The sequence below is a fragment of the Prunus dulcis genome, chromosome 4 (genome assembly GCF_902201215.1).
Source record: "Prunus dulcis chromosome 4, ALMONDv2, whole genome shotgun sequence".
Taxonomy (NCBI): Eukaryota; Viridiplantae; Streptophyta; class Magnoliopsida; order Rosales; family Rosaceae; genus Prunus; species Prunus dulcis.
Window position 1 is genome coordinate 13,736,288 of NC_047653.1, and position 68,227 is coordinate 13,804,514.

The 68,227-nt window shown below is 35.7% G+C and overlaps 10 protein-coding genes across 20 annotated transcripts in view; 4 read left to right on the forward strand and 6 right to left on the reverse strand.

Moving 5' to 3' along the window:
* Positions 1 to 5,018: 5,018 nt before the first annotated feature.
* On the reverse strand, positions 5,019 to 7,409 carry LOC117625884 (reactive Intermediate Deaminase A, chloroplastic). The gene is made up of 6 exons (XM_034357474.1): positions 7,110 to 7,409; positions 6,761 to 6,876; positions 6,608 to 6,652; positions 5,959 to 6,032; positions 5,824 to 5,873; positions 5,019 to 5,357 (listed from the first exon to the last, which is right to left on the reverse strand). Exons 1-6 carry the CDS (start codon positions 7,291 to 7,293, stop codon positions 5,263 to 5,265), a joined length of 564 nt encoding a protein of 187 aa, XP_034213365.1. The 5' UTR covers positions 7,294 to 7,409; the 3' UTR covers positions 5,019 to 5,262.
* A 2,012-nt stretch (positions 7,410 to 9,421) lies between these two features.
* Positions 9,422 to 11,603, reverse strand: LOC117625688 (NEP1-interacting protein 1). 3 transcript variants are annotated; one of them, XM_034357219.1, is made up of 5 exons: positions 11,089 to 11,603; positions 10,812 to 10,978; positions 10,540 to 10,587; positions 10,237 to 10,401; positions 9,422 to 9,721 (listed from the first exon to the last, which is right to left on the reverse strand). In XM_034357219.1, exons 1-5 carry the CDS (start codon positions 11,276 to 11,278, stop codon positions 9,584 to 9,586), a joined length of 708 nt encoding a protein of 235 aa, XP_034213110.1. In that variant the 5' UTR covers positions 11,279 to 11,603; the 3' UTR covers positions 9,422 to 9,583. The 3 variants fall into 3 exon arrangements, with proteins under 3 accessions (XP_034213110.1, XP_034213109.1, XP_034213108.1); XM_034357218.1 differs by having other exon boundaries at positions 10,504 to 10,587; positions 10,812 to 10,963; positions 11,089 to 11,600; XM_034357217.1 differs by having other exon boundaries at positions 10,504 to 10,587; positions 11,089 to 11,600.
* A 4,252-nt stretch (positions 11,604 to 15,855) lies between these two features.
* LOC117624600 (uncharacterized protein C2orf16-like) lies at positions 15,856 to 20,107 on the forward strand. 3 transcript variants are annotated; one of them, XM_034355944.1, is made up of 4 exons: positions 15,856 to 16,275; positions 17,647 to 18,942; positions 19,297 to 19,385; positions 19,475 to 19,586. In XM_034355944.1, exons 2-3 carry the CDS (start codon positions 17,672 to 17,674, stop codon positions 19,349 to 19,351), a joined length of 1,326 nt encoding a protein of 441 aa, XP_034211835.1. In that variant the 5' UTR covers positions 15,856 to 16,275; positions 17,647 to 17,671; the 3' UTR covers positions 19,352 to 19,385; positions 19,475 to 19,586. The 3 variants fall into 3 exon arrangements, with proteins under 3 accessions (XP_034211835.1, XP_034211833.1, XP_034211834.1); XM_034355942.1 differs by lacking the exon at positions 19,297 to 19,385 and adding an exon at positions 19,830 to 20,107 and having other exon boundaries at positions 15,864 to 16,275; positions 17,648 to 18,942; positions 19,475 to 19,705; XM_034355943.1 differs by lacking the exons at positions 15,856 to 16,275; positions 19,297 to 19,385 and adding an exon at positions 19,830 to 20,107 and having other exon boundaries at positions 17,752 to 17,996; positions 18,104 to 18,942; positions 19,475 to 19,705.
* A 3,802-nt stretch (positions 20,108 to 23,909) lies between these two features.
* Positions 23,910 to 28,977, forward strand: LOC117624599 (calcium-dependent protein kinase 2-like). Of its 2 annotated transcripts, XM_034355940.1 has the most exons (8): positions 23,980 to 25,081; positions 26,339 to 26,482; positions 26,595 to 26,747; positions 27,458 to 27,573; positions 27,728 to 27,895; positions 27,982 to 28,109; positions 28,440 to 28,539; positions 28,617 to 28,977. In XM_034355940.1, exons 1-8 carry the CDS (start codon positions 24,328 to 24,330, stop codon positions 28,689 to 28,691), a joined length of 1,638 nt encoding a protein of 545 aa, XP_034211831.1. In that variant the 5' UTR covers positions 23,980 to 24,327; the 3' UTR covers positions 28,692 to 28,977. The 2 variants fall into 2 exon arrangements, with proteins under 2 accessions (XP_034211832.1, XP_034211831.1); XM_034355941.1 differs by lacking the exon at positions 26,339 to 26,482 and having other exon boundaries at positions 23,910 to 25,081; positions 28,617 to 28,863.
* Positions 28,978 to 29,311: 334 nt separating this feature from the next.
* LOC117624601 (protein translation factor SUI1 homolog) lies at positions 29,312 to 30,605 on the reverse strand. Of its 2 annotated transcripts, none has more exons than XM_034355946.1 (2): positions 30,494 to 30,605; positions 29,312 to 29,949 (listed from the first exon to the last, which is right to left on the reverse strand). In XM_034355946.1, exon 2 carries the CDS (start codon positions 29,906 to 29,908, stop codon positions 29,570 to 29,572), a length of 339 nt encoding a protein of 112 aa, XP_034211837.1. In that variant the 5' UTR covers positions 29,909 to 29,949; positions 30,494 to 30,605; the 3' UTR covers positions 29,312 to 29,569. The 2 variants fall into 2 exon arrangements, with proteins under 2 accessions (XP_034211837.1, XP_034211836.1); XM_034355945.1 differs by having other exon boundaries at positions 30,446 to 30,599.
* A 4,462-nt stretch (positions 30,606 to 35,067) lies between these two features.
* LOC117624981 (uncharacterized protein At4g14342) lies at positions 35,068 to 37,739 on the forward strand. Its single transcript, XM_034356532.1, has 4 exons — positions 35,068 to 35,197; positions 35,397 to 35,482; positions 35,577 to 35,700; positions 37,430 to 37,739. Exons 1-4 carry the CDS (start codon positions 35,192 to 35,194, stop codon positions 37,475 to 37,477), a joined length of 264 nt encoding a protein of 87 aa, XP_034212423.1. The 5' UTR covers positions 35,068 to 35,191; the 3' UTR covers positions 37,478 to 37,739.
* A 102-nt stretch (positions 37,740 to 37,841) lies between these two features.
* Positions 37,842 to 42,574, reverse strand: LOC117624980 (AUGMIN subunit 4-like). Of its 3 annotated transcripts, none has more exons than XM_034356530.1 (13): positions 42,203 to 42,567; positions 42,030 to 42,077; positions 41,891 to 41,956; positions 40,982 to 41,326; positions 40,666 to 40,765; positions 40,130 to 40,175; positions 39,581 to 39,674; positions 39,409 to 39,480; positions 39,223 to 39,281; positions 39,037 to 39,105; positions 38,906 to 38,957; positions 38,367 to 38,444; positions 37,842 to 38,289 (listed from the first exon to the last, which is right to left on the reverse strand). In XM_034356530.1, exons 1-13 carry the CDS (start codon positions 42,338 to 42,340, stop codon positions 38,212 to 38,214), a joined length of 1,245 nt encoding a protein of 414 aa, XP_034212421.1. In that variant the 5' UTR covers positions 42,341 to 42,567; the 3' UTR covers positions 37,842 to 38,211. The 3 variants fall into 3 exon arrangements, 2 of the variants coding, with proteins under 2 accessions (XP_034212421.1, XP_034212422.1); XM_034356531.1 differs by having other exon boundaries at positions 41,891 to 41,945; positions 42,203 to 42,270; XR_004585395.1 differs by lacking the exon at positions 37,842 to 38,289 and having other exon boundaries at positions 38,380 to 38,444; positions 39,189 to 39,281; positions 42,203 to 42,574.
* A 2,451-nt stretch (positions 42,575 to 45,025) lies between these two features.
* LOC117626244 (indole-3-acetate O-methyltransferase 1-like) lies at positions 45,026 to 48,960 on the reverse strand. Its single transcript, XM_034357906.1, has 4 exons — positions 48,850 to 48,960; positions 48,341 to 48,757; positions 45,818 to 46,093; positions 45,026 to 45,379 (listed from the first exon to the last, which is right to left on the reverse strand). The coding sequence occupies exons 1-4, from the start codon at positions 48,958 to 48,960 to the stop codon at positions 45,026 to 45,028; spliced, it is 1,158 nt and encodes a 385-aa protein (XP_034213797.1).
* Positions 48,961 to 61,240: 12,280 nt separating this feature from the next.
* Positions 61,241 to 64,536, forward strand: LOC117623788. Its single transcript, XM_034354766.1, has 6 exons — positions 61,241 to 61,438; positions 61,524 to 61,654; positions 61,823 to 61,992; positions 62,345 to 62,422; positions 63,023 to 63,167; positions 63,929 to 64,536. Exons 1-6 carry the CDS (start codon positions 61,333 to 61,335, stop codon positions 64,340 to 64,342), a joined length of 1,044 nt encoding a protein of 347 aa, XP_034210657.1. The 5' UTR covers positions 61,241 to 61,332; the 3' UTR covers positions 64,343 to 64,536.
* A 1,057-nt stretch (positions 64,537 to 65,593) lies between these two features.
* Positions 65,594 to 68,227, reverse strand: part of LOC117626435 (syntaxin-61) — a 4,554-nt gene continuing 1,920 nt past the window's right edge. Inside the window, exons 4-8 of one of the 3 annotated variants that reach the window (XM_034358128.1) lie at positions 67,529 to 67,642; positions 67,030 to 67,214; positions 66,484 to 66,574; positions 66,141 to 66,206; positions 65,594 to 66,034 (exon numbers count right to left, since the gene is read on the reverse strand). In XM_034358128.1, coding sequence (XP_034214019.1) covers positions 65,966 to 66,034; positions 66,141 to 66,206; positions 66,484 to 66,574; positions 67,030 to 67,214; positions 67,529 to 67,642 — 525 coding nt within the window. In that variant the 3' untranslated portion in view covers positions 65,594 to 65,965. The remainder of the gene's footprint in view (positions 66,035 to 66,140; positions 66,207 to 66,483; positions 66,575 to 67,029; positions 67,215 to 67,528; positions 67,643 to 68,227) is intronic. The other 2 variants (XM_034358126.1, XM_034358127.1) reach the window with 2 other exon arrangements.

Genomic DNA, 68,227 nt, shown 5'->3' on the forward strand with positions numbered 1-68,227 from the left:
CTTCTCTTGCTTGAAGTCTGTACTTCTTAATATATATACACTTATATATATATATATATGCACCATTTGAATTCGTTTGCTCATGTTGCATGCGTCTACACGATTCTTCTTTCTTGCGCCTATTGTGTTTAGGCTTGATCTTGTTGGAGGACGAGTGAAGAACGTAGACGATCTTGTTTGATCCATCTCTCCGATTTGGTGATAACGCTCAAGCGCTTAGGCTCTACGTATTGGAGGACGAGTGAAGTAGACGTCCTATACCGCTTGGGTTTGATCCATCTCTTCGACTTGGTGATAACCCCTTAAGCGCTTAGGCTTTACGTATTGGAGGATGAGAGAAGAACGTAGACGTCCTATACCGCTTGGGTTTGATCCATCTCTCCGATTTGGTGATAACCCGCTTAAGCGCTTAGGCTTTACGTAAGTGGAGGACGAGTGAAGAACGTAGACGTCCTATACCACTTGGGTTTGATCCATCTCTCCGACTTGGTGATAACCCGCTCAAGCGCTTAGGCTTTACGTAAGTGGAGGACAAGTGAAGAACGTAGATGTCCTATACCGCTTGGGTTTGATCCATCTCTCCGATTTGGTGATAACCCGCTCAAGCGCTTAGGCTTTACGTAAGTGGAGGATGAGTGAAGAACGTAGACGTCCTATACCGCTTGGGTTTGATCCATCTCTCCGATTTGGTGATAACCAGCTTAAGCGCTTAGGCTTTACGGCTTGGAGGACGAGTGAAGAACGTAGACGTCCTATAAGGGTTTGATCCATCTCTCCGATTTGGTGATAACCCACTCAAGCGCTTAGGCTTTACGTCTTGGAGGACGCCCAACTTGATCGAGCACAGATACTTTCCCAAAGAGACTTCCTTTCCTTCTCCTTTTTTTCCTTCTTTTTTTTTTTTCAAGATTCACTGAAGAAATGATTCATAGTGAAGCTTTTAGAGTAGACAGGTCATGGTAAATTACAAATTGCACAAAAAAAAAAAGGCAAGATATTCATTTGACGACGGCCGAGGTAGCGAATGGTGTAAGAATAACAAGGGTGAACAGGGCGTACCAGCTCAATGTTGAACGAAAGATGTTAACGTAGCCCTAACAGAGTGAATTGGAAGTCGAATAGTGCCAAACTGATGGGAAACTCCAAATTTATTTTATCATGTGAAAGTTAAGAAACCTAGCAAGGGCCGATATCTCCTAGGCCGATATCTCGAACACTACTCAAAACCTGGAACGGGCTTGCTCTGTGCCCTAGACGTTCGTAGTGATGAGTTCGAGTCCGATTCGCCAGAATATTTTTAAAAAATTGAGTATAGCCGAACGGCTATACTATTTTTAAAAAAATTAAGAAAGTACCGAGTACAGCCGCCCGGCTGTACTATTTTTAAAAATAAAATTAGGAAAAAACCGAGTATAGCCACGTGGAAGTACTATTTTACAATAAATTTGGGAAAAACGAGTATAGCCGCACGGCTATACTATTTTCCTGAAAAATATGAACCGCCATTCTAACCTTTCTAAAGGAGAATGGAATCATCTTCATAGGAATCTTCGGATCTACTACATGAAGGAGAGAAATTATTCAACAATTACAGGGCTGAATTTCAGGAACAACAGGAAACATAGAAGACCTGGGTCATCAAGGAATCAATCATCTTCATTCACACAAAGCACTAAGAAGGAGACATGAGGATCTCACCGGAATATCATGCCAAATACAACCAAACTGAATGGAAACTCAGACGAAGATTGATATTAAAGTCCTAAATCAATGGTCCATGTATGTATGACAGCTAATTTGCCTCATAATTATCAACCAAACACAGGAAGAAAAGCCTGAAAATGTAAAGACTTAAACCTCTGCAAAAGTTTAAACAGATTCCAAATACGGGGGTCACCGGGAAATTGTTAAATTTATGTTTTCCTAGATGCAATACCAGTGCTTGTATTATTTTTTGATATTCTTCTTTTATAGCATTCATAATGATACAGTGATGCCAAATACTTCACCTCAGAGCATTCAAGAAAACCAATATCAAGACCAACCAATCTTTCATTTTTCTTCCAACAAGTAAGAAATAATCTTAGCCTCTCAAATTCTTTCATAGTTAGTAAAATACAGAACGGGAAAAATACAAATAAAATACATTCGGCAAAATTTTGGCAAATTTCTCCATCATGTAAACTTAAAAATTGCTGAAATATCGTTTTAACGAGACAAAAGATTTAATCAAGGGAACAGTAAATCTGGAAGAAAAGTAAGAATAAAGAAATTGATGAAATGATAAAACAAAATTCGTGCATTCTTTAATCAACTGATCAGCATATATCTAAAGAATATAAAACTGGCTTATTACTATACCTATAGTTGTGCTCTAAATTATCGTATATCACTTCAATTTATGCTCCATTGTAGCTCACGTTAGCTACAATCTTGCTTAGGAATTATTGGGATTTCCATAGATGGCAAAAGGGTCCCCTTATAAATTGTGGCTTTAGCTTCCACTTCCACCACCAACAAACTTCGAGAATCAAAGAGAGTTCAAGAAAAAAAGCAAAGAAAGTGAAGGAGAAATGGATGCTAGTGTGTTGAGGGCTGTGGTTTTGATGAGCATGCTTGTGCTTTCAATAGCTCAAGCTGATATTAATCCTTCCTATACCAATGCGGTTCCAAATGACAATCCTCTTGATCAAGTTGATGATGTCCATCCTCGCTCTAATACAAATCAAGTGGCTCCAAATGGCCATATTATTTCTTGTGGTTTAAAATGTGCGACAAAGTGCCTGATGAACCCAATATGCCTTGGCATGTGCATGATCAGATGCAAACATAGGCCTTCAGATGTTGTATATAATTGTACACATAACTGTGCCAACTCTATTGCCACCACAAGCACTTCCAATTTTGGTAATATGCATATTTCCATATGGGATTATTGATCTCTCTCTCTCTCTCTCTCTAGCTTTATCATGTTCGTTTTGAATTATATTTCGGTCATTGATATGCTATGTATATTTGTTTTATTTGCTTGAAATTGTAGATAAACGCTATGTGAAGGGCTTTGTGGATTCATGTTACGAGAGTTGCTTCAAGGATAATCATATTAATTAAGGGATTGGCAATTGTTGCCTAGCTAGCTAGCTGCATGCAGCATGAATGTCTTGCGCTCCAGAAAAATAAATGACAATTACGTCTTGCATATGCAATAATTTTAATTTAAAATAAAAATTAGATTGTTCCAATTACTATTTATATTGCTTTGTGGACCTTATTTCTTTCTTGCAGACCACCATCTTAATCTGTTACAAACGTAACTTCTTCACTCCTACCGTCATCACCAACATCATCAATAATAATAATAGAGAGAAAGAATATACTCTCCAAGGAGCAACACCTAAAATAAGTATGCTATTCAATTTACTGCTAAACTGGTATGACATCATTCTTTCATGCATCATATCACATCTCAAAACAATACCCTCAAGGCTAGCTCGAAATTCATAAAAGTGGAAATTCACGTCTGCCTAACCCATTGATGGATGGAATTAAGCTCCAATAACAGGACCATCTCTGAATACGATTCAGAGACTTATATCCACGAAAAGCAGCCTGAGCGAATTCATGTGACTTCGTTATCTCAATCTGACAGCATAAGACAGTAAACAGAAATAGAGGTCAGTAGGTGATAAAAGAAATAGCAAGCAAGAACATCCTATTTGTTTAACCACCAGAAAACGTGCAAATTATTATGGCTAGTTTGTCAGAGAACTCCAATTGCATCACAAACTCCATACTGGAAATATATATTCATACAATTATCTTACACACATTATATACATGTCACCTTTACTCCTTCGCACCAGCAAGTTTCGTCTGTCTTCATTTGGAAAAAAAAGGACACGACCCACCCTGGCGCCTAGCCCCGCCCAGGCCGCCTAGATCCTCCCAGGCCGCCTAGGGCCCCCCTAACTCCATGGTGTCGGTGTCCTCCCGCCTAGCGCCTAGGCCGATATCTCGAACACTGCTCAAAACTTGGAACGGGCTTGCTCTGTGCCCTAGACGTTCGCAGTGATGAGTTCAAGTCCAATTCGCCAGAATATTTCTAAAAACCGAGTATAGCCTAACAGCTATACTATTTTTAAAAAAATTAAGAAAATACCGAGTAAAGCCGCCTGGCAATACTGGTTTTTAAAAAATTAGGTTAAAAAATGGTATAGCCGCGCGGCTGTACTATTTTTAAAATAAAATTAGGAAAAAACCTAGTATAGCCACGTGGAAGTACTATTTTTAAAATAAATTTGAAAAAATGAGTATAGCCGCGCGGCTATACTATTTTTCAAAAAATATGAACCACCATTCTAACCTTTCGAAGAGAATGGAATCATCTTCATAGGAATCTTTGGATCTACCATATGAACCACCTTTGGCTACGATTTTTTCTCTTATTGTTCCTTCTTTTTGTGTAAAATTTGAATTTTATAACTACTGTGCACGAATTATAATAATTTGAGAAAATTTTGATAATCACATCAACATGTCACATGGATATGTACACAAGCAATGAAATGACTTCTCAAGTGAGTCAGCGAATTACTAAAGTATTTTCATGATCACAAATTTATTGATTCAATTTAGCACTCCGGACATAAATTTGTTTTGGTAATTCGCTGACATGTGTACAGAAGAGCAAATTTAGTGAGCTTGCAAAGGAAGGTCGTGTTTAGGAATCTATGGGGATTCTCGTTGTGATCTTTATTTGTCATAAAAACATAAAATAAAATAAAAAGAAAGGGCTTTTGGGTGTGGAAATATTCAGCTCAGTTGTTTGGTTGTTCAGTTTGAGGATGATTGGGAAGCCATGGATTTATGTACGGTGGTGACCTCCAACAGAGGTCAAAGACACAATTGAGTGCCCTTTGCCAGTATTTCCAAAAGAGAAAATTCCAGGTACACAACTTGTCACATAACTAGCATGTGAATGGGATACAAAGATTGTCTCTTGGCGAAGACATGCATCATCACAAAATAGCCAGTGTCACACTGCGAGTACAATAGAATAACCACCTAATATTAGCAGTACATTTGAAAGGGGGAAAAGTTTCTTCTTAATATCAAAATACTAAGCTGTGCTTTTACACAAACGATGTTACAATAACAACAATGTGCAAGGGGTGGAAATAAACAAGTCAAACTCAACATTCAATGATGCCACCTCCTACATTATTATCTAAGTTTCTGCTAAGAAACTTTATATTTAGGAGGTTACAGTGCTGCAATGCACTCAATTTCAATCCTGGCATCCAATGGCAATGCTGCTACCTGAAATGTTGAACGAGCTGGGGCTGGTGACGGAAAATCTGAAAAACAAAACCATGTAAGACAAGTTGAATGAATAAGTACAAAGGTTGTTACCAGCACGTTTCACATAACTTTATAATGAAAGACTCAAAGACCAGTTGAACAAAATAAAGGATTGTATCACCACCAACCAACAGTCATGAAGTGTTCTAGAATATAAAATTAGACAGAGTAATCATCTGCAAACTTTAGCAGGTATTTTGATCGTAAATATGCAAAGGAGGAGATTTGCTCTATAACATCCAAAATTGGAGTGTCAAAGTTAACTAACTGCATTCTACCCAAGTCTCTTTTTTGTAAGTAGTAATGGAAGTCCTATGAGTACCAAAGATACCCTTATAGTTTTGGCATATGGATGAAACACGACCTGCAAAGCTGGAAGACCTTGTGCTATATGCATATTTTGCATGACACAAATTAAAAATTCAATCTTCAGCATCAAATTTATATCTCCATAAAACTCACATTTAGCATAGATCTCATTGACTTTCTTGAAGTCTTTCAAGTCAGCCAACCTGCAAGAACATAAGAAAGAACAAATTGCATCTCCAACAATAAAATCAAAAATCAAAATTGAGCAAAGACTAATTGGATCCATACAGAATTGTCGTTTTAACCACAGAAGAATAGTTGGCGCCACTTGCTTTCAGTATTTCCCCCATATTTTTTAGAACCTGCAATAGTTTCATACGCCCAAATCTGTCAGAAACAGTCAGACAACCAATGCCATCATCTATACTCCATTACAAAGATGATGAAACAAAAGAACATAACTACCTACCTCGCTTATGAGTTCATAACTCAACAGGTTAACTTAAATAGAAATTAGGATAAGAAATGTAACTTCTCCTTCATGAAGGTTTGTGAAAAACATTAGTATAAGCTTTGGTTGCAATGTTGCACAGAAAAACAAATATCAAATATTTTGTTTTTAACTTCTGAAAAATTGAGACAGTAACTGTTATAAATTCTGCAGAGGTACCAAGTGGATTGATCAGTAATGTAAGATCCCACAACCACCAAATTCTCCAACTTTCACTTCTAAATCATGAGGAAGTTAATTGGCTTAAAGGTTACAGCTTGACCCATGAGCAGTAAAAGAATCAAGGAACATATCCCCAACCAAATCCATTAAAAAAAAAAAAAAAAAAAACAGATTTATGATTACATTAAATCCCAAAAAAAAATCCACACAACTATACCTAATACATCAGAACATAGTAAGACATGTACAAGCCATTAACAATACCTGCTCTGTCTGATCTTCAACATTCTCAGATATGAACTTCCCAGTCTGCATTTGAACACAAAACAGAAGTTCTTATCTGATGTATGTGGGTACGAGGATAGGAACATTGATGGATTAAAGTGACGAGGAAAAACATAACGTCGTGAAACAAACCTCGGGAATCAGACCAAGAACCCCAGACACATGGACAAAGTTGTTGGCTTTGATGGCCTGAGAATAGGGTCCCAATGCAGCCGGGGCCTTGTCTGTGTGAACAGCTTCCTTGATTCCTAATCGAACCAAACAAAACTTAACCATGTTAAATTCATATGAAAAGTTTGAATCTTTTTATCTAAAATTCATCAAAAGGAGATTCCATAAGCGAGAACCAGCTTATACAACCAAACAAAGGAACAGCCTAGGCCGGCTTTCTAATCCAAGCAACCAAACAGAGAAAAATGAGAAAACTAATTAGTAAACGAAAATCAAAAGAGAGAACATTTCAAAAACAAATGGATATTACGAGCGTCAGTGGAAATGGCTAAGCAAGCGAAGCGCGAAGAGGGCTTCGATGAAGCCGAGGATCGCCAAAGAGTGGAGCCAGCCGCCGAAGCAAAGCCCACGCCCACGGCTAACGGAGCCCGGGTGCGCAACGCGCCCAAGTCGATTGTCGGCAAGTGCACGCTCCTCGCCGCACACCAAGCCATCGCTATGTCTCTCTCTTGCTCGCTCTGTGCCGTCTCACTTGGTCTCTGGTGACTTACTGTGACTGCTGATGGTTGGTGAATGGTTCGACTCAGTCACTCGCATATACGTTCTTGTTTTTTTTTGGTCTGTTTTATACCGAATCTCTATTTTCTCTGGGCTTTTTCTTCATTTTTATTATTGGGCTTTAGTTTTGGGCCAACTGTGCAGAAAAATTTGAAACGAATATCTTAATCTCATTTAAAATCAATTTTGTATTGCACTTGTAGCATCTTATTGGAACTTAAATGTTCTTAGGTTTGTTGTGCAGGAGTAAAGTTCACATGTGATAGCAGACATGGGCTTAGTCAAGTTGGTTAGAATGGATGTACTTCTTACTTTGTATCTTATTTTCGTAGTTTAGATTAATATCACAAGTGTCATAACTAATAACTACGTCTTTTGAATTCTTAAGAGCATCTTCAGTGGGGGGGTTGTATAATGAAGTGTATGTTAAATATATACCATTTGTGATCGGAATCACCTGTAATGGGGAGGTGTCAACGATTGTAAATTTGCATCACAACCGTGAGATGCGAATTTAGGTGCACATGTACATCATTTTTTACATCCCTTGCAGCTGGAGCCTACATGAGAAAAGGTGAGAAAAGGTGGACAAAAGTGAGCAAAATCAATTATACATCTTTAGATTTACATTTTCCCTATTGGAGCAAAAACCATATTTACAACCCCCGAAAGTGTAAAGGGGTGTAAAAGTGGCCTTACACCCCCGAAAATATATCCTCCCATTGTGGATGCTCTAAGAGGCCATTTGTTACACAGACTTGGCTTGGACTAAATTTAGTACCATGTTTGTTTCATCTAATCATAGTCTTAGATGAGATTGCTAATACTGGGCCCACCAAAAACACCTTCTTAAGAAGGGACTACCAAACTCATGTAAAAATGAAGAATTAACTAGTCTCATACTCACCAATGTATAAGATGCATATATTATATTGTAATAATAATAACATATTATTATTATTATTATTATTATTATTATTATTATTATTATTATTATTATTATTATTATTATCATCATCATTATTATTATAATTATTATATGCCCACATATATACATATATACTATAATGTACATATATACATGTATATACAAGTATACACACACACATACACATATATATATATATATAAAATACACATATACACATATACATATATATTATTATTATAATATACCCATATACATATATACACATATATATTAATATTATAAGAATAGTATAAGTGTATATATGTAATATATATTATATATTATAATACACATATATATATACATATATATACATATATATATATATATATGTGATACACATATATTATAGCCATGTATGTATTAATATACATATACACATGTATATACACATATTCATTATAAATGTATAATATATGTAAATATATTATATATATTACAATATACATATATACACAAATATTATATATGTATATATATACACATATATACATGTATATTATTAACATACCCATAATATGCATATATATAAAATATATTATAATATACATATATACATGTATATGCACATATATGTTATATATATATATTATATGTATGTATATATATATACATATATATATATTATAAAATACATATATACACGTACATAATATATGTATTTATACATGTATACATACATATATATATATATATATTTGGAAAAATAAAAAAATCTAGTCCTAGTCCAAGCATACACCAAATGCAGGATAAGTGTTATCCAACTTAAACCAAGTCAAGCCAAGACAGTCCCTAAGCATAGTTCTTGCCAAGATAATCCTGTGTAACAAACAAGCCCTAAGTGTACTAACGTTGCTATTTCCAAATAGAAATATGAAAAATTGTATTGAAAATGTTTTTAGTATGTAATTGTGTTTTTATTATAGGCAAATGTATTAGGAATGAAGAATCATTCATGCACGTATGTATGATAACAAAAATCTTCATTAAGGTAATATACATGTATAAAATTCGTTAGCATTACAAAATAATTAACTACTTGCTCTTGCAATTTTACGAGTTGAAGCCAATAATTAAATTGTAATTTTTTAAGAGGAATTCGGAATCTAATTCTTCTCAATTCATTTGGTTTAGTAAACAACTTCAATAGGAATTCGGAATCTAACTCTCCTCAATCCAACTCCTCCTCAATTCAGTTCATCCTCAATTCAATTCCTCCTAATCCAATTATAGATTAATAAACATGGCATTAGAGTTTAAACGTGTTCAGTATGGACACGTGTTCTGCACATAGGGCAAGAAGATTGTTGCTTTAGCCATTGGTCTATGCAGGCCATGTGAAAGAAATGCCTACAGGTGGGAAGTTCTCTTGCACACTCTCCCTCCTTCAGTTCCTGCATATATAAACATCAAAAATCAAATTGTGAGTAAATAGTGATAACTCATAACCCAACATTTGGTTAATCCTACGCCATATAGAAAAGGAGGAAAATTATTTGCCCAAAATTATACTTTGTTTTTTTAATTACGTTGAAAGGTATCAAACCATTGACGTATTCTAATTCTAACTTGTTTTTGTATCTTTCAAAAACATTGTATACACTTTAGTAAGTGGAGCAAAAATTTCAAAAAAGGTCACATTGCGTGTCTCAGACATAAAATATTTTGAGAGTGTGCAAAGAAGACACAATTTTTTGTAATCTATATGCTCTATGTTATTGTGAGCTCCCAATTCCTTTCATTTTATATGTGAGACACCCAATGTGAAAAGGGACTGTGAGCTCACAATTTAATGGAAAGGTACAACAACTTTTCAAACATTTTGGATCCTAATTTAGGTTGCAATTAATAATAATAATAATAATAATAAATATTTATATTTATATATACTATATGTATTTTGCCCCACCTGCAAGCAAATTGAGCAGCAAAAGTCGTTGCAAGATTCAATCGTATTGCTAGAACGAAATGTACTTTGAGGGAGCCTTTGAATGCATTCATGGGATAAGCCCTTAGCTCCAGCAATGTCATAAATTTCAGAAATATCTCTATAAGTTGTTTCCAGATTGCTAACCTGCTCAATAAATTTGGCATTGTAACTCAAATTAATTACCATATAGAAAATAAAAAAAACAACTACTCATTGCATTGCTGGTCTACGAAGGGAAACACTTACTTGCCAGTGATAGGCTTTTAGCACTGCAGAACTTACCCATTCCATAAACACCTTCCCCTTTACCATACCCCCCAAGAGAGCAACCTATAAAAGAAAAAGTTATTATAAAACCCAACATGAAGACGGAATCTTAAATATCCAAGTAAAGGAGCAAAACGAGAATCGAACTCTGTCATATGTGTGGTTAAGTGCTCTACCACTAGAACTATAAACCTCAAGACGAAAACTCATGATTCATTGTTACATTGTGGTTCATTGGCTTATGCATATTATAAGCACAAAATGAAAACTTACAAAAGGCATTATACCTTAGACAATGATTGGCCATCAACTCCCAAATCCATCAACTGAATGGCTGCAATTGCCCCTGCCAGACAACCTATTCCTGCTCCAGTAACCAACCCGGTCTCCGTCGTCTGGCCTGTGATGGCTCCATGAATTGCTCCCATTATAGCCCCTCCTACAAAACCCACAACTGTTTACAAGTGACTCTGTGTTCTCAATAAGTAGGCTAAATTTGGTGTCACCCTTTCAAAACTGAGACGTACATAAGAAAACCAATGAAGTGAAGGGTTATAAACATACCTAGTGCAAGAATGCAGGTAAATACAGTAAAAACAACTCTGTTTATAACACCCATCAAAGCCCCACCTCTTGAACCATCGCCAATTGCAGCCAAAACCCACAAAGAAACAATCTCTATAGACCTAAATGTGGCTTTCAACAAGCCTGAAAACCATCCCTTCATCATAGAAGAAATGGGCACGCCAGACATGGTATTTTTGAGTGGGAAGTGGGTTGACACACTCAAAAGATGAGGCTTTAAACGGTATTGCTTTTGGGAGTGAAGTAAGCAACCAAAGGATGAGTATTTAAAGGGTAAGGAGGTGAAGGGCTAGGCATTTAAGAGAGCTAGGAATGGAACCAAGTACCACAATTTACAAGTGTTACATATTATTTTACTGAGAAGGCAACTTGGAGAGCAGGAATGAGACAACACGAAATGCTACTCACTTGAGCAAGCAACCCTCTATTATTAATTCTTGTTTAAGGCATGATTTGCTTTTCATTTTCGTTTTGCCTTTTTTGGGTACTTTAGATCTTTTGCAATATAAAACAATTGCGTCGTACGTTTACCATATATCCCATTTCCTAATCAAACTATTGTAAAACAAAATTTGATATTAAAAATGGATTATGGTAAAGTGTGGTATTGGTATTGAGAGACTTCATGCATGAGGAGGGGAAGAATGTGGTATTGGTGTTTTTCTTTAAATGAACAAAAGATATAGGAATACCATGAACTCCCTTTTGAAGATTTTTCTTTAAAAGGACAATATATATAGGAATAACATAAACTTCCTTCCAGTTTTGGGATTGAATTCTCAGTCTAGTGGTGGTGTAAAGTGAATATCTACCATGTTCAAATCTTCATATGCTAGCAAGAAAAAAAAAATTAAAGACTTTCTACCATGATGGCATTAGAGTAACCAACTCATAACTATATTTGACAATAGGTAGACAAGTCCAGTACATTATATAATGCAAGACCTCAGTTTTATAAATACCGGATGGAGTGAGAATGTGAAGAAATGTCACACACTGTACAGTTGAGAAACATAACAAAGGTTTATAACGAGTTGGGCTACTCTCCCATATTGGCAATTGGTTTTGAAGTGGAACCTCAATTTCCTTCATGGTATTAGAGCAGTTTTGCCCACGTGTAAAGCCTAACGGGCATATACCCTCAAACCAGAAGCCAAACAAAAGAGTCCCGTACTAAAAACCAGTTGAACTGATTCCTTCACAATGGTTCATCTAATTCTCATTGGTGGTATTTAAATACTAGTGTCATCCAAATGGGGGACTCAATCCAATGGGCCAGTTCTTGAGCAGATAAGGTAGCATCTGTGCCCAGTTACTGTCCACAGCATGATCAAGTTGCAGAGTATATTTATTGTACCACAAAGATGGGATTTGATTTCCAATGGTTAATGGAAGCCATGGCCATCCATATTGGTAACCCCTACACAATTCTAGTTCTTTTCTTGTCAGCATACATCAATTCAATCAAACAAAAGGGGAAATCTTAATATCTTGGCAGTTTAAATCTAGGGTGGGGTGGGGGCTAATGAAGTCTAAAACTGAATAGGAAATTAATTAAGCAAAACCAGGTGCTGGGATTTTGAGCTTCTGTGGGCTTCAACTTTAATAGTAAGGGAGGCAAGTGGTGGTGCTATAATTAATTATGGTAGATATAGAATATAGTAGGTTTGTGATATTTGAATGGTGAATCTATAGTTTTATTTTTTAAGCAAACTTGGGCACCTTTTTTTCTCACCCATTGATTGCTATCTTTCTGTCTTGTTTGATATTTCGCCAAAATAAATAAATGCAGAGACTTGGGTTTCCAGTTTCCAGCTTGTAAGGCTATCCACAACAACAACAACCCCACAAAGATTTTGACAAGACATTTCTGTGCTGAGCAGGAAAAAAAAAAATGTTTAATATTGTCTAGTAATTTAATTGGTATTGCATGAAGGATAAACTACTCGACAAGCAAAGGTATCCAAAGAGAAAAAACGGTTTACGTAACTGGGATCCTTGTGATAATTACAGATATGAAAAGTACTAGAGACCAACTTTGATGAACATCCACTACATTTGGTCTGTCTGTGATAATTAACTTTATTTGTGGAGAAACAAGGAAAAAAGAAAATGTAATTTCCGCTCAAGTGTTTAATTTGTTTTGCACAATAAAGAGCACTCAATTTGTCAACCAAAAATAAAAAGAAAGAAAATTACAATCATCATTTCTTTTTCTTTTTTTTAATACAAGCAATAGTCTAAACTACAAGGAGAGAGGAATTTCTCACACATATACTACCACGGTGTTATGGGAGTTCGAACTTGAGATCACTGATCTGCAAGTCAAGGCCATTTTCCACTAACCCACATCAAACACTCCTAATAATCTATACTATAATAATGAAAAATATATGATCCTTCAACCTTAAACAGGTATAATAGACCCCCATTTCTCAATCACCAATTTACCTTATTTTCAAGCCCCATGTACTGAATTAGAGAAGACATCCCTAATGGGGCTCTAAATGGACTCGACCATCATGGGTGATCACATTTTAGAGACTCAGTTGGGATGTTAGGCCATCTCCAGTTGTAGGACTAAAAATTTAGCCCCCCAAAATATTAATTTTTTAAAGAATAGTGCAATGCTAAATTTTTCCATCTCCAGCCATGCATGACTATATTTTAGGGTCCTTCATATTTTATTATTTTGAGAAAAACTATGGTACAACACTTATACATTCCATAATCATATATTGTTTAATTTAATTAAACTACTATTTAAAAATAATAATAAAGCCAATAAGGGCAATTTTTTAAAAAAAAATAAAAAATTGGAAGGGTTTCAAGGGTCTGACCTTCAAAGGTCATGACCCAGAATTTTTTTAATTTTTATAAACAATACCAAACATTTAAAAATGTGAAGACAAAAAAAAAAAGGATGGGTTTCAATGTTTGAGCTCCAATGGTCATGAACAAAGCTTTTTTATAATTTTTTTTAAACAACACTTGAAAAGATGACAACATTTATTTATTTATTTATTTTTTAAAAAGGGAGTGGGTAGGTCTAATCTTCAACGTCATTGCCAACAATTTTATATAATTTTTTCTTAGACACTACGAATTGAAACATTCAAAAGGCTTTTAAAAAATATATATATATATATATATATCAGTCCTGATCTCTTGGACCCCTGTAGTCCAAGAGATTTATGGTCACTCACCGTTGGATGTAAATTCAACGGTTGACTTGAATCGGGTAATAATCATTTATGTCATATTGCATTTATATATATCATTTTGAACCATTGGATTAATATCCAATAGTGGGTGACCACAATCTCTTGGACTCCTGTGGTCCAAGAGATCGGGACTGATATATATATATATATATATATCAATGTTGGCTGTTGAAAAACACATGGATATGCCCCACTACAAATTTGGCCTAGGCCAAAGCTGAGTTACATTTGGCCCGGTTGGAGGGCTAAAGGGCCAAATGTGGCCCTCCAAATTTAGCCAAAATTTTGTTTAGCCCATGACTAGAGATGTATTTTTTATTATTTTAAGACTATATTTAAAATATAACTCATGATTGGAGATCGCCTTAGGACATCTATAATGGGGCTTTAAATGGGCTCTTCCACCATGGGTGCCCATATTTTAGAGACTCGATTGGGATCTATGCCCATTTAAGCCTCTTAAAAATTCTCACAAGCCCAGAAGGGGTTCCATGGGAAGAGAAATTCACATGTGGGTGCACCCACGTAAAATCAGGCATAGCCGATCCATTGATTCTGGAGGTCCTATACAAAGGGAGTTGAGGACCTATACATAGCAATCAATAAATTGAACCAAACACATCCTTGGTGGCATCAATTACACCGTAATACATAAATAGAACCAATTCCATCCTTTAATTGCATCAACTAAATTTATTTTCTCATATTAATAGCTCACTCAATTGTCTTTTATTCATTAAAAAAAATATATTGACAGTTCAAAAGCTAACAACAAAAAAACAGCAAAATGAAGCAACAAACACAAGTGCTTAGTTAGAATCATAAATAGGCTTGATCTAGAAAAATAAAATAAAATAAATATGTTTAGCAATAAAATTGATAATAATAATAATAATAATAATAATGTTTATGTCTTCCTTGAAAAAATAATACTTCAAAGTACATCAACATGGTATCAATAATCGCCAATAATCGATTAATGCTAGAATCCCTTATTTATTTATTTAATATTATATTTGTACTTTCATTTGTTTATAAGATTGCATTAGGGAATTGAAAACAAAAAGAGGCCCATTTTCTTGTTTTCTTTTGTCAAAAGGTCCTCTAGATTCAAAAAGTGAGTCTAGATAAGTAAAGGGCCTTTTTTGGTTTATTTTATAAGTAGGCTTAAAAATTTTGGAGACCCCAAATTTTTGGAGGCCCTGTGCAGTCGTCCTGCTTGCCTACTGGTTTAAATGGATTCTATAGACACTCAACGGTTTACTTAAAAACACCTATTAAAGTCATCTAACCCGATAGAAAGGGTCTTAATTTTCAGACTTGTTATTTTATGTTCGAATTTCATAACATCTTAGTAGTGTGTGTGTGAGAAATCCCTTTTATTATAGTTTAGACTACCATTTGTATTTTAAAAAAACACCCATAAAGAATTTTTATTTATTTTTTGATAAACCATGCACCTATATAAAATTACCACACGACTTATTAACACACAAATTGAATACCCACACCAAACCAAACTCATCAAACTTTTTCCCTTCTGAAATGTTGAAAAAGATCAAGGATAATGCGATTTTATTGGGACCCTTTTTTTTTGGGAGACCTAACATCGAATTTTTTTTCCCAATTTTATTAGGTCTCCCAAAAAATTAATTAATTATACTTTATTTAGGAGATATTTTTGTGATACTTGGTAGTTTATTTTTGGTGTCTAGAATAACTTCACACTTTTTATCATGGTGCTTGAAGAAACCCGAAACGGACGCCAAAACAAGTTTTCAATTTTATTTGAGTTCATCCATAGATCCGACAAAAACATAAAATATTCCTTTTAATTTCTTTCGTCTTCCCGTTCTGCTTTCAGCCATTAACGACCAGTCGAAGCTCAATCTGTGGAGCAGTGTTTAAGAAGCGAAATTCGCATATAAAAAATCCACAAAAGGTACGTAATTTCTCAACTTTCTTATCACTTATAATTATTTTTTATTAAAAAGATAAGGCTGCTGTTCAATTGTTTCTCCTTCTTTATGGAATACGAAGAGAAAAGAGAACATACCCTTTTTTCCTCTTGAATTGGATTGTATGTTGTGTCCGTTTAGGAGGGTAGGGTATTAATTTTTAATATTTGTACAGAATTAAATTTTCGTATCGGTACCTTTGTTAGCGACTGTGAATTCAGAATAAAGTTTCTGTTTTTCAGTTAAGTTTGTGGGCCATGGCTTTTTTTACAAATGCTGAGATGGTATGGGACACCATAGGCTCTCAAATTTAGTTGCTTCAATCTTTTTGTTTAAATTATTGTTCTTTTGGTTTTTCGTTAAGTTATAATTGTCTTTGAGATGATGGGTATCAAAAACTGCAGCAAAATTGTTTCACTTGTATATGGGCTGTGATGGGATGTCTTGGGCTCCCATAGAATGACGTGAAAACGCTACATTGTGGAACATGGCTTTATCTGTGGTATTTAGTAGTATGTTGGAAATGGTTTTCTAGTTTTGGAGTGTTATCATTGAAAGAAGTTGGCATGTAGAGAGTTTAGGGGGTTGTGTTCAATTCGTATTGAAAGAATTCAGAAGTTGTAAGTATGGCTACTTTTATGGTTACTGGAAAAAAGTTACGAATGATGCGTCTGCAGGTGAATATATAAATTGTACTTGGTTGTGAATTCTTTTACTTACAGTTGTGTAGGGCATAGAGTGGGAAAATTAAGGTTTGAGAAGAGCTGCATGAGACTGGTGAGGGATAAAGAGAATAGTTTCTGTGTAGTTATGCTCCAAACATGGTTCCAAATTGCAATTACTACATCATTCTAGCTGTGAAAATGTGTCCTGATTCTCGTGTGTAGAATTTGAGTTGTAGTGCCTTTTGGCTTGAATTGGAAAACTGTTATATATTGATGTTTGTCGTTACCATGATTAATCTTTTGCATTCTAATGGATTAGTAACGTTTTAATATTTTTCACAATGCTAACTTGTTCTAGATGGCATGTTTAGCTTCAATTATATTAGAAAAGGTTCCTTTACAATGGTAATCTTTTGTTCGCTTTCTTTTGGAGTGAAGGTGTGGACTTAAGAGGGGAATTGAGACCCCACCAATTTCTATCAGTTGTAACAAAGAAGTGCTCATTTCAATTCTAAATATAATGGAATTATGCTTTGCAAAATGATAGTTTACAAGTAGCAGTTTTAATTGGTTTACATATGATTCAGTTCTGCCTCAAAATTTGCACACGGGACTTGAATATGATCTCTTTCAGTTGTATGCACAGATGTATGTTATGCTGATTACTTATTATGATTCAATAAATTGCAGGGATACTGGTTTTACTAGAGAGCACATGGAAAACATGGATGATTCAACATTGGCTAGAGAATCAGACCTTAACTTTGCAGTTGATAACGTAGAAAAGGCTTATCGTTATGCTGATGAAAAGAGCTTTGAAAGAAGGGATTGTTTCAATGAGGATGTGATCCAACATGAGCAACAGAGTCCCCCCTCAATCCATGCAGATGTAGATTTCAAATATGAAATTTCAGAATCTCTTCCGGAAAAATCTTGCCCTGTCCCAACTGAATCTGATCAAGACAGTGCCATTGAAACAAAATTTGCCCATGAGCGAGAGAGGACTGAGTCTCCATTCAAGGACAATAAACATTACCAAGGTGAGATGGATGAGTTGCATGGCAGTAATTTTCTTAATCCCTCCTCTCAATCTAAGTCGCAAACTTTCCATATTGAAATGGGAACTGAAGATTCTGCTCATTCACAGGAGTCTCCTCTGACAGAACGTGCAAACCAGGGAGTGGGAGAGGATGATTCTAACATGGGTAGGCCTACTGCTGTACCTCATGCTGGAAGAGCGAAAATGATTTATTCCGAGAGGTCACAATATGAATCAGTTAAGTCTTCCATTCATGAAGTAGAAAGGGAAGCTAGTGGTCAATGGAAAGAGCAATTGTTATCATCTCCTAAGTTGCACAGGTGGGATAATGAAAATAAGAAAGATGAGTCGCCAGGTCAGAACAATAATCCAGGCATCAGCAATTCTGATATTCAATCTCTCGGCAGAATCGCCAGAGGATCAATATCTCCTAGAATAAAAAGACAAATGTCACTTTCGCCTGAAGACTCTCCTTCATCATGCCACTTCCCCAATAACCATGAGCATTTGCCTTCTCATCAAGGTTCTCAAGACCAATCACTTGCACCAAGGTCACATAGCCAACATATTTCTTCACTTGATCATTATCTCCCGCCTACACAGGGCATTCGACAATTTTCCCACCACAGGGATAGTTCTGCTCTGAAGCACATATCTGCATCTCCAAGGTCGCATGGGTCACCCCCAAGGTCGCATGCCTCACCCCCAAGGTCGTATCACTCACCCCCAAGGTCGTATCACTCACCTCGAAGGTCCCGTCGCTCACCCCCAAGGTCCCATCGCTCACCCCCAAGGTCCCATCGCTCACAATCAAATCATGGGAGAAGGGACAGATTGGAGTCACGATCACCCATTCGGCATAGAGATTCTTATGGTTACCAGAGGGCTTATCGTGAGAGATCTCGATCAAGGTCCCCATATTCAAGAGCTCATCATAGACCGACAAGGTTAACTTCTATAGCCTCTGTGTTATCTTATGTTCAAATTCTACTAGTATCAGTTTCAAATGGCAACAATTTAATAATTTGAACAAGTTGTAAGACATCTGAAAGTGAAAGTTTTGGTTTATCTCTTTCATTTGGTACTCCCATCCAATGACCAAGTCAGCAGTTAGAAAACTGCATTTTTGAAACACCTATGTTTCTGCCCAAATTCCTGAAAATATGATTTTAACACATCAAACCTTCATCAAACATCATATATGGTGGGAACTAGCTCTCTATGAACAATTTTTCTTGTTCTTGTGAAATATGTCAAAAAGATTCCTTATCCCTAATTCATATGCATTACTGTTAACTCAGGATTCTGTACATTGAATGGTACAAGGTTTTAAAATTAAATGGATATGGAGCTTAATGAGTGGACCTTTCACTCTTCGGTTGTGGCAAAGGTCTTTATCTGTCCATCTATCCATCTGTCTCTCTGTCTCTTTATCATCTAGTTTGGTCCCCTAATATTTTGTCCTTTAACTTACAATAGGGGAAGACATTCTCCAATGCAAAGGTCCCCTTCTCCAAAGAATCATTCTCGTCACCGATCTCCTAGAAGGAAACCATGGTCACCACCGCCTAATAGGAAAACTGGATTAGGGAAACCTGGAAGAAATTTATTTGTTGCAGGTTTTAGCTTTTTGACTACAGAGAGAGATCTGGAAAGGAAGTTTTCTAGGTATGGCCGAGTACGAGATGTTCGTATTGTTAGAGACAAAAGGTAATTGTGCAGTTTATACTTGCATACGATAGCAATGAGGCGTTTGACATTGATACTTGATGATGCATTCTATTGCTTTCTTCTTTGAGTTGAGTTTTTTTTATGCATATTATGTTCTTCTTAGGTCTGGAGATTCACGTGGATTCGGATTCTTGACCTTGGAAAGGGATGAAGATGCCGATGCAGCAATCAGAGCTCTAGATGAGACTGAGTGGAATGGTCGGATTATTCTTGTGGAGAAATCCAAAACTTGAGGGGGCATGAAACTCAGCTTTATCACAGCTCTTTTCAGTTGGTTAATTTTCCTTTTTGAAGTTAGTTCTGCCCATCACATTGTTCTTCAAAATTTATCACACATCAAATACACCTCAGAAAAAAAAAAAAAAAGCTTTTTTCTCTTCATTTTTCTGGTGCTTTCTTTATTTCTATATTACTTCAATGGATCAATGTTTCCCCCATTTCATCTCCTTTGTGGAGATTAAATGGGTCAAAGATTCAAACAAACCAGTTGGTCTGAATAAGTTTAAACTTGAATGTAAACAAATTAATCAGACTCAACGTTTCTACATATTTTAAAAGATTAACTACTGTGATAAGGGTAGGTATATGCCAATGAGGTAGTTTTACACCGAGTCATCAACCCCTATAAGACAACTGTCTGATTGGTCAATGGTTATACTTATCCGACCAAAACACGTTATTGGATTTTTGTCTAGAAAAGAATATGGATGCCAATTTTTTAAATCTAATTTTCTGAAAGAAAATGAAATAAAGATCTCGTAAGGTGCACTAAGATAAGTCTGTCTTTTATTTTAATTTATTCTGGTTTTTGTTTTTGTTTTTGTTTTTTTTGGTAAGGATTTATTCTGGTGTTGGTACAAATGGTATTAGGAGAGGTTATCACTTACAGCTCATTTGAGAGTGATTTTGGATAGGTCAATAATCACTTTTATAGAAAATCACTTCTCCATTTGATCATTTTAAGTGGTTTTTGAGAATCACTTAAAATCACTTAAAGTGATTACATAAAGAAGAACGTGGGAGGTGTTTCTCCCCATAAATGATTTTAGCCTTTCTAAAATCACTCTCTAACGAGCCCTTAATCTCTGGTAGTGAAAACAAATAAATATAGAGGTAGGGTGATTATAATGGTTGGTACAAGCCTGGCCATCTTGGCGATTAAAATATGGAAGATTAGAGACAATGATTTTTGTCTTAGTGGATCGGTCATGATCATTAGCAACTTTTGGGGTGGGAGTTGACTAAAGCAAATGAATAAATCACGTTTAATGTAGTGCTTACGAACTTCTCAACAAAAATAACTAGTGCTAAGCGCTAACTAATCATGTTAATCATTATTCAATTTGTTGTGCCCTAACACGTTTATACATGTAAAATACTTGCTTTTTAAGTATCGATAAGCCAACTTTTGATCTAATAGTATTGCTCTTCACTTTATCAGTTAATATCTTAATTAAGTTCGACTCATATGAAATGCAAGATCGATTCTTTTGTAGGTATCATGTGGGAAATATGTGAAGCAATCACAAAATCAAAAGCCGAAAAGGTCTACTTTCTTAATTTTTGTTATGTATATTGGAAACAAAAACCTCTCAGCCCTATATAAATCCAACTTTAGAAAAAGCACAAACAAACACACAGAATGACGTGCTACAAGACGTGATGATGAAAAAAAGTTGCATGAGAAACACACAATGCCTGAGGGCCTGAGGCAGCTGCTGCTGAGCTACATAATTTTTGCTTGCAAGCTACATTACTGTTAGTTTTTGTTGCTTCTGAAAACTTCTTAGGGTTTTTACTCAAAACCTTGGATCTTTATGCCAGCAAAACTCAATAATAAGCCCAACATCAGCACACCCAATACCTTTTCCCACACATTATCTATTCCCACGAGAAAAATATGAATATTTGGTACGCACTCATGTGTGTGAATGATTCTCAATCGTTGATTTTGGTAATGTTCGCTAATTTAATATGTATTAACGGTTAGTAGAATTTGGCAGTTACATACGTGGCAACCGTCCTGAGCATCTCATTCCCACAATTATGTTTCTATGAAACTCTCACTCCTTTTTTTATATTTATTTTTTGTGATGCTTCTAAGAGAGAGAAGGGACTTTCCTTCGTGTTTGGGATTTGGGCATGGCAAACTGGGTCATTGCTTCAAAGCGTGTGGAAGCACAAGCATATAGCATTCAAAAACGCGTACTTGCAATTTGCAAACGTCCATTTTCCTTTCAAAGTTGCAATTATTTCATGAATTGTTCAGCAGACTTGGTAGAGAAAAACCCATTGGTGGTCCCGCCACCATGTACCGATGCACACGTTTTCTGCTTCCTGTTTCCTATCCAAATCACGACAAATGCCCATGTGGCCACGTGTCCAATCCAATAAAAGAAAAACTTGTTTGAGATATGAATATCGCAGTTTTGCTATCCCAACCCAATCAATCATATATTGACACGTAAAAAATTTATCACGCATAATAAGTCGTGATTAGTCGAGAATAACATTGTTTTGCTATCCTCGTTTCACACAAGTGTTTCTCTATACTCTCTACATCTTTTTTGCATGATACATGCTCCATTTGAGTCCCACTTAGTTTCAATCCCTAAATTGATCGCATGGCTTGAGAATTCCCATGTTCATGACCATGTTTAACCTTGTGATGCACAATTCCCATTTTTGCAATTTGGGTATTAAGGTTGAAGAAGTTTATTATAGGGAAAATATTTGTCTCTTTTCTCGTTTGCGAGTCACAGTTTAACATGTATGTATACATTTATTTTGTATATGTGTCAAATTGTGACATGCATAAATAAAAAAATTTCACTAATGTTTTGTGTCCATAGTAAATTGTCACACTCCAACGACCACTCTATAATTACTCATCTTCTTGAGTCGACATACATAAACCAATTAACTATTAGTCTAGTGATAATGTTGTCCATTTTGTTCGAAGACGTCTAAAATTAAAGGGAGATTCACTATTATACCCAATATGGGGGCCCAAATTATAAAAATACCCTATATAAAATAGACTTTAGAAACACACCCAAAGCCCATTTACAACATAACAAAAAAGCTTTTAACTTCTTATAAATTACAAAACTGCCATCAATTTCTTAAAACAAGCCCAACCCCAAAATCTCATAAAAATACCCAAAGCACTCAATAGGGCATCAAAGTAATTTAATAATCAATATTAAATTCAATAAGGCTAGCTATCATTTTTTGGATTTTTTTTGGGTTTGTTTATAGGAATTCAATTGTGTAGAGTTTATTTATAATATTAGTGCTAGAAATGGGTATATCACTAAATATCTCAAAATTAAATCCCCCTTCTCTATTATCCAAAGAAGAAAAAAAAATCGACTACCTTACTTTGCATTTGTCACATTATATAATATGGTAGTTAAATTTTAAATCCTTTAAATTCCTCTAATATTATGGTGTAGACAATCTCTTCATAAAAGCATAAAACAATGGACCAAAAAGAGCAACCATGATTGAATTAGCATCAAGAGTTCCCTTGACACTTTGATATTAATGAATTTGGTCATCATAGACTTTGTAAATGTAGTCTTTTTCTCCGATGGCTAATTATGGTCTTCTTCTTGATTGGTCTTTGTGTTTTGTGAGTTGATTAATAACAATTTTTATATTCCAGAGGATTCAATTATTTTGTTTATATTTTACAATGCATGTGCAAAGTGGGTTTTACTAAAATGTTTAATGCATTTAAAATTGGGGTTAATGGTAGTTTACTGCCTTCCGTTGATGAATCACATACCATCCAAACCAAACCCATGTTAGATGTGTCATTGAATCAAAATATCAGCCACTCTTCAATGCCTTCCAAGGTCCAAGCCTTCACCATCTGTATCTTATAAACTACTTGAATATTGAGAAAGAAGATATGATAAATAAATTAGTCAACTTTGATTCTTTAGCCAATATTTAAGGAGATGGATTTTGATGGAACGAAAATAACACTATTTTGTTATTTCTGATTGATAATGATAAAATACGCGTATAACATTATTGGATGAATATCAAAACATTGAAAAAAGATTTATAATTTTTCTGTTTTCATCTGCCCAGTCGCTGTCTCTGTCTTTTCATTGGAATTCGGAAGCCCTGAAATGAATTCGACAATTCCACTTCATTGAATAGTTGACCAAGCTCTACTTTACCTTGTATTCTACATTTCTCAAACACCGAAAGTCTGATCCTTTATCCTTTAAAACCCTGTCCAAACTGAAATCCCAAATTCCCTTCTTTATCACATGCTCTGCAATAAATTTCTCCAAATCCTCATCTGGGCTCTCTCTCTCTCTCTCTCTCTCTCTCGACCTTTTCCTTAAATTAGCAACTTTTAGTTCAGCTGTTATATAATTTCTGATCCAAAATTCTTTTGCTTTCTCATCCTCTGAATTTTATTATATTTCAGCATAATCTTCATAAGTTCCCATTTGCATTTGGGTCTTTTCCATTCCTAGGAATATTCAATTTATGTTCTACTTCTGAGTTTCTGATCCAAACCCGTTTGCTCTTATTCCTGCAATTTCAGCATAGTTGTATTTGAGCAATAACAACAAATGGGTAAGTGTCTAAGCAAAAGCAAAGATTCAGAGCCACAATATAACGGTTACAGATCAGGAGGGGGGGCTGGGGCACACTACCAGAAACCTCATGAACCTGTTGCTCACCAACCCAAAGCCTCTGCTCAGCAAGCCCACCACCAGTTACCTGAAAAACGTGGGTCGGCAGCAGCCCAGCAAGAACCCCAACCAGCATGGAAGCCATCTGTTCCAGTCAAGAGCCCCAAACCAGTTTACAGGCCAGACACAATTCTTGGCAAACCATATGAGGATGTTAAGCAGCACTACACTATTGGTAAAGAATTGGGCAGAGGTCAATTTGGTGTGACTTACCTATGCACTGAGAATTCAACTGGCAATAAATATGCTTGCAAGTCAATCTCAAAGAGGAAGCTTGTCACCAAGAATGACAAGGAGGATATTAAGAGAGAGATTCAGATTATGCAGCATTTGAGTGGGCAGCCCAACATTGTAGAATTCAAGGGTTGCTATGAGGACAAGCAATCTGTGCATGTTTGTATGGAGCTGTGTGCAGGTGGTGAACTCTTTGATAGAATCATTGCCAAAGGTCATTATAGTGAAAGAGCAGCTTCTTCAATATGCAGGGCAATTGTTAATGTTGTAAACATCTGTCATTTTATGGGGGTGATGCATAGGGACCTCAAGCCGGAGAATTTCTTGCTGTCTAGCAAGGATGAGAATGCACTTCTGAAGGCTACAGATTTTGGGTTATCAGTTTTCATTGAAGAAGGTAAATTTGGCTAATTTCTTTCTTTTGGTCATTTGTGGCTCTGTTTTTATTTTTTTTATTTTTTTATTTTTAAAAATAGATCATTGGATAGTTACTTTACTTGCTTGAAAGTTTACTACTTTTCACGAGGACATTAAAGTGGAAGGCACTCAATATTGATTTATATCACAGCAATGATAGTTTTTGGGTGAATAATGCAGAATAGTCTTCGATCTAAACAATTTTTTTTTCATCTAGAATTCAGTTGCATTCTAAATGATGTTTCTAATAATTTAATACTAAACTCGTGCCCAAAGTCAATTCAGAACATAGTTGGATTTCATAGGATATTAAGTATATCTGGCAGAAGATTAGATCATGTTGTTTTAAAAAGTAGTGATGGTAACCAGGGCATGTTTAGCTGGCAATTGAGATGGTAGATAGGCACTTTATCAAAACTTTCTTCTAAATATTGAGTTTATTAGCTTTAACAATGGCAGATAAAACAGAGCTTTTTTTCAGGAAGGCAGACTGGAATGAATTTCATCAATTTAGAAATCACTGCTTTGAATTTATATTATTGTGCCAGGTTTAAAACATGATACACACTACACCAAACATGTTTCTACTGCCATATTTCCATATTGGCTTCCATTCTTTTCTTGGAAGTGAGATGAGAGTTCAAAAAAGTGTCATGGAACATAAGAAGTAAATGGAGAAGGGGGAAAGAGATGAGTCTTCAATTAAGGACACGTCTGCAGTCGTAATTCTGTAGCATGATCTTTGAACAATAATCTGAGCCACATTATGTTTCTGTATGGAGTCCGGACCTGTAGTTTTCCCACATTTAAGTTAACATTAATTTGTTTAACACTGTTATTAGAATTTATATTTTAACAGTTTTGTTGAACCGAGTACTTTTGGAACTAGCCAAATTTTATAATCTGATTTGCACACCTTCCTACAATATTCTGTAGTCTCATGGAATTCATAGTTATCCCTTAAGATGGCATCATGGAAACATATTGTGATACTCTTAAGATCTAGATTGTTTTCTTAATGAGAAACTCAACTCCTATAGTCATTTTGGTATCATTTCTTTTGTCTTTTAAAACTAGCAAGGTGTGGATTCTGTATTTTCTTTGTCATGACTGCAGATATATGTAGTATGCTTGACAACTATTAGCCTTTTAGTGAACATTTATCTTTATTCCGTTTCATATGCATCCACTTGTAGCATAGCTATTCATATATCTTTCCGTGGCAATCTCTTGTCAGGGAAGGTGTATCGTGATATAGTTGGAAGTGCATACTATGTTGCTCCTGAAGTACTGCGACGCAGATATGGCAAGGAAATAGATATTTGGAGCGCTGGAGTTATATTGTATATTTTACTGAGTGGAGTGCCTCCATTTTGGGCTGGTAAAAGAACACTTCTATACTTGTTTTGTTTAACATTGTAAGATTTTGTACTACTTACGGGTTCTGTATCTTTCATGTTGGTTTGATCAATAGCTTTTAATGACTGATACAGAAACGGAGAAGGGGATATTTGATGCCATATTGGAGGGAGAGATTGACTTTGCAAGTTCACCATGGCCATCTATATCAAGCAGTGCCAAGGACCTAGTCCGGAAGATGCTTACACAGGACCCTAAAAAACGAATTACTTCAGCTCAGGTTTTAGGTACAAATCTCTTAAGCCACAATTGTGCCCAAGTAAAGTTTTTTTTTTTTTTTTTTTCCCCAACAATGGTTTTGAATCTCTTAGTGTGGCTTTAAACAATTGCATTTTATTTTTACTTATCCCTTCACTTGTGCGTGATTACAAGGTAATCAAAGATAAGTTCCTTCTTTAAGTGAGGTTTCATAATCAAAATATGGAACTAGTTAGGTGCTGTATCCACAAATTATCCAAGAGAAGCTACGAGTGTTGCAGTCTTTTGTTTTTGGTTTTGGAAGAAGACAATGTAGTTACCCTAGAAAGCAAGATTATGACAACATATGCACACATTTCACATATGACACATATTAGTGCCTTGCTTAAAAAATTACACCGTATTTCAAATTTAATATAAAATTTAATACATATCTTTGACATTTCTTTGTGAAAAGATAAATTCTTATTTTTCTTCCGGTCAACAAAAAATCTGGATTTTCAATAAGTAAAAAGCTGTATTGAGTATGGTAATGACCAGGACTCATTTCTAATAATAGGCTCATATTGATAGCAGAGTCATCTTTTCAAAAGTACAGTTCCTTTATTCCTGTAACTACTATTCATGGTAGATTGTCATTCTTGCAAAATCCTTTCCCTTTTCTTTAATACTTTACTTGGATTATGTGTGGTAGATTTCTCATCTAACTGAAACTTTTGAATTTGGATGGCCAACTTAGAGCATCCATGGATCAAAGAAGGTGGAGAAGCGTCAGACAAACCCATAGACAGTGCAGTGCTTTCTAGGATGAAGCAGTTCAGAGCAATGAACAAATTGAAAAAACTTGCATTGAAGGTATATTTATCCAGAGGTCTCTCACATGGAGTACTTTCATTTTTTTAATCTGCGAAGCATTATATAAGGGCATGAGTCGCTACAGAAGTACATACATTGGATCTGGTTGTGCTTCCCTTCTAATACAGTATACAATTTATGAATATGATTATAGGTTATTGCCGAAAATCTTTCTGAAGAAGAAATCCATGGGCTGAAGGCAATGTTTACAAACATGGACACTGACAACAGTGGAACCATCACTTACGAGGAACTGAAGTCAGGATTGGCTCGACTTGGCTCTAAGCTTACAGAGGCTGAAGTCAAGCAGCTAATGGAAGCTGTAAGTTATTGACTTCTTCAAACTACCCCAACTTTTTGTTACCTTTTTGCATCCTACCCAACTCATTCAGCTTTTTTGCATTTCAGGCGGATGTAGATGGGAGTGGAGCAATTGACTACATTGAATTCATCACTGCTACAATGCATAGACACAGACTAGAAAGGGACGAGCATCTTTTCAAAGCCTTTCAATATTTTGACAAGGATAATAGTGGGTAAGTTTTTTCTTCTTAATCTCTAAGAATTGGCCGCACATTCTTGGACGCTAATTTTTTATAAATGATTACCAATTGATATGTCTTGGGATTTTAACTTTATTGTTGAGTATAAGAGAAACATGCATCTGGAATTAGTTTGGTGCACAGAGGCACAATAAGATATTTTGTCTAGAGAGGCAAGTTGATTTGGATATTAGTTTCACAAATATATACCAGGGTTCTAGCAGAATGAGCGAGCACCAAGAAACTGGATGGGATTAGGCTTATGAGGCATTTGGGTAACCATTAATGATTATTAACTAGCTAATGCTTTGTTCTTTATTAAAGTTTTATCACAAGAGACGAGCTAGAATCAGCAATGAAAGAGTACGGAATGGGTGACGACCAGACAATTAGGGAAATAATATCTGAAGTTGATACAGACAATGTAAGTTGACCTCCTTACAAATCATTCATTTTCTCCGTTATCATGCACATTAGTATTCAATTATGTTGGGCTTACAGGATGGTAGGATCAACTACGAGGAGTTCTCCACGATGATGAGAAGTGGAACGCAACCGCAGGCCAAGCTATTCTAGAGTTTATGATTCCATTCTCCGACTGCTGCAAACCATAAGTTCCACTCTTTGAAATATGTGTAAATTCAAGGGGACTTTGAACCATATGAGTGGGTAATACTTGCTTCCAATTGCTTTCCAGCAGTCCTTGATAGTTACCAATGAAGCCTTTACTTGAATTGGTTTTGAGTTACAAGCGCATAGAGCCACCATCTTTATTTATGTTGTATTCATCTTTGTTTTGTTGACTTTATTTTAGTATGTTGATATTTCGAGGAATCAATGAAGAGAAAGCTATTTAGTTTTAGCTTGCATGGATGGGTCGGTGCCTAACTGATATGTGCATCTTTTCACATATCTTTTAACACTTGGTTACAAATGAAGGTTTCGTTTTTCACTCTCTTGAGAAAACTGGGAGATGGATTCGAACTTAGGACATTTTACTTAGGACATCGAGAAGAGAAAGACTATAAAACGAATATCTAGTTTGTAAAAATGAATAGATGATCCTGCTACTTCTGGATAAGCCTTGATTGGGAAGAATTTGTCACATCGAATTCTAGTGAACTACTACATTGTTCCTCAACCCAAGTTCTCCAAACACAAACATGCATTTGATCGATGACCAATACCAACTGGGCAGATGAAAAATGAAGTCCCATAACATTCAACAGAAATCACCATCAACAACAAAAGAGAAAGCAAAAAAAGACTAAGCACAGAATTACTCCAACAAGGAGAGAAGTCTATAAATTCCACATGTATATAGACACTTCTTCTGTTATTACAGATTTTCCGGAGCCAGTGCAGGGACTATTAGGAGAGCTAGCACATAAAACAAGGGTAGCAAAACTAATCAAATTTTAAGCCCCTTCCCTCCAATTTCCAAACTCAAGTCTTCAAAAACCATGCATCTTTATCCGCTCCTTCTTCACAATCTTGGCCTGAACAAGAAACTGAAGCACGTTCTTGCGTTGATCCCCTTGGAGCTGAATTATCTTGCCAAGCTCTTTGTCCTGGACAACATTGCCGTTGCAGCAGAACTCTTTTTTCAGATCCTTAAGGATCTTCTCGTAGCTGAAGTCTTTCTTCAGCCCTTGAACTGTTGTCAGGCACTTCTTTCCATTTCTCTGCTGCACCCGGATATGCACATACTCCTTGGCTCCGGGGGCATCCGCGTCTTTGGCTTCGGCGAACGGGTCAAAAGCAGTTGGGATCTGGACGTCTAGTTCAACCATATATGTACTTTTGTTTGGATTGAAAATCTAAACAAATTGAGCTGAAAAAACACACCGAAAAGAACAAATTTGTTGTTAGTCCTCCCTTCAATATCAACGATCATGTAATCAATCAATAATGATTCCCTCCATTCCAACTAAAGAAATTCTTGAATTTGATTATAAAAGTGTATACAACATCTATCTGTCTCGTAATAACGGATCACGTGACAGACTCTGAGCCCGATCTGTTGCTCAGAATGACGCGTTGCAGCTACATGTATGTATGTAAGAACTTTTATCAAAAAGAAAAATTGTACGTGGGTTTTGTTTAAATCTTAAAAGACACACATAATAAAAATGATTGGAAACATGCAACATGATGCATGTATTGAATTTGTATCCAAGTCCACATGAATTGGTGCAAGCAATCAAACATCTTGTAGACAGAAGCATCAATAATATTCACAAAGACATCACATAAAAGAAGGAGATCAAACACAGCCGAAAGAAGTCATCATATATATTTAGCAGAAAGCAGGAAGTAATTGATCGTACCAGAAGAATGAAAGTTGAAAAGGTTAAGGCGTTGTTGGGGAACCTTACCCAAAAAGAAAAGCTGCTTTGGAGATGAGGATGGAAGAAAACAGAGAGCCTTCGGGCCCTTATATATAAGCATGGAGGGCTGTTGGCGGTAGCGCCTCAACCACAGATTCAACAAACCATGGTAAAGCTAAGCTGGAGTTCGATTGGATTAGGATTAGGACAACTTAATTATACACGTGTACGGTTGAAATAGAGTGTCTGGGACTGGGCAGGGTAGAAATCATGCAGGCGAGTGCCAAAAAAAAAAAAAGAAAAAAGAAAAAAAAAGTGTTTAATTGATGGAGGGAACGCGTAGATTGAACGCACCCACCCATCCTCAAACTGGCAAATTCCATGCAAAAAAACAAAGAGGGAAATTCGGTGGAAGATAGACAGGAGAGGAAAGAGTGTGGGACCCACCCACCAGGAAGAATCCAGAATATGGAACCTGGAACATTATAGAAAGAAGAGGAACACGGACCATCCATCCAATTGGCATATTAAGGTACGTATGACTTTGGTCATGCCTCATACCAATGATATTATTGGTGCTATGCGATAGAAATTTGGCCACAAAAGAAAAAACAGAGAGAGACTGATTAAATTCGGCATGCCTAATTCCATTCTTATGACTAAATTAGTCACCATCCAAATAACATTAACTAAAATTAGGAATCTATTTAGCACACAAACAAAAAGCAATTAGTTCATAGTGTGAAAACGATTAACGAATCATTAATTTTAATCATTAGTTCAAAGTGACTTCGCCGAGGCAACACTCTTCCTTTTAATTAATATGTTTAACACCATAGCTCTTATTATGCGATCACAACATGAGCCAACATTGTGCATCAAGTTAAAATGTGAGCGACTGTTAGTTTGCAGGAAGTGGAGGTGAACTTGTATTGATAAGTTTTGAACACTTGTAGTTTCATAACTTTGATACTGAAGTTTTGAAATTCTTTTAACTTAGTGGTTATATCGCCTTGTTTGTTTTTTTTCTCAAAACTTAGGTGCAGTGCAACCTTAAGATGGATAAAGTATGGGTGCTTCTTGGGTAGATCAGATTAGCAAATGCTTATGTAAACTTTAGAGGTGAAAATGGAATTGGGGGATCTGGAGAGGAGGTTGCTTTGTTGTCTATTATCGGAACATAAAATTAAACCATTTGATCTTTTCTTATTCGTCAGCATGATCTCTGAAGACTTTTCATGTTTACTTTGTTGTTCGCATCTGTAAAGTGATAAAGTCGATCAAAATAATGAGTGTGTTAATAAATATTGAGCTTAGCTTTCTCTTTTAAAAGTTATGTTGTGAATTTTTCCCCCAAGCTATTAAGTCCACATCATACCATTGGCTAATAAGACTGTAATAACTTGTGTAGAAACATATCAACTATTTTTTGGTTTAAGAATGATGCCCAAAAGAAATGTGGATGAAAAGAGGCAATTGGTTGACAAAGTAACTAGCAAGAGGGAGAACTACTTTATGCAAGTTCGCTTGAATCACCATAAATAATCAGATGTTCTTAGCTATCAAATGTTTGACAAACTAATAGAAATTCAACAGGAAAAGCCCATGAGATTATTGTAGTTTTCGTAATGCTTGAACGTAAAGCGACAAACAAATGCATATGGAACATGTACACCCAATTTTAGGGATTATCATTTGGCCCTATTTATGGGCCGAATTGGGTAGTCCGAGGCTCGATGGGCCAAAGTCTGGTCCGACTTTCTCTTGACTAAATTAGTGACTATCTAAATAACATCAACCAAAATTAGGGATCTTTTTATTTAGCACACAAACAAAAAGAAATCAGTCAATATGTTTAACACCATAGCTCTTATGCTATGTTAGACAATTATTAGTTCATAAAACTTATGCGATCACAGCGTGAGCCAACATTGTACATCAAGTTAAAACACTTCCTCACATATAACCTTATCTTGCACGCACTGGCGGACCCAAGAATTTTTCATGGGAGGGGCAACATTCAAAAGGCTAAAAGTATGCGAGAGAAATCCAAGTGCAAGGAGTCCATGAACCCATCTACATTAGTCGACAAGGAAGAGAGAAACTTTAAATAAATAAATGTGAAATTTGTATAAAACAAAATTGAATTATAAGTTGAGAAACTAAAAAAGGACATATGCCAAATAAAGGGGATTAAAGCTCATGGATATTTATTAAATAGAGATACACCATTAAGGGAATTTGGAAGACAACCAGTTTATGTGAAGTAGAAATCAAATTGAATATTATAAAGTCTCTTTTAGACATTTAATTCATTTTGCCTTTTTTTCTTACTCATGTGTAGGTCCGCCTGTGCTTGCACATAAAGAGACAAACAAATGCGTATGGAACGTGTGCACCCCATCCTAGGGATTATCATTTGGCTCTATGTTCATGGGTCGAATTGGGTAGTTTGAGGCTCGATGGGTCGAAGTCTGTCCCGACTCGCTCTTGATTGGATATAATTTGGGCTTAGAATTTGAAACCCTCGGCCCACCTTGACTCGGTTGGGCCCGCGAAGCCTATTTGCCCGACTCGTCTAGGCCCTTTTTTATTATAAAGATTTAATTGATGCACTTCTTAATATCATTTTAGACTTAATCAAAATAATATAATATGTAGAATAACTTAATCAACTTTTTATTTTATTTGCACACGTTATAAATTAAGTTAATTTTTTCAATGCTGTATAGAAATTTGTAACAAAAATTTATAAAAGACATTGAACTACAACCCACATCCAAATGCACTCCCTAACCTTATTGGATATTTAATTAAAATAATGTAATATGTAGCATAATTAATAAACTTTTTTTTAATTTTTAAATTTTAAATATGTTATGAAGTAAGTTAATTTTCTTAATGTTGTCTAAACATTTGTAATAAAAAGTTATAAAATATTTATTGACAAGAAAAAAAAAGGCCCCTCTAGGCCCATGGGAGGCTCGCCCCCTGCCCTATAGGCAGGCTCGAGTCTTGAAATTTGAAACCTCAATCCGAATCGAAAAATTTAAAAAACTTGTGAAGCCTTATCTAAATCCAAAATTTTAGATCGGGAAATTTTAGATCGGGCAAGCCCGATCCAGTCCTATGACGAACCCTTACCACACCCTGCAACACCGCCACCCCTGCCATTATCTTATATCCCACCACAATAAACTACGACGATTACATACCCTTCTCATACCAGTCGACTAACATTTATGTTGAAGATTGTTGTGCAGTTTTTGCATTTATATTTCCTCTTATACCTTTGGCAATGGACAGTCTTCTCTTGATCCAACAGCCCATTCATGAAGTTGAACTTGCTCCCATAAAGGTAACAACTATGCTTAGAGGACTCCATCTGTGAATATGAAAAACAAAGGAGATGTCTCACTGTTGTTTTCGGTTGAAATGAAATGGGAAGAGAGTTTTGTAAGAAACAAAATATCTCTCTCTCTCTCTCTCTCTCTCTCTCTCTCAGTTACTCTCACTTTGCCTCTATTTATAGGCAAGATAATATGAAGTGGATAGGAGCAACTAATGTGATAGAGAGAGAGCTGCCCTGCTTAGGCTTACTGAATGTTGTCTAATAGTCATAACTAGTCACTAAGTGGATGTAAAAACTTTCCTCTCAGTCTCAAATCAAATGAAAAATGGGGAAAAAATAATAATTTGGGCCCATGGTCCACTCAGTGGCATAGTGAGAATCTGGTTCGTCATAACCCAGTTTGAAATTTTTGGGTTCGAACCGAAGTTTCAAATGTCAACGCAGGAGCCCACCTATGGGGCCGATCTGGGCCTTCCATGGGCCTAGAAAAGGCAATCCTTTATTTTTTCCCTGCCTTTTTTCAGTCTTTTATAACTTTTTATTACAAATTTTTAAACAACATTAAAAATATTAACTTAATTCATAACATATGTAAAATAAAAAAATAATTTATTAATTTATGCTACATATTACATTATTTTAATTAAGTCTACATATTAAGGTTATTAAGTTATTCTACATAATATATTATTTTGATTAAGTGTAAAACGAGATTAAAGAGTGCATCAATTAAGTCTCAAAAAAGGGCATATATGAGCGGAGCCTATACGGACCTAGGTGGGCCGGTCTGAAGGTTTCAAACCTAAGTCTAAGTCCTACCCAATTCAAGAGGGGCCTAAAGAACAGACCTAGTTTTGGCCAATGGGGCTTTCGACTACTCATTTTGCCCATGGACTTAGGGCCAAATGATGATTTCTACCCCATCCAATGTTAGAAAATTTAATAAAATACGTTTACTCGGAAAATAAAGGAACAACTAGGATACCCCTACTCATTCCCTTAACATGGTATCCTTTCAATTTCATTGATGACAATTGTTTGTTTAATGATTCGTTTAATTTTTCAATGTATTGATGGAAGCGTTTCAGAACCAAAACAACTGAGTCGATGAAGCTTACTGTTCGTGTCATCACCCTCACTTGTAGTGCATCGTGATGTGAGGGTAATTGAACCACATTTGAATTGGTAGATTACTAAATTATTAAGTTTATAGGTGAATATTATAATTTACTGCGAGGCCTTCTACCGCCACTATCGCAGTAAAAAGTAAATAAATAGTATATTTTAGAGTCGCTTCCTTAGCGGGTTGTATTTTCAGAGCCGTTTTCAAAAAGCTGTGAATCTCTCTGTGTGATTCAGTTTTGCTGGTTAAGCTTCTTCTCGGTGCAGCCAATATGCAGGTAACTAGATATCAACCCTAACTCCCATCTCAATTCGATATTCTCATCCAGTTAACACCTAACTAGAAAGAAGGGACAAGAAAATCAATATCCTCAAGCTCTTTCCTTTTGGGGATCCCGAAATCATAAACCCTAATTTTTCTTCATCCACTTCAAATTAATGAGCATAGCTAACTTTTTTTTCTTGAATTGGGTTCAGGCCAGTGATAGGTTCAACATCAATTCCCAGCTTGAGCACCTTCAAGCTAAATACGTCGGAACCGGGCATGCCGACTTGAACAGATAGTGAGTAGAATCTTCTCTCTTGCTTTGTGTTTATAGTTTCTTCTTATATGATTATTTTGGAATTCTTAGATTCTTTTGCCTTTGAAATATGCAGTGAGTGGGCCGTGAATATTCAGCGTGATAGCTACGCATCCTACGTTGGCCACTATCCCATTCTTGCATACTTTGCTCTTGCCGAGAATGAGTCAATTGGAAGAGAACGCTACAACTTTATGCAGGTTCTCTCTATTGTCTTGCTTTTATGCTTTTGTGACTAGTAATTGATTGTATTAGGCTTAGGTTTAGCTACCGTAATCGGGATATGTTTTCTTGCTTTGTTGCAAGTGCTTTTGGATTTTCTTACTTGTTTGTAGTGTTAATGTCCATGTGTGCTTTTCCTCTGCGTCTGTGCGTTCGCGTGAGTGTGATATTGTAATTGTAGTGTACATTCAAATATTTGCTTATCCAGTGCAGTTTTTGATTCAAGGGTTGTCTTTCGTGAATTCATACAGGAAGTAATCCTAACATTATAATGATGGATTTAATATTATGTGGTATGTGTGAGATCATGGTCGGACTCTTGAGAGAAGAGAAGAGTAGTATTAGCATCTTTGTAGTGAACTTTGTGCCACCTGGTTTGGCTAAAGCTTGCTTTCTTTCCTTCTTTCTTTTGGGTTACATGGAGGCAAGCCAGGAAACAAAAAACACAACAATCATCCTTGGCTGGGCCTTGCCAGCCTTGTTGTCTAATACAACTAAAGCTTCCTTTTGTGTTTGAGCAGTTTTTAGTTGAAGTAATCCCTGTCTGCTTAGTTTTCTCTTTGACGGTAGGTGCAGCTTTTGTAACCAACCAGTAAGCAACCATAGGAAGCATAGTCTTTTTTATTTAATGTCTAGTGGCAAAATAGTTTTGTGGACAGCTAGTTAAGCCGCATGGATTGAGATTTTACCAATCTTGCTTATAGGTGCTTGACCAAAAAGAGGATGATCTTGAATTTAATAGTACTGAGACAAGAAAGGGTAAAGTTGGATAATGAACTTCTGAGAAGTTCCAGTAAGTTTATTTTAGTAAATCATGAAGAGGAAGTTCACTGGATGCTTTTGTAATTGTACTGTACTGTTCACAAATAGTTGGGATATGGTTTTCCTTAGCAGTCCGCAGTTTTCCCACTCTAAGTCTACCTGGCTATACATTCTAGTCTTGGAATGTGACGTTGTCATCAGTGGCTTCCCACAAGGTCTCTGTAATTTAAGGCTGTGAAGTTTCCAAAATCCTGTGAGAAATGAGTCTTCTTGTTGCATATTGTTAAAATAGACGCAACTCAACAAAGCATGATCCAAACTACTTGGCCGACTATGTCAATGCCTCTGTTGAATCCCGTTGACCAGCATGTGGGACAGGGCCCATATGTCTCTTCAATTTTCAAGTAAAGAAGTATGTTATCTCAGTGTGTAGATTTTAAATATATGCTACACTTCTCATAAAATTTGTGTCGACCATCTAGAAAATTAAATTATGTCAAAAATTGGTTTCAGATTTGCCTTCTAAAGCTCATGGGATGTATTCATGAGTTTATGAAGGGGACATTGTGGGTATAATGTTGAATTGTAAGTTTATGTCGCTAGACTTCAAATTCTAGGGGTTGATTATTTTGTCTCAGATCTATTTGTTTTATTTGTGCGCATACGTCTTTGCAGATCCATTCATTTGTACTTTTGTTTAACGTTGTTAACATCACTTGGTCCAGTTTACCCCACTCACAGTCTTGCTTGTTCCGCAAACTGTTCACCTTTTTTTTTTTTCCCCCCTCAATTTGTATGTTTATGGTCTGATGTGTATATGTAATACACATGGTGATCTTATTATGTGGGCTGTAGAGAGATTGTATAATATGTTAGTCATAATTTTCGAGCCGATACTTGTCTTATTGATGTATGAATTGATTTTATTTTCTCTGTGTTGTGCAGAAAATGCTTTTGCCTTGTGGTCCTCCCCCAGAGAGAGAAGATGATTGACCACTGTCGTAAGGACTCTGTTAATGATGACCATGCACTCTGGTTATATGTACTGGATTTGCCCACATTTGTACGTTTAGCTTTCAAGTTTGGGTCTGTGCGGAAGTGATGCTTCATTGTAAAACTAAGTTCTAGGAAATGCTACATTTTGCTGTGGAATGTACAATATATATATTATCTTGGCTTTCTTTTCCATTTAGAGCCTGAGCATTTCTTACATGCATAGAGCTTCTCGAGGGAACTGATAAGTATTTTAAGGTAACATATTTTCCAACTTGCCATAAGCCAATCTCTCTCTCAACTTGCATGTTTGTCATGTTCAGCTAATGGCACCATGATCATTAGGTGTAACCGGTTATAGAAGAAATGTTAGGTGTAACCAGTTATAAGTACAACGGTGATAGGGAAAGATTTCTCCCCTGTCATGGCACCATGATTTAAAAAATAGAGAAAAAAGAAATAAGACCAGATCTGCTTAACCTAACCATCCTTGTCTATTATGACATTAATTTTGTCCATGCTGTTAGATTTCGTGAAAAAATATGTTGGCTTGCTGGTGAGGTACGCTTGTGGCCCAAAAATCCAATGAAAAAAGAAAACTTCCATAAGAAAAGAAAAAGGGATAAAAAATGATAAAACAGCATAAACAATTACAATTAGCTTTGAACGGTGCACCCGAAGCTGCTATTATGAGAAGAAAGCCCAAGTAACAACACATAAAAAACAAGAGGGTTCTAGGCATTGGGTTGATCTGGGAGGTGTTTCAAGTCCATCTCAACCTGGTGGATCGTCCATTGCATATTTTCCAATTCCTGCAATGGAAATGTTGACATTAGAGTATAGCACAGGAACGAACCAAGTAATGGACAACTGTAAGCATAGCTATTACCTTTACGATATCATGGTACTGCCTTGCAATTTTATCAAAGTGAGGATCAACATCCTGGTACTCGCGAAGGCGGGTAATCTGGTAGAAGAAGAAGATGAAACAGAGTTCATAAAAAGCCAGCAGGAGAGAGATGCAGTTAAAACTAAAAAAACAATGGTAAGGTTAAATGGCTAATTAAGTTGGACACACGTTGTCAAGGGACTTTTGCTCAGCATATCTTAACTCATAGCTTGGTTGGTAACTACATTCCCTTAGAAAACCCAATATCTACCAGAATTCAGTTTGGAGCAACTCACAGCTTGATAGTTGGTAGATTTGGATTTAAAACAGTGACTTACTGGAGGCCGAGGAAAATAGACAGACAACTATTGAAAAATTAACTAGCCAGGAATGCCCCAAAAGAATACATTACTACTTGAAGTAGCCTACAGCACTTGCAAGCCTCATTTTAAGAGGCTCTATACAGGGGCACATTAAAATGACAACTCATGATCAGGAACCATACAGGAAAGAAACATATGAGAATTAGAATAACATACCGCTTTATCATATGTAGCATCAGCTTCTTTTGTAGCATCAAGAAGATACTTCCTAGAAATGAGCCAAAATTATTAAAACAATCTTGAACTAGTATGTTGCAAATACTTTCAAAAGAGTAATCAATAAGTACCGTATTTTATACAGGGCCGGTACCGAATCCCTTGTATAAGTTTGACAGAGGACAGAATACTTCAGTTTCCTGAAATTAAATGGGGCATATTATACTCATTACAGAATCAATTAATTAGATCATACTAGAATAAATACGCTCAGTAACTGAACCTTTTCTGTTTGCATAAGAAACCAGGCAACGAACCTCAATTTTGCACTCATTGTCTCACACCTTTTGCACAGCCATATCTTTTGCTGTTCATCCTATAAATATTATTTACAATAAGTTCCAACGGTAAGGAAAACAGAATCCTATAATTAAACAAAATGTAAGGCATATCCCCAAATCTTATTACTGAAAATACAACCATCACAAATATTAGAAGCTTACATATTTATGTTGATGTTGCAACTTCAAATCTTTGACCAGCTTCATAAGAACCCCCACTATCTGCTCTAACACCTAGTTTGTGAAAAAAGACTTTATTTCACATACCCTCACAAGAAAAATGAAGCCACTAAGAATTTCAGGAAAATAAAACATAGATTGTATATTTTCATACATTATAATACTCAGAAAATTTTCTATCTGCAGAATATAGATCTTCCTGAAGAGCTGCTTCCTCCCTTTCTGTTTCCTCGATTATCAACTTTATCCTGATAAAATCGTGAGAAAAGTCCAACATATTATAGAACACACCATCACAGACGCATTTAGAACACAGTTTCTAGAAATTAAAAAATTCACCAAAAGCATTGGTTTATGGCTGCATTACACTTGAGAGAAGTACAGAAAATAGTTGAAAACTGTAGTCACTTATATATATATGCAGCATTAGAATTAGTAGTGTGAAAATGAGGCAGCCAATGATCTGGAGAATGACATATAATCATTTTCGTAGAAAGAGGAAATGAAATTCGTTAAGCCATTGAGTCGTTAAACATGTTTTAAAGTACTTTTTCTATTACAACTACTCATGTCAGCTGATAGCTCAAGTAACAGACTATATTACATGTCAAATAAAATTTACAAACATCAGTAGAAAGACTCTTGCTCCGTGTAAAAGGGAATTGTCTTAAGATAAATGTTGCATTAAGAGAGTAACCAAAACCTTTCTGGAAGCGGAGCACTTGAAATTTGATGCCCGGGTGATGAATCTGCAGCAAGAAAACAATAGTATTAATTTACGCCTATTACCACTATACATAAACATATTGCCTACTGGTTATATCATTGGTATTAATTATGCCCAGGAAAGTATAAAGAATATAGACACTGTGTATTAAATTTCTAGGATACTAGTAAACTTGATCCTCATGATCCTCTCCAGGAAAGAGAAAATCATAAGAGCAAAGATTGCATTGGAGCAGTGAATCTGGGGTATCCTTTCCCAGAATGAATACGACAAAAAATAGAAATGATGCGGATCAACAGTTTGGCATGCAGATGACAGTTGACTTTTCATACAGAAATTGATTAAGTGGAGGCCCTGAGAAGTAAATCAACAAGTCAACATGTTCATCACAAGATTGCAATGGCTATGGAATCTGGATTGCGTTCATATATGGGTGGGAAGAGAGTAAAAAACAAGAGAGAGAGAGAGAGAGAGAGAGAGAGAGAGAGAGAGAGAGAGAGAGAGAGAGAGACCTATGTCATCCATTACAAAGGCATCAGCTAACACATCACATTTAGCTTTCAAACGAGCCTCAATCTCATGGGAAAGACACAACTGGTATTCTGTCATATCCTGCAGTTTAAGCATCACAGATGTATCTCAAAAATTCCATTAATAAGGGACAGCTTCACCAAGGTTATATCTTCATATTAAAGGACTATATACAGAAAAATAACAGATTCTCTAAGAAAAGATGTTTAGAGCAGAAAAAAAAAACCGTAAATTATAAATAAATATGTAAAAGAAAAGGACAACTGTTTGAATGCCAGAACCATATGAACATTGTACCATGGAGAAGGGGGTTTGCTGGAGCTGTGTTTCCCATAGATAACCAGGTGTAATCCCAAGAAAGCAATTGGGTACACCACCAATTGCAGGTTCCACAACATCAGCGGCACTAAGAGACATATTGTTGTTTGCTGCACTAGTGCTATTTGCAGTAGTACAATTTGTCGAGTTGGAACTTGAGCTGACTGTAAAACTGGTGCAAGTGCTATCAAGGGAACTCCGTGACATCATACCACATTTTTCAATTTCGTCCTCATGAATTTCACCATCCTTGGAGAGAAGAGGAAGTCTCAACCTTTGAGCTGCTTCCACAATAGTCATACGATGCTCTAATGTTTCATACAGCTGATATATACATGAAAAATTAGGTTCTCATCAGTTTTAGACTACTTACATGGCTCATCTGCATAACAGGATACTAAGGGCACATTACATTTGAGCATCCAGTGAAGATTGAATTAGCATGTTGTCTTTTGAAGATAACCTAAATTCTAATACACAAGTCTATCATTGTAACTATATAAAGTTAAGGTAATGATTAGATTAAAAATAATAATGAACATTCTTCCATGGAAAGCAAATTTTTGCAGTGGTTTATCAGTCACAATTCAGATGGAGTTAGTTTTTCTTTTCACTTCATTTCTTCTTCAAAATGGAACAAATAGAAGGAAATAATTCAATTCCCATGCAAGGAAGCCAAATACACCCTTTGATTCTAAACACTACACATTGCAGTTTGGAGTGTCTCTCATACTTCATGCAAAATCATGACCTGACAACAGATGATGTGAAGCCAATTTGAAAAGCAATAATTCAAAAAGAAAAAAATGGGTAGGCTCTAGAGGTTAGAATTGTTCTAAACTTGCAATAATAAAGAAAGCAAATTCAAAGTGTGACAAAAAGTGAAACCTGAGGAGAGTTGTTCAGGCCTTGTTCATACTCCTCCACCATTGCAATTGCCTCACTGTAAATTGCCTACATCAGAATTCTCACACAAATTTAAATCCTTGTCAAATAGGAACTCCATGAATGTAGGAGAATGAATTACCATGGCTTCTAAGTAACGCAGTCTTTCGTTGGACATTTCCTCCCTGGCCTGCAAATTTTTCAATAATTCTAAGAAATCAAAGGAATTGTAGCCAGCCACATTTTCTAGGAAACCAAACAAAGCAGGGAAATGTGGAGAGAGAGATAGATATATATATATATATATATATATACAAGTTGGAGGTCGAAGTAAGCGGATTTGGAGACGAGGGAAGCATCGGGAGCCAGGCAGTGGCGTTCCAGCTGATCGATGAGATGGGTCACATCGGGTGGCAGGTTTTGTTGTCCTGGTAGTTGCAGCCCCTTCACCATTTCTCTCGATCACCAACCCAGAACGTTGTCGTCTTCGTTCGTTCTTTCGTTCCTTCTATATCTTCTTCTTCCTTCCTAAGCCTAAGCATTAGGCATGCGCACTCGCAGGAGGAATTCAAATCAGTTACCAGGTTGATTTACTAAAATACCCTCATCATCTTCGCGGATAGAAAGAAACGTTCTCATCCAGGGCTGGGCACATAATAGAGATCGCTATTGGATTGCTATTGGGCCCAAACCAGTTCCTTACCAAATTCAGATTTGAAAAAACAAATAGTTTTCTGGAACAATTAACAATTTTGAAGGCCCAAATCAGTAGGCTCAAAACTGAATTTCCAACTAACTTATAGTATTCAGGGTGAAGTTTGCTCGGAATGCTGGCTTTTCTTTTATACTGGTTGAGTCATATTCACAAGCAGCGGTAAATGACTTAAAGAATGGTGAGGAAGAGTCTTGGGCATAAGATGGGCATTCATTAATGATATTAAGAGGAGTCTGCAACAATTTGATGATGTTACTGCTTCTTTCAATTCAAGGGAGTGCAATCAAGTAGATCATCTTCTAGCAAGGCATGCAAGATCAACTAGCAATATATTGCTAGTGCTTACTTGCTGCTCTGTCATTTGGCTAACCTCTAAAGTGTGAGAGAACGAACAAACATTGAAAAAATGCAATTGACAAATCAATATATTAATTGAATTAGTAGCTTAGTCTTACCCAACTCAATTTTCTCCAAACGTCATAGAACTTGAGCGCATCTTTTGTGGGTTCCTTGTAAAAGAAATATTTATCCACTTTTAACCAATCACTTGTATAAATTAGGGCCTCCATCACTTTTGGAGTCAAAGAAACATGAAAAGGATTCAACCATCCAAAATGAATGCAGATTCTAACAATTTAAGTTGAGGATTTTAGGGATTTTAAACATCCCACCACAAACACTTATCCACTTCGTTTCTTATCTCAACCACATCATTCTTTTGTCTTAACTTCATAAACTCAGAGACTCTTTTGACCTCAGTATTTCATCATCATTTATCATAAATTTATATCCCTCATCCTCTCCAAAATATAATCCATGTAAGTTTGGGAAGCCTAGGGATCGGCTATGCTATAGTCCTCATATATGCATTAAAAGGTTGTTACATTTTTCGAACAAATGCTATATTTAGGGTAAGGATCGTTTACAAGAATTTGCATTAATTTTCATTCTACCATTGGAGCAACTTCTGGCAACTCTTGGTGTAAATATCCTTTACATTTCCCTTTACACCCCTGCAATGGAGATGCTCTCATACTTAACCATTTGAAAGGAATTTAAAATAAATAATTAATTAATTACTGTACCAAGTGCACTAATTTCATAGGCCGCCTGAATTATAAATTTGTAGGGGAAATGAGGGTTGATTGAGTTGGTAAGGATTGTTCTCTTCGCTATCAAGGCCTAGGTTCAAGTCATGTTGTCGTCAATCCCTCTTGGTGGGTAATCTGTAAAAACCAAAATAGGGGTTAAAACCCCCTTTGTAAGTCCTCAAAGAAGCCTTAGGATGCCTGACCCTGGGATTGGGTAGCCTCCTCCCCTCCCCCTAAACTTTTCCTTCATAAAAAAAAAAAAAAAAAAAATTTAATAATAATTTGTGAGGTATGCATCTTTATTTAAAACAAAGGTGGAGATTAAAAGTTAAAACTACTTAAAACAAAGGTAAATTTAATATAACAAATCTCATTACACCACAAAACATAATAAGACATTGAAATATGACCCTAAATACAAGGGCTATGAAATTGAACACATAAACATTGCAACATATTTGTGCTCTCTGGCATCTACAACAAACTGTTATGCATTTTGAGTTACATCCAAAAGAAAATTCAAATGAAGAATCGTAAATACATCCATAAATCTGTAAGAGTTGAGTAAAAAATAAACAAAACAAAACCCAATAAGAAATATTAACCAGAGACTTCTGTCTAACGAGTAACAAAGAAAGTTTGATGTCTCCTCCTATTGAGTATATACTCTAGTACTGGTATTAAAAACCTTGTTCAGCATATTGCAGCTTCAAAAGAATTATAACTAAGACCAAAAAAGAGAGTACAAATTACTTCTTTTTATTTTTCTCATTCTATTTAGGTGAAACAAGGCTCTCTAAGTAGGTTTCAACACTACCAACTTTGTCGATTCCACGAACGCATATATTTCAAAAGCTGTGATTGTTAAAATTGTACTTATCATTTACCTCTTTTATTAGTGGAATTTTCTTTTTGACAAATGATAGTTTAATTACAAGGATATTTTTACAACAAGTCAATACACTCACAACAAAGTTACATCATAGTAATTGAGCACGCCATAACTATGTATCAAACTCATCATAAATATATATTGTCATCGATCTGTATAAGTCGACTGAAATCTCCTCCAACTAAGTAGTAAAGAGAACTACAACTAGATAAAAGGCTAATTGATTATTCAGAGGAACATAAAGTCGCAAAATCCACCATCAAGTATATATTAATAAAGGTGACTACCAGAATCACTAATAACACAAAACAAACACACAAAAGGAGGAAAAGAGAGGAGGTAGCGTTCCTACCCTAACGTTTTTTCTTCTCTCCTTCGTGTGTTGGATTATTTATCCTCTATGCAGTGAAAATAACACAACTAAACGACAGAGTCTCTAATTAAGCAAGAGAAATTGATGCCACTATGTAAAACATTTGTATATGCTCCAGTAGCTCTTTGGCATGTCTTGAGCTCCTTTGTTCCACTCTTGAAAACAACTCATTGCCAAGGTGCTCACCTATGTGTGCATCAATGAGCACTCCGGTTGCACTCCTACAAGTGTTGGCAAGGGCTCGACCGACTTCGGCTGCATCATCTGGTTGGTTTACTACAATGGGGCTTCCTCCTTTGAAAATCTCAAGCTTGTTTATGGTGAATGAGCCATCAGCTTCCACTACTTCCCTGAAATCTTGTAAGCTTGAAGCATACACAGGAATGTTGAAACTGTCACATTTCTCACTACTGATAAGACCCTGCAAAAAATTGATAATTAATATATACATCACAAGTTTCTGTCAAAAGTAGTAGTACAAATTATACAAAAACATAAATATTTATTGGATTAAATTTATCATCATGTGGCCCAATGGGGTCTAATTCAATGGAAAATGACATTTATTTACTTAGCAGAGATCTCAGGTTCAAATCCCCACGGCATTATAGTTGTGTGTGTGAGAGAAATCCCCCTCCTCTCATGGTGGAAGTGAAATTCTCCCATTATTTATTATGATCAGAGCACGATTATCACAGAAAAAAAGATGCAATTTACTCCACCGGCACCAACAATGAAGATTCCTATTGTAATATGTAACCAGTGTCAACGAGCTACTCAATTGATCCCCTGGTCAATACATGAACCACCCAGCATCCAACAATAGTTATTATTTTGCGACAATATATATCATGATTACCTCTTGGACAAGATCATCCCAAGCACCCTGAATGTAGGTCCCCAAGAGAAGGCCTAGGCCACTTTGGTCAGTGGGGTCCACTGAGGTCCTGCCCAAACAGACAAGAAACATAGAGCCACCTTTCTTGAGCTCCTTGGCTCTTGACCTGAGAAAGCTTGCCAAGTCTGTCTGGAACTGCTTCTTGTATGCATTGGCTGTGCTCTCATTTGCTCCATGAATAAACACCCTTCCCTTGTTGTAGGCTGCTGATTTCATGTCCAGCACACTCTCTGGCACCTGGGTCCCACGCAACGCAACACATAAAAGAATTATCAGCTAATATTAGAGGGCATCTTAACGAAATGCTAATGGAACCTGCTCAAAAGAGATTGCTGCCAGATTATAATTTTGGCTCAAGAACTAATGTTATGTTTAGTCCTCTTTGCACAATAAACATGAAGTAACAAGAAGACCATGCATGCTCTCTTTTAAGTAAGTTCGGTTATTATCTCAAGAAATATTAAATAATTTGGTTAATTTCAGTTTGGTATCCTCCAGTTACTCTTAAGACATTTTTCTATTTGTGATTTCAATTTTAACAATGAGGTACCTTATGTTTATAAATCTTTTGCAATGTGACTCTGCCTGTAGTCTTACGATTATAGAATTTCGGTTAGTGCTAATGTGGCATATGTGGGGCAGCCTTTTAAAACTTAAATTGCTTAAAAAATTAAAAAAACTAATTAAAAACCAGAAAGTAATAGTAAACCCTTATTATCCCATCCCGACCCCTTCCAACCTGCACCACGCTTGATGTGGCATGTTTATTATTGTTACTTTCTGGTTATTAGCCAAAAATAATAAATGAGACCACACCAATATACATAAATAATAATACACCAAATACATATGTACAATAATAAAAATATTATAGCTAAACGAATCTCCATGGGTATTGACTTGTTGACTAGAGATCTCAAGTTCGAATCCCTACGGCATCATAGTATATGTGTGTTTGTGTGTGTGTGAAATCCTCCTCCCCTTTAATTTAGACTATCGCTTGTACTACAACAAAAAAATGCAATGAAAATATGCCTCATACAAATTAATATTTTCCCTTAAAAAGTAGTGATTAGGTAATTGTCGATCGGAAAATTTTGTTCATATATGCCAAAACAAAATACCTAAATATCTAATACATGAAAGGTAAATAGATAGGTACATATTCATGTAGAAAAAAATAGGTGCATTATTTAGATATAAAAAGGTAGGTGCATAATTTATTAACTAAAATGAAAAGATAGGTGCATTATTTACATTCATTTTAGCTAGGTGAAAAATATATGGGTACACTATTTATCTATATGCACTTATATTTTTCAAGTACTTAATTTACCTAGATTATATAAATAAAACTTACCTTACTTTTTTTTAATATACAGTAATGTAAGTGCATTCATATGTATATTAATTTACCTATATATATATATTTTTTTTCTTCAGAACCTTTTCTTATTGAGAGGGGCGATAGCATACTAAACTTACACACACTACAGGGATGTTAGGACTCGAATCCAGAACCTTGCCTGACGGAGTAAATACTCCAAACCACTACACTAGTGGGTCATTTGCCTATATTTTTAAGTACAATGATTTATTTATATTTGCAAATACAATTAAAAATAGGCACATAGTAATTTTGATTTTAAAAGAATGGGTACATTAATTTATAAATGAAAATTAAATTAAAGAGAATTCGTAAGAATTGATGGAATGAAATTGGATATATTGCAAAAAAGGAAAAATCCCACGCCAAATGAATTGTAAAATAAACAGATAAAAACATTAAATGCCACCAATTTGCAAAAATAAACATTAACTTGCACCAAATCAATTGAAAAATAAAGTCAACAATGTAATAAGAAATCAACACAATTAATTGAGCAAAGGTAAACTATGAGAGGTACTTTTGGAATTAAAAAAGTACAATAAATTATGTTAAGCTTGATTAGGTAAGTTTCTGAGGCGGATGCTAATCATCATATTTTACTTGTAAAAGTTAGGGTTCTATTTATAGAAAAATAAACTGATGGGCTGCAGATAAGGAAAAATAAGTTTCAAGTGAAAAGCCAAATTTACTATTGAAAAATTAACCCTAACTATTTCAACGGTATCGTTTGCACTACATTTGTCATCAACAACCTAGAATTTTGTACGTATTATATTACATTATAAACAATAATTGCTTGAGAAAATGATAAAAAAATAAAGAAGAAGTCATTCACACAAGTCAAAATGTTAAAATGGTCCAGTCCCTTTAAAATTGGACAAACCGGTCCAACGACAGTGACATGAGGAGCTGGATCATTTTATCTTGGTGCCCTCCTATTTGTTGTTATATGGTAAAGCCCCTAATTACTTTGCATTTTTATTTGGTCATCAGTCGTTCTTATTGCTTATTTTTTTTAAAAAAAACAATAAAGTAATTAAGTGACTAATTATTAGCTAGTAAGTATCTATCACAACCAATAATGGATTAATTACCTGTGAGAGCCAATGCAAAGAAAACGCCGAGTGAAAAACGTCAATGGACCTTGAAGGAAAAAGCCGCCGGTAGAAGGAGCCGGGTACCCCTGCAGCGAAGTAGGAGCGGTGGCTGTCGTCTGCGACGGTCTCCTCCATGCTACCACCGTGGTTGGCCATTGGAGGGAGGAACTGGAAGAGGGTGTTGAAGTCATTGCTAGGGAGATCAGAGAAAAAGGCTGCGAACTCAGGCGGGTGATATCCCAAGGCCTCATAGCGCTTGGCCATGTGTTTGATGATCACGTCTATGATGTAGATGGTGTTGCTTCCACTTGAGCATCCAAGGTCCACAACCATAAAGGGGGCTTCTCGAGAGCTCAGTTGCACTCTGTCTAGGGTTTCTTTAAGCAGGGGAAGCATGGATCTTGCATGTTCGGCCTGAAAAATTAAAGACACAATTATTTGGGCACACAAAACGATAAAATTTTGAAAATTTGAAGGAAAAAAAAAAAATATAATCGAGTAATTACCTGGCATTTGGAATTGTTAGCATAGCTTAACTCTCCTTTGCCTCCTTTCATGCTTAGTATCTTCTCGAGCTTTATTCTTGAAACTATAACATTGTCTCCCTTGGGAGCCATGAATATGATTAATTAATAAGAAGTATTTGTAATAAGATTAATACTGTGGGAAGGGTGTTGAGTGTGATATGGTGCATTTTGGAGTGACATGATGCAGTCCATATGCTCTTTCAATTGTGTTGTGTGTCCCTAATGTGCATCCAGTTGGCACAATGCTCCTTAATTAGCTTAAAAGTATGGGGCCTATATGTTTGTCTTGTCATTTTGTAAGAACTTGATGAACTTGATGAATTAGCGAAATTTTTTGACAATAAAACCAGCTCACTAGAAGCCAAACCATGAGGAACATAGAGCAATCGCACCGTGCAGAGCAGCGCCGAAATATTATTGAGACCGTGGTTTTGTTAACGCAATTACATACTCTTTTATAGAAAATTTGGCATACGTCCAATTATGAGGAGGGATATTAAGTCTCAATCTCTTGGATCACAGGCGTCCAAAAGATCGAGACTGCATCCATTACATCTTGATGAAAATGGACCTATATCTAAGAAGCCCTATCTTTTTTCAAATTTCAAAATGCCATTTTCTTGTTTTTATGTTTTTTTTTTCTCTTCCTCTACCCATTTTCAATATCTTTTTGTCTTATTTTGACTCGGATTGCAATAATAAATTATAATTAAATTTTCTTTGTGTAAATATATTTAACAAAGTATATTTAATATCCTTTGCTAGTATTGATGAGTAGATATAGTTAATGTGATATGTAAATTAATAGAGTATAGTATCAAATTTAGCAATTATCTATCAAGTTAAAACTGAATTCAAATGTCACCATTAAAAAAAAAATATATTTCAATATATGAGGAGTCCCTCTATAAAAAATTTATGACTCCGCATCAAACTCCCAGCTCCAAGAAAATGAGCTGGGACAACACTTCATCCAAGCTCACAGCATCAAACCTCTAAAATTTTCCACATCAGAGAGCGGCTTCTCCTCCAGAAAATGAAGACCCCAAACCTCGTAGAAAAAGACAGACATGGCAGGTAAAGGAGCCTCAGGAGGAAAGGGAAGAAACACCAGCAAAAGCCAGTGAGTAGACCCGAAAGCAACCTAGGGGATACCAAAACCTTGCCAGAAAGTAAGGGACCAAAAGTATCCTAAAATTTGTTTACACACCCATTTCATGTCATAATTCAATTTTTATCCCTATTATATAAGAGAGAGAGAGAGAGAGAGAGAGAGAGAGAGAGAGAGAGGAGGGTGGTTGGAGCGACTTGGAGGGAAAGGAGGGAGTGGACCTGGGTGCCATGGGTGTTTTCATTTATCTTTTTGTTTTTTTAATAATAGAGAACGTAATTTCCGATGTAAGTCCCCCATGTGCACAAAACATGATTTAACAGAAAATTTAATCAATGTGGTTAATTTGCACCAAAGTTCAACTTTAGATGGTAAATTGCCAAATTTTTGTATTGGGTGGTAAATGTACACACCCCTAATTGAAAGTCAAAAATAATAATAATGCATTTGTTGAGTTTTAAAGTATAATTAGGATGAAGTTAGCTTCAGTCAACTCTCCCTCAAGAGTAACCACACTAGAGTGTTTGAAGGTATGTGTTGGATCTCACTTTAAGTGTCCAAGTGTAAGGGTAGGATTTCAGTCGTCAATTCCTGCAAGAGAATAAGGAAATGTCACGGAAAAGTGGTGGAGGAGGAACCACCAACCACCCTCTGATACCTAAGTGGTAAGAAAAGTATTGTACTTAGAATGAAGGAAGTTCAGATTACCTTTTAAATGGAGAAGTACGTCTGTTTTATAGTTAAGGAGATGGTTTCTATTCTTATGTTGTTTCGACGAGGGATTGAAGGTTCGTTTGTGAAGTGTAACCTTCTCGGTGGTTGGTCAATTGTGGCTGATATATGTCTCTCCTTTTTGGGAAGCAAGAGCTAGTGCAATATTCATGGGATGATTGGTCCTTTTAGGAAAACTTGATTGACATACTAATAGAGGTATGAAATGGTAAGAATATCAAATTTTAGGTATCAAAATTGACACGATAAAAACTTCATGTAGGAAATTCTGAATTTAGTGAAACTTGCGTGTAGTAAAGTGAAATTTACCCTTAAAAATAATAATAAATTGAACTGGTCTACTTTGGTTTGGTCCAATTTTCTGAGGTGTAAAATCGAATTGGAACTGGTTTGAACCTTCTGGTTTGGTTTTCGCCTTTCTTTGTCAACTCAGTTTTCAACGATTTTTTTCAATCCGGTGTGGCTCGGTTTTCTGTTCTTGATGCCCACCCCTACTTAGTCTATCCGTAAAAAATTTCGTTAACTAATGAAGAAGCAATTACTACACCCATAAATTATTGAAAAATAACAAAATCATTTTTTTAAATTATAGAACTTTGAGAAATTGTAAATAAAAAATACAAATAAAGGAAAAAACAGTACAAGTGTTTAAAATGATTAAAAAGTACATGAAAATAAAATAAAATTATAAAAATATTAAAGAGAACCCAACCCGCCGGCCTACCCCATGTTCCCCCTGTTCCGTCGTTAGGCCCCCTTCCCTGCCCACCCAATAGTACGCAGCCATGCCATCACCTCTGTATGCGCCAATCACTACCTAACCCTTTAGCCCTCCGCCACACTTGTGTATTAACTTCGATTTTGTCCCTAAGGTTTCGAGCCATTTCTGTTTGCCATTAATTTCAGAAAATTTCTTTACACCAAGACATAGATCTCGTCTCCACCACGAGCACATAGAGGTACTCATGGAGGTAATAGATTTTTTCTGATTTTTGTAGATGATTTTTCAAGAATGACATGGATATATTTCTTGAGGCAAAAATTAGAGGTATTCTTTATTTTAAAGAAGTTTAAGGTGGTGGTGGAGAATCAAAGAGGTTTGAAAATTAAAACTATAAGAAGTGATGGAGATGGTGAGTACACTTCAAATGAGTTTGGAAAGTTTTGTGAGGATACAAGACTTGAGGGACAACTCACTACATCTTATACTCCACGACAAAATGGAGTAGCTGAGAGGAAGCACATGACTATTGTTCAAATGGCAAAATCCATGTTACTTGAGAAGGGCCCTATGTGTTTTGGGGAGAAGTTTATACTGATGTGTATTTGACACCATTTGAAGCATACAGTGGCAAAAAATCTGTGAGTTATTTGAGGGTGTTTGGATCAATATGCTATGCTCATGTTCACAAAAAAATTTGGCACAAACTTGAAGAAAATAGCGAGAAGTGTATCTTTGTCGGGTGCAGTCATACAAAGGGTTATAGACTCTATGACTTGAAGAAAGAGAGTTATAATTCGAGGGATGTTATTTGTAATGAAGAAACATCTTCGAATTGGAAGAAAAATCTGTCTAATGCTTTCTTTTTTTGAGTACAAGTGATAGTCTAAACCACAGAATATGGGGGTTTCTCACACACACTACTATGACGTCATGGGGGTTCGAACTTGAGACAACTGGTTTGCAAGTCAAGGCCCTTTTTCACTGGTCGAGACCCCATTGGTATCTGTCAAAGGTTCCTCACTTCAATTTAATGATAGCATTGAAGTATACAAGAGAATGAAGAAGAAGTTGAACCTGAAGTTCCACCACAATCCCCCCAAGTAGCAAGTCCTTCAACACCACAATCACCAGGTTGTTCTAGTTCAACTCCAAGAAAGAAAATGAATCTCAGTGGTGTGTTTGTTAGTTGTTATTTGTCATTGAACCAAAAAGTTTTGGAGAAGCTATAAATGATGTAGTTTAGAAGAAAGCTACGGAGGAAGAAATTTCTGTGATTGAGAAGAAATCCATTTGGGAATTAATGGATAGACCTAGTGACAATAGGTGAGAAGAAATCCCTTTGGGAATTAGCGGATACCCCTGCAGCCCTCACTCCTATTCAGTGAAACCATCTAACTCTTCCACAACACATGCCTCTTTAGTCTCAACCAACAATCTACACCCGAAAGAGATAAAGGAAAAAACAAAAAACAAAAACAAAAGTTTGTAATATTAAGAAAAGAAATTCTACCAGTTCGACAAGGTTTTCTCAAGTCAAACTCACGCCCAGTTATTCAAGCTCAAACTTAGGTTCCCAGTTGCAAGCAATTATTCAAGCTAGAACAAATGATAATTTTAGCCTTATGCATCAGATCTATTAGCCCATGGCACAATCTGAGAGACTCATCAAGCCAAATCATGCCACAACATGAAAATTGAAAGAAAACATGAGATTTTGAAGAAAATCAAAAAGAAAAATAAGTATTAAAGACTAACCTGCGTTTTGGAAATGTCGGCATCTTCTTTGCCTCCATCCAAGTTCTCAACCACCATGTTAGAAACAACCACATGCTGTCCATCTGAAGCCATATTTATCAGAAATATAATTCTATGATTCTAGGGTGAAATGATGTTAAATTGTTCAAAGCATATACAGTGAGAGGCAAAATATTTGTATTTGTACAATTATAGATCGAGAGCCAAAATGGGTAACCAACAAGACAATTGTAGAATGAAAAGATGGTGCAAATTCATGGAACCTGTAGCCCTGTTCAGTGCATGCAATCAATCACCCTTCTAAATATATTTATAAACTATGTAGGGGTGTATTAAATTAGGATTTAAAACGATTTTGCACATTCTAGAAAACAAAATATCATGAAAATATACAAATGTTGCACTTATCACATTTTTATTCCACATTTCTATACCACATGATGTGACATGTCCATATTATATGTCACATCAATTAAATCAATGAAGTGTATTTTAATTAAGGCAATTAGAAAAATAATTACTAGAATAAATAAAAAAGAAAAGATAATATTAAATAATTTTAATTGATGTGGCTGTCCACCTCAGCTGCCACAGAAGATGGTATAAAGATGTGGTATACAAATGTGATAAGAGTAGCATTAATTTCTTAAAAGATAATAATTTCTTAAATTTCTTAAAAGAGTAGCATTAATTTTTTGTTTTTTGTTTATTTTTTCGATTCAGGCTTTAATTTCTTAAAAGATAATAATAATAAGGGCTTCTTAGATCTAAGTCCAAAACGATTAGTTGTCATTAGGTTTAGTCCACGCGTTTTTTGTTTTAGATGTAGGTCCTTTGACATTTATTACTTTTTTTTTTATGTCGATTTTATCCTTTGAGGTAAATAAGAAAAACACATTTAAAATCTAAATTTAATGCATTATTTTCTTGTAATTGAATTTCTTAATTTAAATTTTGAACTCTTTCCTTGATAATATTTACCTAATATATGGATAAAATACAATTTAATCAATGAAAAGTAAAGACCCACATATTATACAAATCAATCAGACAAGCACTCACATGAAATTATGTACTTGACATACAGGTAAATAGTGTTATTATTAGCAACGAAAAAAACTAAGTGATAAATAATGTTACCTATAAGTTAGGAACATAAATTAGAAGACTACCTATAAGTTAGATACAAAAATAGATAAATAAAAATTGTATGTTACCTATAAAAAAAAAATGTACATAAAATACTTTTATACATTGTCGAAAATATGAAAAAACACATATATACCTATGCAATAGGCAATAGAACAATATACCTACACCATAGAATTTCTACTATATATATATATATATATCCACAAGAGTATGAAATGTATCTCTACCATAGGGTGAACAAAAATAAAAATTGTTACCTATATCTCGGGTACTAAACAATGTGTTTGCAAATTGATCAGGTTTTTCCTTGAATGCTTCAAATGATCTGGTTTGTCCTTGCATGTTGAAGTAGTCAGGGATTTCTGTTTGCAAACTGATCTGGTTTTTCCTTGCATGCTTCAATTGGAAACTGTAGAATGCGTAGGTAGTTGTTTTAGAGGGAAATGTCGTTTTGGATCATTATTGATCCTTTTAGCTGCAAGTAGATCAAGTTCTCTCTCTCAACCTTTGTGTCTTACATTATAAATTTAGCAAATGAATGTCATCATCCATCACTACCACTCTTTGATCTGCTCTTGCGTGTGATGTATGTTTCCATGTTCATATAGAGGTACTAAAAGTTCCACAATCAAATGCTTTGGTTGACAATGTATAATAGTTTGTAACAACGTGATTTTTGGGATATGTTTGCGATTTTTTTCCTTTTCTATTTAATGACAAACGTTATAAATGGCTAATTATTATCACATAAATTACTATTAGACAAAGGTTATAAATAGCTAATTATTATCACATAAATTACTATTATCCGATTCAAATCATAAGGGGCGATATTGAAAAAAAAATGATTTAAAAAAAAAAAAAGATTACATCATAAAATATAAAAAAAGAAATGTAATTCTATGTGGCACAAGAGTCAAAGGACTTGTATCAAAGTCACTAAATCCGAGGATTAAACCCAACTTCTCAAAGGAAATTTGGATCTATATCAACTTTTCTATAATAATAATAATAATTCTTTGGTTCTGATGATGGGGAATGCTAGCGACCTTCTTTCTAACATCTTCCTTTGGACCTTCCCCCTTCTCCTTATGTCATGTGTCACTTTCCTTACACTTAAAATAATGTCATTAATGCATCACACAAACTAATTTTTGTTTTCCAAATTTACCCTTATTATAGGATAATGCTAGGGAGACCATCTTTTTGTACCATATTTATGTACCAACTTATGTGGCTGTTGAGTTGGCTATGCTACATCATTAAGTGAGTTTTTAATTTTTTTAATATTTTTTTAATATTTTTTTCACCTTTCACTTTACAGTCATTTAAATCATATTAAAAAAAAAAATTTTAAAAAAAAATCTCCATTCTCTTCTCCTACCTCTTACCCAGCTAACCCTCTCTCCCTCCTTAACCTCACCTTTCAGCCACCCCTCTCCAGTTGCCCATCCTTCCCTCAGCCATAATATTGTACATGAACCTACCCTCAACCATACACCAGGTTTCCCAAACATTGAAAAGTGAATCTCACCTACAGGTATAGGGTCGAAATCTTTTGAACAATCACAAGGACACAGAGGGCAGGAACCTTTCTCCTTCAAGCTCCAGTGCAGAGATGGACGTATATCCAACCAAACACACCTCCATTAAACAAAAACCAGCCTCACAGCAAAAAAAGACAAAACACAACTTCGGTTTGTTTGTTTCCAAATTTGCAGAAAGTCCAAGATCGTATCAAAAACCCATTTCAGGTCCGGGGTTACAAAACTCAGAATATCAATTAAACTCAAAACTTGACTGCACTTGAAAAAAAATTAATAATATCCAATCAAAAATGCCCATTTCAAGATCTGGGACCTGCAATGAGAATCTGACAAACTCAATGACTGGTGTATGGCTGAGGGAAGGATAGGCGACGGGAGAGGGGTGGCTGAAAGGTGGGGTTGAGTAGGGACGGAGGGTTGGCTGGGTAGGAGGTAGGAGAAGAGAGCAGATATTTGTTTTAAAATTTTAATGATTTTAATATGATTTAAATGAGTCTGTAAAGTGAAAGGTCAAAAAATAATAAAATATTAAAAACTCATTTAATGATGTGATATCGACAACTCAACAGCCACATCAGTTGATACACAAATATGGTACAAATAGGTGGTCTCTCTAGCATTACCCTATTAAATATATTGATTTTGAAAAACAAAAATTAGTTTGTGTGATGCATTAATGACATTATTTCAAGTGTAAAGAAAATGACACATGTCATAAGGAGAAGAGAGAATGTTAGATAAGGTTGCTATCATTTCCCTTTGATGATTTAGATGTTGGGTTTTGATTTGTACCCAATTGGGGCATAACTCGTTTGCTTCGAATATTAAATATATATTTTTGGGAGATTCACTATTATACCCAATATGGGGGCTCAAATTATAAAAATACCCTATATAAAATAGACTTTAGAAACACACCCAAAGCCCATTTACAACATAACAAAAAAGCTTTTAACTTCTTATAAATTACAAAACTGCCATTAATTTCTTAAAACAAGCCCAACCCTAAAATCTCATAAAAATACCCAAAGCACTCAATAGGGCATCAAAGTAATTTAATAATCAATATTAAATTCAATAAGGCTAGCTATCATTTTTTGGGTTTTTTTTTGGGTTTATTTATAGGAATTCAATTGTGTAGGGTTTATTTATAATATTAGTGCTAGAAATGGGTATATCACTAAATATCTCTATATTTTTTAGGTACTCTTTCAAATATTAAATAATATTTTTTTAAACTATCTATTTAGCATTAATCATTTCCTTTTTATTTGACATACTATATTTGTACGGTCAGTTTAGGTGAAGAAACAATTATGGGTTTGACTGAATTTTTTTGTTCTTTCCACAATGGTTCTTGAGGAAGGATATGGAAATTATGATGGTTTGGACAATTGAACTATATTGTAGGGTAGTTAGAGGATGTGTTTTCTTAACTTAAAATATATGCCAACATCTCATCTCCGAGGTAGCAAACCGATTGAAACGATTAGGGATAACACATCTTAGAATATAGTTATCCAACTCACATCCATGTTCATAAAATCTACTCAAACCAAGTAGAAATAACTACAAGTACATCAAATACTAGTCGGTTTGGTTTGCAAAAAGGAGTACACTTCCATATCTAATAATATCAACAGTAACTAGTGCTAAACGGTTCTCACAAACTACGGAAAGAAGAAATTTATCTAAAGAAATGGAACATATTGAGCCACTTCCTCGGATTGCGATTCTTCCAGAAGATTACAGATTCTTCCAGCAGATTACAGATTCTTTTGCCTTCATCTCGCTCACTGCACTGCACTTGCCACTCGAGAACAATAAAGAGATTTCCCATTTTTGTTGCAACACTAATTTTCGAGAACGGAGGCCCAATGGTTACATGCTCCAAGGGTCTTGAATGGTTCGAGCCGCGGGCCTTCTCCGTAGCCCCAGCCCCGGCTCCGGGTTGGAGGGCCGAGGAGTGCGGAACCTCAGGGGTTGTCCCGGAGGCGTCGTGAAAACATACTCAGTTGTGGACCCATATGGATAGGAGTGGCGACAGATCGGACATTTTATCACATCCTTCAACTCCATGCTCTCGTTTTTTTCGTACTGTTTGTTGCAGACCCAGTGGAAGTAATGTGAGCATGAAGTCACTGATATGATTTGCTCGAAATCTACATCCTTCCAGCAGATTGGACACCTCCTATGTTCAGCAGCATAGAGGGAAAGCATTGTATTCATGGTTGGTTTGGTTTTCAAGAACGAAAGAAAAGACAGCTTCTTGATGGATTGATATGGAATGGGATAAAAAGGTGCATGAGGGTTTTACAAGTTTTTGTGAATTTTATATAGCTCTTAGTCTCACTCCCTCACTCTCAGAATTCAGAAATGAGCTGGGACAATGGGTTTTAGGTCAAATGCCCAATGTAGGCACGCAACTGTGAAAGCTATGGGTTTGTGAGAGAGAGAGAGAGAGAGAGAGAGAGAGAGAGAGAGAGAGAGAGAGGATAAAAAATGTGAGCTTTGAATTTGGTTGGTACTATGTATGTATGCATGCATGTATTGTAATTTTGTATATGTATGTATGTATGTAAAATGGGTTATAGGTCAAATGCCCAATGTAGGCTCGCAACTGTGAAAGCTATGGGTTTGCGAGAGAGAGAGGATGAAAAATGTGAGCTTTGAATTTGGTTGGTACTATGTATGTATGCATGTATGTATTGTAATTTTGTATATGTACGTATGTATGTAAAGATGGTACCTTGATTAGAAGGAGCAGGAGGGAAGGCAGAGACAGGGACGCTCTCAAAGCTAGCATTGAGCTTTTTGTCAAACAAAGACTCGCCAACACTTTTCAGTTGGACTTAGCTGTGGCTCTTGCACGTCCCACGAATCCTCTACTTGCATCCCAAGCTTTGCCGGAAGGAAGATGCCACTTGATTTCTCTCTCTCTCTCTCTCTTTTCTTCTTTCTTTTCTCTTTTGTGTGTTATGATTTTGTTTTTTCCTCCTCTTTCCGTTTTATAGATGTCAATTATGACAAACTCTAGTCATTGCAGCATCTACGTATTTTCTGATTTTCCTGCGTTCCTGGAGCTCCACAGGCTCCAAAATAACCACACAAACAGCAAGAACACAAGGAGAGGATGAAAAACCATACCTGGATCGACAATTTTGGATGTTGGACTAGCCGAAAATGGCTTTGGAAAAGTTTGAAATCCTCAGTGCTTTTAGAGCTCGCCGCGGCTCAAGGAGGGGCTGGGCTCGTCGGAGATTGGCCCAGATGAGATCGTTGGCTCCTTACGGTCATTTCATTTTGGCGGTGGTGGGATCTCACCTCTCATTGGCTCATTGGCTCCTTGGATCATTTTCATTTTGTTAGTTATTCCATTAATTTTCTGTTAATACATATATATGTATTATTATTATTATTTTTTTATTTTCTGTAAAACGTGGGTACCGTGCAACACCCCAAAAACTATACTGAATCAATAATACAAATATTAACAGTAATATTTGTTATGATTAACTAGCCTCTCTGCATGTGTTTCTACGCGTGTGAGATGCTTTTTTTCCGACTTACAAAGTTTTGTAAATATTTTTCACAATTGTATTTATATAGATCTCTGTTTCAACAGTTTCATATTTTAATCGTGCGTGTGTGATAATCGTCGTCTTAAAAAATTTCCTTTATCGCCCGTATTTTTCTAGAAGTCCATCTTAGTAGTTTCTTTTATTCTTTTATAGTGTGTGTGAACTGTGGAATTGTCTGAGCTGAAAACACCTGTTTGGGAGGCCTTAAAAATCCCGAATCAACAACCTTGGCAAAACTAAGCCGTACAACAAAATAATTAATGTCCTTTTTTTTCATTAATTTGTTTATGGCTGTTTTTATGGTTTTTTTTTTTTTAATAAGTAAAAACTCATGGTTATGATCCAACTTATCAAGTTACCTTATTAAGTTCAACATCTGATTTATTCTATTTTTTAGATTCTCAAAATACCCCTATTTACAATTCAACATGTTATGTAGCGGTGTTTAATTTTTGGTTTCCCAATTTATTGTGGTGATTCCATCTATAATTTTTGTCTGCAATTAATTGTCCATTGTTTTACTAGTAAAAGGGCATTGTAGTAATCATGATGGTTTTCATTTCGATTCTTGAAAATTTAGTAATTAATGGGAATCAATGTCATTTTCATTACGATTATAGGCAATTAGTAAACATTTCTATGGAATACCTTGGAGATACTTTGATAAATACTCACTCAAACTCATGTTCACTCCGATTATAGATTAGTAAACATGTCATTAGTTCAAGCAACATTTACATTCTCCATGAAAAGTTCAAAGTTAATTTATATAACCCTTTGTCATGGCTGTATTATCGCCGTGAGAGACAACATGTCATGAGTTGATTGGGTCACTTGATGGGTCCGTATGAATATTCCGTATTAAACCTTGTTGGGCTTTCTGCCTTGTTAGGCTTCAAGCTCACATACTTATTCTACGTCTAGACAACATTAGGCATTGGCACAATGAAATGGAAGTCTAGTTCAAGAAGAAGCACAAGTTATTCAAGGTTTTCATTCTGTTTAATTCTTATAGTTTTTACTCTTCCTTGACTGGGATATACATTGCATTGCATTTTGTTGAAAATCTACGAATTTTTCACTCTACTTGACTAGTGCCTTCTCGGTAGTCAATGCGATAAAATTCTGTGCACATGATTTGGTTATATTTTGTTTTATTCTAACATGAATTCATGTGCAGTCATAAATAGAAAATAGGAAAATATGTGTCCAGATTGTAGCCACTTTCTCAAATTCAGGATGTTGGAGGATTGATTTCTTAGGGGGTAATTTTTGCTCCCACAAGTATTTTTCTAACAAATAGATTGATTAGATTCTTACAAGTAAATTCGTCATTCGATGCAATCATGTCAATTTTAAAGATTAGAAATCCAATATAATTCGTTAAATCATTGAAACAAATTAAAATTGAATTAATTTGGACGGATTGGATTGTGGGTCTTGCATACCCCTAGATATATACATATGAATTGGTTAAAAATCTTTAAATTCTAATTTTCTAATGCATTATTTACTTTTTTTATATTTATTTATTGAAATGCACTATTTACTTATGTGTGCGCATCAGGGAGAATCTTGGTCGTTGCACGAAAGAGAATCTTGGCCGTTGAACGAAAAGGAATCTTGTTTGTTGGTTTTGTATGGGCAAGGAGGGTTATCCTTCATTAAAACCTTATACAATTAGAAAAGACAGAAATCCAAATCCCTGCATAAAACTACAAAACCCACCCCCAAACAACCAAATATTTACGTCTTTGCCCTCTATTTAACAAACCCCAGTATGAATGAACATAAGGATATTTCTTCTTCTAAATCGGAAAAGTTGGGAGGACCATTTTGTCTCCTGGGACTTTGATTTTGATGGAAAAACGAAAAGCCGTCGCTTCTCTTGCAAATTCTTTGAACAATTTAGATTTGAATTCCAGATCCAATCCCAAGCCCCAAATCCCTCAAACTCAATCCTCCAGTACGTCCCAAGTTTGCATTTTTATTTCACCGCTTATTTCCCTCAAAACACATTATTTTTGTACTTACTTCTATATGCATGGCAGGAAGGCAGCTTGAAAGGACCAAGTCTCCTCCCAGCTTACAAAGCTTGTGTCTTGGAGTTGTCGGCAAACATTTGGAGGATATAATCCCAGACTTGTCAGAGATTGCAATCAACTTTCCTCCAGATGTTAAGGTTTTCTATCCTTATTCATAAAACCCACATCAATTTGTGTGTAAATTTGAGTTTTTTTTTTTTGGGGAAAAAATGTTCTTGGTTGCTTTATGGTTAATGGGTTTTTGTTTGGATGTAAAATAATTAACAATTTTTGGTCTTTCAAGAGTTTTCATTTGATGATGGTAGATGGCACTGGTGGCAATTGCTAGGAGGAGAAAGTTACTCGACGATGATGTTATTGTCTCTTTAGCTGATCATACCTGGAAAATTCTTGACCTTTCTGCATCAGATGTTTCGGATTTCGGCTTAGCAAAAGTGGCTGAGATATGTACATCACTTGGAGCTGTTGATATTAGGTATTGGAGTAAATAAGCTACTTTTTAAATACTAACCAACTATTAAGATGTTGACCTTATCTTTTATGATATGCAATCTGTGAACTATGTATGCTTTGTATAATTTTTAAGTTCATCATAACCTTGAGCTATAAATGTATATAATTTGTAAGCAAAATCCTAGGTATTATATGTGATATGTGAGGAAGATAGTTGCATGGGCATGTAATATGTGAGCAAAATCCTAGGAACATATGTAATATTAGTTAGCATTTGTTTTAATCGTTTAAGTAGGCATTAGCTAATACTTAAGGCATCAAAATGTCTTTTGGTTTTGAAACTCTGTAATTACACTGAGACATTTCTTCTGCAGCCGGTGTGACAAAATTACTACTTCTGGAGTTTCTGAACTTGTGCAACATTGCCTTTCATTGGAGACGTTGAGATGCGGGTAAGCACCCTCTCCATAGCATAATGAAATGTTTTAAATTTTCATTACAAGTTTCTATATATGCATCTCTTTGTCATGGTCCTGAGCTTTTTGAATAATCCAAAACATTCCATAACTATCGTAGAAGTCGGAAGACTTTGATTTTTTTTTTATTGAGTTTATGTGCATGTGACATGTGACATGTCTTATTGATGTATCAACACTTATATGAACTTGGAATTAGTTCCCTCTTTCTTTATTGCTTATAATGTGATGAGCTCACACTCAGTTTTCTAACTGCAAAGTAGACAAATGAAGAGTGATGTGTTTTTACCTTGGCACTGTAGAATGAATTAATAGCTATTTGATTAAATCAGATTTCTACCCTCTGTAGTCTAACTACAAGGCGCTCCCAGAATCTATCCCCCTATTTTTTTGGTAACCATCATATCAAACTCTCTCCACCAAGGAGGATTGTTGCAGACTAAGTTACTCAACCCTGATCATTCTTTACTTTATTTTTTGTTTGTTCTATCCCATGCTATTTTAGTGGCTCAAATACTGTGTTTGACTAGGAGTACAAATTTCATAACAGGCTATGAACCAAAGTTAATGTTGCAGAGGGAGCCCAAGGAGTGACCACACTGCACGCAGGTGCTTGGATATATTTAAACCGAAGTTGAATGATGTAGAGGGAGACTCCTGGGAAGAACTGAATACTGAAGAAATTGCTAATGGTGCACAATCATTGCGTTGGCTTGTGTGGGTATGTACTTAACATTTCCTATTATGATACTTTTCTTCATCAATGATTAAGTTCTTTGGTTTGATCTTTCTGACCACTATGGTTTGAGAAATTTGTGTCATCTCTTCACTTACAGTGTAGAAGCATGAATGTCTTGACTGCCTCTCTATTGTTAAACACATACATTCTTTGCATTAGCAAATAAGAACTTGTAATTAGACAGATTGGGTTCCCATGCCTGCTTACACCAATAGATGGAGACGATTTTGGTTCACTGTAACTTGTCCAAAAAGTGGGAAAAGATTAAAAAGAACATACATGCGTTGCATTACCAAATGAGAATTTGTAATGAGAGAAATCGTGATGCCATGCCTGATGCCACCAATAGACATAGACAATTTTGGTTCACTGTGTGAACTTGTCCCAAAAGTGGGAAAATATTAAAACCACAACATGGTTCAGTGTCTGAATACTGGATCACAGAACGTTTATATACACAGGGTAACATGTCAGCACTAGTAAGTATAGGGATGTCTTACAGAGTGTTATAACAATACATTTTCTGGCATGTAGAAATAGGAAGTGCACCTTTTTTTTTAATCTATTGCTTCATGCATGAATATGTGAACGACTTATGACTTTTTGATTGGTTGATTGGGATTGTTAAAAACTGGTTCCTTTATTAACCATTATTCTAAGCAGGAGAATCGTTTTCTAATTCTTTGTCTGGTCCTGGCTATTGATAATTTCATTAGTAATCTTGGTCTCTTTTTTTATTGCAGCCAAAGATTGATAAAAATTCATTGGAGGGATTTTCCTCTGAATGCCCTCGCATTATAGTAAATCCGAACCCATCACCCTTCGGATTCAGGGGAACCCAAGTTCCCAGGGAAGCATTGCCAGATATCCAGTTGGATGATTCTATTGTCAAGGATCTTGATCCCAAAACGTGGGCAGTGCGTGGTTTTACACTCAAGGCAATGCCCCCATCTCTTTCAAGCCACACGGAATTGTCAGTGGCTGAAAAGTTTAGACTTGCTTTTGAGGAAAGGGATAATCGGTTAGCTCCAAAGCGAGCTAAAAATGCAAGGCAACATCAGCGGCGTGCTGAGAGGGAGTGGGTGATGACGGATACAACAGCTAAGGCAGTAGCTTTAGCCTCACGAGCGAGCAGATCTCTACACAGTTGGAACTAGCATATTTTGTTTGTTTGCATTACCGCAAGAAATGTATCACGTTTTCTTCGCCTTATTTTCTCTTTTGATTGTACAGAAAATAATCTGTAACATATATTGGGTTTGATGGAGAAATGACAATTTTGCTGCCAAATTGTCTGATAAAGTTTTGGGAGAATGTTTTCAGAAAATGAAAATGAGGAAGCGAATTTGCATTTTCAAGATTGGAGAATGCGGTCTATTTGCTTAATTGGAAAACAGTTTCAGAAAATGAAAACAATGTAAATGTATCCGATAGTACAATTTGAAAATAACAAAAACAAAAATAGTAATTATGTAATCAATATGCGAGTTTCATACCATGAAAAGTAAATATATGTGAGTTATTTTTATTAATGCCTCCACCAAAAAGATGTAATTTTTTGAGAAAAGAAAAAAAGAATAATCTTTAAAAATAGAATAATGTATAAAATAAAATAAAATCTTTTAAAAACATTAAAATGAACTTAGAAAAAACAAAATTGGAACTCATCTCCCCAACCTTCTCTCTTTATTTTATTTCATTTGATCAAATACCCCATCTCTTTTAATTCTCTGCAAATCCCACCCCACCCCATTGCACGCATCACCAACGCAGTAACCCCATCAACCCACCTCTCCCAATCATCTTCTTCATCACAGCACAGTTAGCACCCAAACAAGATTTTGATGAGCTAATCTAACAGAAGACCCCCCAATTTCACCCAGCAAGGAAGACACACTAATTTCACCAGAAAAAAGAAAAATTGAAAGACCCATATGTATATAAACGATGCGAAAATCCAGTAATTTCACCGAAAAAAGAAAAATATATATATTAGAAGACCTAGTGTGGGAAATTGACGAGAGCTTGAGATAAATGGGATGCTGGAGGTAAATTGAAGAGCCGTCGTAGTGAGAGACGCAAAATCATTTTCCGCTTTTCCATTGAAAATACTGAAAACGTTATTTTCGTTTTGAGAAAACGCTGGCCACCGAACTCCTCCTCAGCCATTTTCATTTTGAGAAAACAGTAAACGTTTGAACTGGTCAGAGCAAGCAATCTATGGAAATCCTTAATCCTGCTTCTCCTGTACAAGTTTTGTGATCATATGATTATTATTCAATCTGAATATTGTTGAGATTAGTTTGTAGTGCGATGCCTGAATATTGTTCAGTCCCACAAGTGAGCGGAACTGTATCTATATGCAGCCAAACACAAGCATAAGCGTTTTGACGTAAAATAAGTCATGATATCAAACATAACGTACAAGGAATAAACAAATAAACAAATATAACGCTTCTGTTTCACATTGTCTCTGTAACTCCCGGTTGTTCAACATCAAATTCTGTTCAACCTCAAAATTTCTAAATAACCTTAAAAAAAATGCGTACTCTTTTGGTTCGTAATTTCCAGGAAAGCTTTATGAACAACCCTAGATAAACCAGTAAATATATCTGTACTCAAGTGTTCCATAGTTCTTTCGAAAAGCAGATCCCTCCTGTGTATAGCAGAAGACCTGTTGCATTCTTCAGACTAGGTGAGGAAGACCAAAACAAAAAGGATGATGAACAGGACCAGCAAAAATACTATCATCATACACTGGCCTTTTACACCAGCCTTCTTCATAACTGTAGCCACTTTTTTCTGCAGGAATTATAAAGGAACTTTTCATCTCTTCTGGGATCACTAATCTATATATTTCAGTCAATTAGCAAGCTGAAGAAAATAAAAGATAAACTCGTTTCCAGTGGACAGAATTTCTTGGTAGGACAATCTATTAAGTAAGCAGAGACTGACCTGAACAAAATCAAGACGATTTGATGTACTGTCCATTTCCATACCCAATTCATCTACAATCTTCTCCTGGAATACCAAAAGATTTACAATTTAGTAAAACAAAGTAGCAAGAGTGAGTGACCCAGAACTGCAGGGCAGAAAAAGCTAATTTGCAAGTAATAGATACGAGTTAAAGACTAATGCATCAAAATGCTAATTTGTTTGGGTTTTGCTCTTGCTCCCTTTCCTTTGTTAATATAAACTTTTTTTAGCCCCACCCCACCACCCAAAAAAAAAGAACTTGGAGAAAACACCTGAACTATTTGTTTTCCCATCATTGTACAGTAACTTACAAAATTCTTACCTGTGCAAGGAGCTCTTCATGAATGGTAAGCCCTACACCCCCAATTCTCTCCACACTTGCACTAAGTTCATCCAACTCCTCATCCTGTTGCCTACAAGCACAAATTGACAGACAAATAAAATCAAAAGAAACAAAGTTATACAGACAAGTGGAAGTGGCCAGAGGATTTGGGAAGAAGAAAACTATGTAAGTAGAGCAAACATTTTTCTCCAACCAGCCAAAGGCCGAGAATAAATGGCGCACATATAACTACACATTTATTGACAATGAAAGGTCTGTTATCAAACTACAAGCTCAGATGGTTTGACCCAAACAGAGTTTTCTTTTTAGAATTAAAAAGTGCTTCCATAAGTTCGACTATGAAATTTAAAAGATTTAACAACGCAGACTATATTTTGCAGCCTATATAAAATATGAACAAACACAGCTATGGCAATGAATCTTAGCAAATAATTCCCAGCAAGTAGAATAATAACTTCTTACTCGTGTATATGTTTGTCACTCAAATATGTATCAATTGGATGTGGATGTGTAAAAGAATCTTACTTTATGAGAAGCAACTGTCTATCTGATTCAGATGTTATGAAATCATCGTTATGTTGTGCAGCATACTGGTTGGATCTATCTGTCTCCTGAGAATTAGCCAGCCTCATTAATTCTCGGCGCATCCCATTCACACTAGTGCCAGTAGAATCCTTTCCAGCTTCCACTGCTTTTTTTACAGCACCCACCTGATAAACTATCTTACTAATTTAGGGAATGCACACAAAAGATAACCATATAATATGCTGTACAAATACATAACAGAATGGAAACCACACAAAGGCTCATTATGTAATTGAATATCCAAAAATCACAACAAAATGAAAACTATTGCAGGTTACAAAACCACACTCGACTGTCACAATGTAAAAGATGTAGGTAATCATCGTAAATCATCAAGGCAAGGTTTGTTATGACAACTTTACAGGATTACCAGATATAAGATCTTCAGTGGCACTAAAACATCTTAAAAGAAGACAGCTTAACAGACGATACTTCATACCTGAGCACGAGCAGTGCTCGTCCATCTCCTTCTTTTTTCAAGTTCCACTTCATCAATGCCATACCAAGTAGGATCTCTAGCTGCTACGGAAATTGCTTTGTCCAACTCATCCACCTTCCTATCAAGAAAGCATGCTTTCATTAGTTGCAAGCAGAAGTTGAAGCTTCGGGTTAGATGATAAGAGAAAAGATTGCACATAGTAAAACAAGAGAACTAGTTAAATTCACAGCTTCTCTCTGACACAGATACAAATTTTAGGATGGATGGATAAGGTAAAATAACAATTGGTGGATGGATGGATAGAGTAAAATAACAATTGGTTGGTCATACAGCCTCCTCTTCTTTCTATTGACTTTTTCTTTTCTTCTCTTTTTTCTTATGGAAATTCTGTTTAAATGAGTATTTGTGCTGTCCTGTAGATGATGTAACATGATCATTCTTTGGCTCAATCTATTTCTTTAATTGTCTTGAGGAATTACCTTGCTAACGAACCTAGTTTAAATGGTCTTAAGCTATCCTCTTTTCAAGAAAAAAGTGCTCTTTTCAAGAAATAAACCCACTTTTTTCTTTTTAAACTGATCTTAGTTGCTGCTAGAGCACCAGCCCATTAAAAAGCACAATTTTTTTAACCCAAACCAAGACCAGACCCATCAACCCATGCTCCTTAACCAGCTACATAAAAAAGAATTTAAAAAAGTG

Bases quoted from the DNA above. Each gene is read 5' to 3' on its own strand.
- LOC117623788 (XM_034354766.1), top strand. From the start codon at position 61,333: ATGGAAAAACGAAAAGCCGTCGCTTCTCTTGCAAATTCTTTGAACAAT. The intron at 61,993-62,344 runs GTATTGGAGTAA...TTTCTTCTGCAG, and splicing joins CTTGGAGCTGTTGATATTAG to CCGGTGTGACAAAATTACTA. The intron at 63,168-63,928 runs GTATGTACTTAA...TTTTTATTGCAG, and splicing joins CATTGCGTTGGCTTGTGTGG to CCAAAGATTGATAAAAATTC.
- LOC117624980 (XM_034356530.1), bottom strand. From the start codon at position 42,340: ATGGTGAAGGGGCTGCAACTACCAGGACAACAAAACCTGCCACCCGAT. The intron at 41,327-41,890 runs GTTTCACTTTTT...TGTATATATCAG, and splicing joins GCCTGAACAACTCTCCTCAG to CTGTATGAAACATTAGAGCA. The intron at 39,675-40,129 runs GTTTTGGTTACT...CGATTTTATCAG, and splicing joins AGTGCTCCGCTTCCAGAAAG to GATAAAGTTGATAATCGAGG.
- LOC117624981 (XM_034356532.1), top strand. The intron at 35,483-35,576 runs GTGAGTAGAATC...TGAAATATGCAG, and splicing joins CATGCCGACTTGAACAGATA to TGAGTGGGCCGTGAATATTC. The intron at 35,701-37,429 runs GTTCTCTCTATT...TGTGTTGTGCAG, and splicing joins AACGCTACAACTTTATGCAG to AAAATGCTTTTGCCTTGTGG.
- LOC117625884 (XM_034357474.1), bottom strand. From the start codon at position 7,293: ATGGCTTGGTGTGCGGCGAGGAGCGTGCACTTGCCGACAATCGACTTG. The intron at 6,033-6,607 runs GTATTGTTAATG...AAACTATTGCAG, and splicing joins TTGAAGATCAGACAGAGCAG to GTTCTAAAAAATATGGGGGA. The intron at 5,874-5,958 runs GTATGGATCCAA...ATGTTCTTGCAG, and splicing joins GTGGTTAAAACGACAATTCT to GTTGGCTGACTTGAAAGACT.
- LOC117624601 (XM_034355946.1), bottom strand. From the start codon at position 29,908: ATGGTTGAACTAGACGTCCAGATCCCAACTGCTTTTGACCCGTTCGCC.
- LOC117626244 (XM_034357906.1), bottom strand. From the start codon at position 48,960: ATGGCTCCCAAGGGAGACAATGTTATAGTTTCAAGAATAAAGCTCGAG. The intron at 48,758-48,849 runs GTAATTACTCGA...TTAATTTTTCAG, and splicing joins CTAACAATTCCAAATGCCAG to GCCGAACATGCAAGATCCAT. The intron at 45,380-45,817 runs GTAATCATGATA...AATTTTTTGCAG, and splicing joins GGGATGATCTTGTCCAAGAG to GGTCTTATCAGTAGTGAGAA.
- LOC117625688 (XM_034357217.1), bottom strand. From the start codon at position 11,278: ATGTCTGGCGTGCCCATTTCTTCTATGATGAAGGGATGGTTTTCAGGC. The intron at 10,402-10,503 runs GTAAGTGTTTCC...TTTATTGAGCAG, and splicing joins TAAAAGCCTATCACTGGCAA to GTTAGCAATCTGGAAACAAC. The intron at 9,722-10,236 runs GTGGGGCAAAAT...TTATATATGCAG, and splicing joins GCTGCTCAATTTGCTTGCAG to GAACTGAAGGAGGGAGAGTG.
- LOC117624600 (XM_034355942.1), top strand. From the start codon at position 17,672: ATGGAAAACATGGATGATTCAACATTGGCTAGAGAATCAGACCTTAAC. The intron at 18,943-19,474 runs GTTAACTTCTAT...AACTTACAATAG, and splicing joins GCTCATCATAGACCGACAAG to GGGAAGACATTCTCCAATGC. The intron at 19,706-19,829 runs GTAATTGTGCAG...TGTTCTTCTTAG, and splicing joins CGTATTGTTAGAGACAAAAG to GTCTGGAGATTCACGTGGAT.
- LOC117624599 (XM_034355940.1), top strand. From the start codon at position 24,328: ATGGGTAAGTGTCTAAGCAAAAGCAAAGATTCAGAGCCACAATATAAC. The intron at 26,483-26,594 runs GTAAAAGAACAC...TGACTGATACAG, and splicing joins AGTGCCTCCATTTTGGGCTG to AAACGGAGAAGGGGATATTT. The intron at 28,110-28,439 runs GTAAGTTTTTTC...TCTTTATTAAAG, and splicing joins TTTGACAAGGATAATAGTGG to TTTTATCACAAGAGACGAGC.